Here is a 72,089-nt window from a genome sequence, read left to right as displayed (position 1 = left end):
GGAAAGCAGTTTTATCAACTCAATATACTTGCGATTTTGTCTTTTGTTCGGGTGATGCTGAAACTGGCAGGACAGCGCGGATGGTGTCCTGTTTCTGTTGCGTCTTCAGGTGCCGCGAAGTTTAAAGGCTCACTGGATGTAACTTTACCGAGAAAGTTCGTCTTCCGTGCGGAAGAGGCCAGAAATCTTGGTTTCTAAGGCAGCAGGCTTTTACATGGCACGGGGGTTTGTGTCCCAGAGGCCACGGCGAGGCCTGTTCAGCTGGTTGCCATGGAGCTGCGCTACACGTGGATGAGGTCCGGGATGAGGGCGACCGGAGAAGAGAGGAAGTGGAATCAGCGGGGTCGAAGAAGGAAGAGCAGGAATCAGAGAAGAGAGCGAGAAGTGGGGGTCTCTTCCTTTTAACAGACAATCTGTTTACGCCTCGTTTTGTGACAGAGCGAATCAAAACTTCTGATCTGTAGCGGGAAGATGTCTTCTTTGTGTGAAGAAAAACACGCCCCCTTGTATCATATGTCTTCTGAGCGAAATAATTAATATTTCCTCTTAAGATTATACATACAGAATAATACATCTTACGATAATACTATGTGCGGGACTGGTTGAATTAAAACAGGACGGTCAGACAGATACCAAGAATTACAGGTAGATATTGGACACACATAACATTATGTTCATATGCCTCATTACACACAAATAAAGCTTGATTAAACACACAATAAAATTGTCAGTGTTTCCGTTATGGCAAACGACGACACTTTGAGAAACATAGGAATACATATCAAACATCTTAGGGAGTTTTCTCTGAAGAGTTTCATGTATGTTAAGGTGTTGGAATGTTGGCTTTACAAGAGGAACTGGATGAGATGCCGTCTTGAGGTCATAAAAGTTTATGACCAGGTTCGAGTTACAAGACACTATGGAGTGATTTTCTTTCAATGAATCTTCGGAATTAAAGATTTTACTCTAGCAAACCACACCTCTATTATAAATTTGTAATGAATGGTAAAATGAAATTTTACTATGTGGAAGTCCATATATGGCAATGTGCCTCAGTTGCATCTCGTGGTGGGTTTCTGGTTGAAAGCCCACGTGTGTGTGTGTGTGTGTAATGTGTGTGTGTGTTTGTGTGGAATGTCACGAGGTTGTAAAGTTGGGGAGAAGGTCGGTGCTGGCAAATTGGTCCTCGTGGGGCAATTATTAACCAGCAAGGACAAAGACGATGTGTTTCTTTTTATCACATGTCTTGACCGCATTACATGTCCATATCACTTCGGCAAATGATTTCAGTTATTTCAAAGGTCCTTACAGCAACAACAGCAAAAGAACCAAAAGCCCCTGTGAAAAAGACATTCAGTGATATGGCTTCTCTGTCATGTGTCTGTGTAACAGCAAACCCAGGAGTGTGTCCAAGCAGAAAACATGAACCAGGAAAGTGTGCCCGGATACGTTTCGTGTCGTGTGCCGATGACAGTGACTGTGCCAACAATGAGAAATGCTGCAGCAATGGATGTGGACTTCAGTGTATGGCTGCAGTTACAGGTATTTTTATATTACATTATATTATATTACAGTATATTACAAAATTTATTTCTATAACACATTTAAAAGCAACTTGCACCAAAGCGCTGTCCAATAAAACATTGAGCATATAAAAATAAACCATGCAGCATACAAAATATAAACACTGTAACGAATACGACTCTGGGTAAATATGAATTAGCTCAAGAATATGGGGAATCTTGGGAATATTAATATTTATGACTCATGGTCATAATTCATAAGTCGCATGTACATTTATTTTATCAATTATCGAGAATACCTTGTCCTGTAACTGGTTTGACCAACCTTTAACTCGGCCAGCGAGTAGATGTAAGGTCAGTACAGTTAAGAAGGGGTATTCACAAACTCCACTAAAGTTTAGGTTCTGGCCACGAACATTAAACTTTATTGAGTTTATTAATTAAAACTACTGAATGTAGTCTAATATCGAGCTTGTAGCTTAAGATCTTTGGTTTCATTGACTTTAGAATGGTGGGCTTTCAAATACAGAGACAGTGAAAAGTATTTATGAATTTTAATAAATGCAAAACTAGAGATTATATGAGCTACGAATATAAACGTACGTAAAAATGCAAACAATAAACAAACAAACATATAACCAAACAATAACATAAGTGATCAGAATGAAATTAAATGAAAGAAAGAAATAAAAGAGAATAAAGAGAAGAGAAAAGTTAGTAATTATTACATACAGAAACCTAAGTTCGCGAGACAACCTGGAAAGCAGTTTTATCAACTCAATATACTTGCGATTTTGTCTTTTGTTCGGGTGATGCTGAAACTGGCAGGACAGCGCGGATGGTGTCCTGTTTCTGTTGCGTCTTCAGGTGCCGCGAAGTTTAAAGGCTCACTGGATGTAACTTTACCGAGAAAGTTCGTCTTCCGTGCGGAAGAGGCCAGAAATCTTGGTTTCTAAGGCAGCAGGCTTTTACATGGCACGGGGGTTTGTGTCCCAGAGGCCACGGCGAGGCCTGTTCAGCTGGTTGCCATGGAGCTGCGCTACACGTGGATGAGGTCCGGGATGAGGGCGACCGGAGAAGAGAGGAAGTGGAATCAGCGGGGTCGAAGAAGGAAGAGCAGGAATCAGAGAAGAGAGCGAGAAGTGGGGGTCTCTTCCTTTTAACAGACAATCTGTTTACGCCTCGTTTTGTGACAGAGCGAATCAAAACTTCTGATCTGTAGCGGGAAGATGTCTTCTTTGTGTGAAGAAAAACACGCCCCCTTGTATCATATGTCTTCTGAGCGAAATAATTAATATTTCCTCTTAAGATTATACATACAGAATAATACATCTTACGATAATACTATGTGCGGGACTGGTTGAATTAAAACAGGACGGTCAGACAGATACCAAGAATTACAGGTAGATATTGGACACACATAACATTATGTTCATATGCCTCATTACACACAAATAAAGCTTGATTAAACACACAATAAAATTGTCAGTGTTTCCGTTATGGCAAACGACGACACTTTGAGAAACATAGGAATACATATCAAACATCTTAGGGAGTTTTCTCTGAAGAGTTTCATGTATGTTAAGGTGTTGGAATGTTGGCTTTACAAGAGGAACTGGATGAGATGCCGTCTTGAGGTCATAAAAGTTTATGACCAGGTTCGAGTTACAAGACACTATGGAGTGATTTTCTTTCAATGAATCTTCGGAATTAAAGATTTTACTCTAGCAAACCACACCTCTATTATAAATTTGTAATGAATGGTAAAATGAAATTTTACTATGTGGAAGTCCATATATGGCAATGTGCCTCAGTTGCATCTCGTGGTGGGTTTCTGGTTGAAAGCCCACGTGTGTGTGTGTGTGTGTAATGTGTGTGTGTGTTTGTGTGGAATGTCACGAGGTTGTAAAGTTGGGGAGAAGGTCGGTGCTGGCAAATTGGTCCTCGTGGGGCAATTATTAACCAGCAAGGACAAAGACGATGTGTTTCTTTTTATCACATGATCCGCTAATTTGAAAAGCAGATGCCATTGTCGCTACACACATTAAACAAAATACAATAAAAATAAAACCTTTAACTAATCTAATCTAATCAAAAGTCAGAGAGAATAAATAAGATTTAAGAGCCAATTTAAAACTGGCTAATGAAGGAGCAGACCTCACATTTAAGGGCAGACTGTTCCAAAGTTCATCACTGTGGGGTATAGTTAAATTCTATTAATAAATGAGAATTTTGTACTTATTTCAGCTGTCCGTGTTAACTCTCCGCGTTCCTACTCATTACATTCATTTATTTATTTATTTAATTATTTATTTATTTATTTTGGGGAGGGGGTTATGCCGCATCCTTCTCACCTTTTTTACCCCTGACCTGTTTTCATGCCTGGTTACCACTGTACTGATTTCTTTCTCAAAATTTAGTGACGAATCAAATGTAACCCCAATATTCCTTACATGAGGTTGAACACTGGCGGCAACAGAATCTAAATTAAAAAGAGATGAAGACCTGGAGGGGCCTAAAATCTAAATTTCACGTTTGCTTTCATTTAATTGTAAAAGATTATTAGCCATCCAACATTTGATCTCCTCAAAACAGTTGCAGAGCACGTCCAAAGGATAAAAACTGTCAGTTTTTCTGGTAGATTAAACTGTGTATCGTCAGCATAGCAGTGGTAGGAGATCTTTTTATTTCTTAAAAATGGCACCCAATTGTAGTATATAAAGTGAAAAGAGAAGAGGGCCTAGAATGGACCCTTGGGGCACACCACATAATAGGGGAACCAATGAAGAAAACTTCCCAATGCTCACTAAGAAAGTTCTGTCTTTGAAGTAAGAGGCCAACCAATGCAAGGTGACACCCTGAAAACCCACCACCTTTTCCAACCGATGTAACAAGATACTAGATCGATTGTATCGAAAGCAGCTCTTAAATCCAACAAGACAAGCACCGTGTGCGAACCAGTATCGAGAACTTGCAAATGGTCATTGCTGACCTTCAACAGTGCAGTTTCTGTACTGTGCATTGATTTAAAACCAGACTGAAAAGTATATTGGACATACTGATATAGGAATTCAACGTACAATGTACAACTCTCTCTAAGAGATTTGAAATAAACTGCAGTTTGGAGATTTGCTGAGGATAGATGTGTCAAGATGAGGTTTCTTTAGCAGAGGGTGAACCACAGCATGTTTAAAACTAGCAGGTACAGGTCCTTACAGCAAATTATTTCCTTGTTTTTTGGAAATAATGATTAGCAGAATAATTGACTCCGGTTCGTTGCATTTTGAGAAAATAATGCACACCCGAGGTGTTCGTTGCTGTAAAACGTATTCCAAAAATATATACAACTTACAAATATATTTTTTTACATTGAAAAAAAGAAACATTCAGCATTCAGTGATTTGGCTTCTCTGCCATGTGTCTGTTTAACAGTAAAGCCAGGAGTGTGTCCAAGCACAGATCATGAAGCAGCAAAGTGTGCCACGATGGGTTCAGCGCTGTGTGACGATGACGGTGATTGTCCCAACAATGAGAAATGCTGCAGCAGTGCATGCGGTGGACGTCAGTGTGTGGCTCCAGTTATAGGTATAATATAATATAATATAATATTTTATATTAGGGATGCACCGATCCAGATTTTTTCACTTCCGATCCTATGAAGGTAAAATGATGCCATAATGAATTGCATGCGCAGGGTAAGATTTGTGAAAGTGTACATAAGATTGCAAGCAAAGATGTACATAAGATGACGAAGTAGTATATCCCAAAGCTTGCCTACTTTTTTGCTACACATTCAAAAGTAAATACCTTTTCTTCACAAAAAGAGTACATACTTTTATGGCGTAGTGTAACTTAGGTGAATTGGGACGCAGCATATGGCTTTACACGATGACGGTTGATCGCTCTGATTGGTTTTAGGTCTATCCGATTGCACCCAGAGGCATTTGAGCGACGTCCGTTGGTGACGCCCCTTTGGAAATGATTTGTCTATGGAGCTTTGCCAGACCATAACTCAGTTACTACTGAGAATGGTCTGGTTTTAACCAGGCTAGAGTTCTTTAGTTCTTTCTTGTAAAATGTATTCCAATAATATTTACAACTTCCAGAAATATTTTTTACAGTGAAAAATTAATTCAGTGATGTGGCTTCTCTGTCATGTGTCTTCATAACAGCAAAGCCAGGAGTGTGTCCAAGAACAAGCTTTGAACATGTATGGTGTATCATGAAGGGGTTAGAGTTGTGTGCCGATGACAGTCAGTGTCCCAACAATGAGAAATGCTGCAGCAGTGCATGCGGTGGACGTCAGTGTACAACTCCAGGTACAGGTATTATTATATTACATTACACTTCAGGGCTATTTAATGCTTGAATCTGATTGGTTGATGAAGATTCTAAGGTGTGCAGTTATTTTCAGGGAAACGCACGGCTAAAGTAGTTCCAGGCAGGTCTTGACCGCATTACATGTCCATATCACTTCGCCAAATGATTTCAGTTATCTCAAAGGTCCTTACAGCAACAACAGCAAAAGAACCAAAAGCCCTTGTGAAAAAGATATTCAGTGATATGGCTTCTCTGTCATGTGTCTGTGTAACAGCAAACCCAGGAGTGTGTCCAAGCAGAAAATATGAACCAGGAAAGTGTGCCCGGATACGTTTCGTGTCGTGTGCCGATGACAGTGACTGTGCCAACAATGAGAAATGCTGCAGCAATGGATGTGGACTTCAGTGTATGGCTGCAGTTACAGGTATTTTTATATTACATTATATTATATTATATTGCCAGCAGCCATATCACCCTGTAGCCCAAGACTGGTCGCCCGCTGAAAAGCAGGGTTGAGCCTGGTTAGTACCTGGATGGGAGACCTCCTGGGAAAACCAGGTTGCTGCTGGAAGAGGTGTTAGTGAGGCCAGCAGGGGGTGCTCACCCTGTGCTCTGTGTGGGTCCTAACACCCCAGTGTAGTGACGGGGACACTATACTGCCAAAAGAGCACCGTCCTTCGGATGAGACATTAAACCGAGGTCCTGACTCTCTGTGGTCATTAAAAAATCCCAGGATGTCCTTTGTAAAAAAAGAGTAGGGGTGTAACCCCGGCATCCTGGCCAAATTTGCCCCTTGGTCTCTGTCCATCATGGCCTCCTAATCATCCCCATATACTGATTGGCTTCATCACTGTCTCCTCTCCACCAATAAGCTGGTGTGTGGTGGGCGTTCTGGCGCAATATGGCTGCCGTTGCATCATCCAGGTGGATGCTGCACATTGGTGGTGGTTGAGGAGATCCCCCCTTGAATGTAAAGCGCTTTGAGGTCTCAGAAAAAGCGCTATATAAATGTAACAAATTATTATTATTATTATTATTATTATATTATATTATATTAATTATATTATATCACTGATACCAATACTGATACTGATGTCTTCAATTATTTATTTATTTTCAATTTTAAACATTAATTATAGCCATTCAACACTACAGTATAATTAAAAGCTATCAATTGTAACATTTATTTGGCTCCAAAAAATATAACAACTTTTAATTTAAGTGAACTTAAAACAATCCTCACATAAGTCCAAAATAAATGTCTTATTTAACTGTGCCCTTCCTACCTAAAAGGTAGGAAATACACAGAAATGTAATAGTTATCAAATACTTCACAGTCTTCACTGCATAAATTATAAATGAAATATAGGTTAATCCTTATTAAAGCTACAAGCGTTCTTTAGTCAAGAGCAGTGAGTGATTTTCTCTGTTACCTGCATGTGTTCTTTGATTCTGCTGTCACGGCTGCACATGTGGAGCACGCGTCCCATTTCCTCACAACTCTTTACGTTCCTTTAGGACTTTATTTAACTCGTCTAAGACTGCTCTTATGAGGATACTCAACAAAACTGACATTTTGGCATAATTGCTTTGCTGGCCGTTAATGCAGTGAATCCATGATAAATCCCAATCACTAACTCACAGTTATAATTAAATACACATGGTGGCGCTGTGGAGCGTGTTTAACAAGTGGATGGTATTTGATCATATAATGTCGGTGTCTGCCTCGCGAAGTTTGGAATTACTTAGATGAAAATTATATTACAAAATGGAAGTACTTTTAATCAAATTAATGAATGAAACTGAGTTATCATAATATCACCATCACAATGAGAAATCACATGAAATCCAAACAGCAGTCGACTGAGGAAAGACAGCTGTCCATCACCCCATTAACAACTGCAGGTAAACTCAGCTGTAGCGCGAGTGATCAGATATGATATCTTCTGAGAAAGCATAGAAAGAATATATTTTGAGAAAGCACAGGACATAACCGGACATGGAAACGTTGACAGCACGGACATAACCGGACATGGAAAACGTATGATTTACACTTTTATTATAAGTCTGTGTGTGGAATTTGTTGTGATTAGAGACATCCGAGATTGATACATCTTCTTTTTTTCTTTTCTTTTTTTTTACATGTTTAGAAATGTAAAAATGTTTGATGGTGTTTTTACATGAAACCCCTGCTCTCCGGTTGGGAAACGCTGGTTTAGAACAGGGGTGTTCAATCCTGGTCCTCTTAGGGACCCACCAATCTGCACTTTTTATGTGTCTCTATCTGACCGTCTTAGAACAGTTCTCATCTAATGAGCTGATGAATGCTGGACTTTGATTGGTTGACGAAGATTCTAAGGTGTGCAATTATTTTTATTTGTGAGAATTCACAGATCCAGTTTCTCTTTTTTAATCTTTACCTTAACATTTAAAGGAATCTACATGTATGTAATGATTTGCCACGAATGAATGCCGTCGAATCTGTCGAGTCGTCTTGTAGTGGTGCATCAACTGTAGCGTATATTCCCATCCAATTGACCGTTCGCAAAGACCCGTCCCCTTTATTTACTGTTGCTATGTCCGACAAGCGACGCCGTTCTCACGAAGTGAAATATACATCGCGGAGCAGAGATGACACTATTAGCATATCAGAATTATTTCTGAAGGATCATGTGACACTGAAGACTGGAGTAATGATGCTGAAAATTCAGCTTTGATCGAAGGAATAAATGACAGTTTAAAATATTCACATAGAAAAAAGATATTTTACATTGTAATAATATTTCACAATATTTTTACTGTAAAGATGAATTTATCTGATCAAAAATAGGCTTCAGACTGTAGTTGTTTTTTTTAATCAAATAAATTCAACCTTTTTTAAAAACATTAAAAATTCTTAATAATTTCAAACTTTTGACCACCAGTGTAGATAGCTATATATAAAACAATGTGAACCAATTACCAAATAATATTTTAAATAGGCTGACACTTTCCTAATCATGGACTTAAAAGGGAAAGTCGTCAGATTTAGCCTGCTCCAGTGTAAGTTTGAGGATAATATTTTGAGTTTTAATATTTTCTTAGACAAGTGAAATTAATGAAGAAAGCCTGGAAACAGATACAGACATTCACTCTTATCTTTTGTCCGATATGCTGGAAACTGTAATGTTTCTTTGTGCATTAGTGACAAATAACATAAGCATGATATGGCCAGTGGTAGTTTACATCCCTGGAAATTAATGTCGGTCATTTAAAAAACATCGGTCGTAACCATTCGGCAAATGTTGATGTATTGTCTCGGCGTGTTCAGCTGCTTATCTTAATACCTCAGCTCAGATTCTTCAAGCATTAAAAAGCGTTGCGCTGCTCGGATTCTGTGGACAGTAAATCCAGCCTTCTTCGATTTGATTGGCTATCAAACATTTCAACATTGACGAGCCGCTACACTGAGACTGAGCGCGCAAAATTTTTGACACAAGTGGGCCGCGCTGGCCATTCATCTGGGCTGACAGAAAGATAGGCTATGTACATTTTCTATAATTCGTTCTTTTAATACATTTATGTAGCAATGGAAGAAACCAAGTTGTACGGCCTACCGGGAAAAGGCCAGGTGAACCAGATGCCCAGTCTGCCCCTGCCAGGAGTGTGTCCAAGCAGAAAATATAAACCAGGAAAGTGTTCCCGGATACGTTTCGTGTCGTGTGCCGATGACAGTGACTGTGCCAACAATGAGAAATGCTGCAACAATGGATGTGGACTTCAGTGTATGGCTCCAGTTACAGGTATTTTTATATTATATTATATTATATTATATTATATTAGATTAGATTAGATTAGATAATATGTCAATGTTATGATTGTACTGTAGCCTACAATTAAGTAAAGTCGTTGCTAAGTCTGCAGTCTTCACTTTACCTCTGAGTGTCCGTTAAAGGCAGGGTAGGGAGGATTTTTCTAAAAAACTTTTTCCCAAATTTGTTTAAACTGTCTTTATAATCCAATACATAATTAGAATGTAAGTACTCTGAAAAGGAGAGTATAAAAATCGAGTGTCTGTAGTCCTCTCAGGGCTGCAATAAACACAGCTACTTATTTCCATTCGGAACGAATGAAATGATTGGCTGGGCGACTGTCACTCTCCCTCGCTACCATGGCTACCACCCCTGCTGCGACAGGAGCTGCACACATGTGCGCACCGAGGAGGGGAAGAGGCACGGAAGCTAGGAAGAATCACAATTATGGCAGAGAAAGAGCAGTCAAAATTCCCAGTACCTGCATATACAGTCAGCAAAGGCAAACATGGCAAAAAAAGGAAGACAGTATTCGAAAAGGCTATGACCAAAAAGTCTTTGGATAATTCACCTTCATCACAGTGTAACTGATGGTAATGGGAAAACTTGTATCAATGCAGCCAGTTTTTTGCTTGGCCTTATGTTACTAGCTTGTTACCGAATCAAACTCAATATATTTGAAACTTTACCAGTATCGATATGCTAGCTTGATAGTGAGTACTAACAGCCATGTTAGTTGTTTATATTCATAATGATAAAGATAGGTATTTTATTACATGTGATTCTGACATGATGTCACTACATGCACTGCGCTCCTCTCCGCTCGGCGCTGACAAACGCGTCCTCCAGCTGAGTGGTCGGCATCGCACGTTCATGTGTTTTGGGGGCGTGGCTTTGGAAGGAGCCCAGAAGGGGGGGGGGGGGGGGGTGAATGGAGTAAGTAGCTGTGTTTATTGCAGTCCTGAGAGGACTACAGACACTTGATTTTTATACTCTCTTTTTCAGAGTACTTACATTCTAATTATGTATTGGTATTTAAAGACAGTTTAAACAAATTTGGGAAAAAGTTTTTTAGAAAAATCCTGCCTACCCTGCCTTTAACTGAATGAATTGAGAATCTCACCTGAAAACCGATAACATCAACAATTTTCATTCAAGACGCTAATTTCGGTAAATGAATGTAAAATTAAATGTATATGCAGCACAGGGTGAAGTCAGTATATACCATAGACAGTATAAGAAAGGGTATATGCACTGACGATAATTTAAACTATGTAAATGGCGCGACAGGATTTTGAACAAGGTCCTGAGCCGTTGGTGGGTGCCGAATGCTTGGCGCTGCTGGTGTGTGTACACTCATAGAGAATGTGTTTGAATTTTAAAGACGCGTTGTGCAGCGCTTCTCGAGAAGTGTTGAGAGCTTCTCAACACTTCTCGATTGTTTTGTGCTGTACATCTGACACTTAATGTTACTAAAAGGCCGGACTAAATCTGAATCTCTATCCATACAGGCGATGTACCCTACTGAAGGGAATCCAGTGTGTGCCGAAAACTGTTCCCATGATGGTCAGTCCCTGCCGGATAGAAATGCTGCTCAACACCTGTGATCATGTATGCAGTGAAACTGCTGATTTAACCACCGGAAAGAGTTGTGAGATTGATTTAGCATAGTACATACTATCTTTTACTTGAATCAATTCAATGCTTAATTTTTTCACTCTTCTCTTGCATGCTTAATATTTTTATGCTTTTGAGAAAAAAAAATTACCAAAAATTTAGCCAAAATTAGTGTTGAAATAACGGAAGCATATAGACATGGCTAGACGGCTAATTCAAATAATAACCCCATGACCTGAGTAACAAGCTTAAGTAATAATAATTGCCAGGTGTGTTTCTGAATTGCACATATGTAGAACTAATCATATTAGAGAAAGATGATGTAATTAGTCATGTTTCCTTTGCCATGTACCTATCCTATATAAACTGTTGTATTCGTTTTGCCGATGGGATTCTCTGTGATTAATATGAGGTCCTCTCGGCCATTAATAAAGCATATTCAAAGGCATCTTTTGGAGCCTTTCTAATCACTGCTGTGTCTCATGCTAGACATTAGATATCTTACTTCTCTTCTCAAGTAAAAAGATGGTATTCATCCCTCCTGGGATGGTGCTGCTCTTCTCTCTAGTAATATGGCTCATGGGTGTCGGAAGAAAAAAAAAAGTGGGTGGGTCCTCCCCCAGAAAAATGTTACTGGAGTAAATACCATTTCATGTATTCTGGTGCCTTTTTAACCCCTTGCTCATCACCCCCAATTTTGGCAAGTGCTGCATACATGACATACCCAAAATAAAAAGGTTGCTGCTCATAAGTCTTTCTGAATAGACACATAACCAACATATATTTAGAAAGCCAACCCTTGAGAGTTTATAGTTCAAGACTCAAAATTAACCAGACTGTTATTAATATTGAGATATATAAGCTCAAACATAAAAACAAAAACAACAAATATTAATAATATATTTATTAAATGTATAAAAATATTATGTGAATTTAGGATAGCAACTTATAACCACAACTAAAGTGTAGCCACAACTGTGGTCATGCTTCGTTTCAAATCTGAGAATGATATCTCTAAAATTATGCATTTTATGAAGCCTATTGTGAGACCATGTCAGGGGAGGATTTGGAGAAGGCTAGAGAAGATTTGGAGAAGATTCTCATCAAATAGTTTATTGCCCTCTAAACACCCATTTACTGTCTCTGACTAATGTCTGGCGAGGAGAATTGGCCCCATTCATGTTCTTTTCATTTAAATTGACCAACCATGATACTTGGTCTTCATTATTCTTTTAGCCTTATTCTTTTGTTTGAATGCAGCCATTATAGCCTTTCTTCTGGCATAATGCTTGGCCATTTACATCTTGTAACCCCCTATAGACGAATAATCCACGCATTAACCCTCTGAGGTCGGCAAACGCGCGGGCGCGTTTTGCCGGATTTTCTCCACATTGTAGCACTATAAACTTAAATTACTCCATCATTTATGGTCATACAGAAAAAAGAAATATAAAAAAAGAATCTGTGATATTTCTCCTTTTGTATGTGTCCACTTACAATCAAATCAAAACATTGTGCTTTTGTAAAATAAAGAAAATAAACAGGGTGTGCGTTCTGCCTCTCTGTCACGGTGAACTTTTTTTTCTTGAGCACGTCTATAAACTGAAACAAAACTCAGCGAATACTTGTCACACATTTATGAGCCATATACCTTTATAAACATTTAAGTGTGTACTTTTAAATAATCGGATTCAAAACGAAAACAAATATTCTCTGTTTACGTAATTTGTATAAAACCAACAAGATGTCCAGCTTCTCAAACGCTTGCTCATTACAGTTAATTTGGCCACGCCTACTCGCGCAAAAGATATTCACATGCAAATCTCCACATGGAACGCGAACGCGCTCGTTACCTCAACAACAAAACACTTCACTTCACTTTTCGTCGAGTTTGAAAGACGTGCCTGAGCTTACATTGGATTTAGGCTACCTCAGAAGAAGAAGAACGCGATCTGAAGACAAGAAAGATAAGGTAAGAAATTCTTACATAGCCTAGTTTGTTATTGTTGCATAAATGTCACGTTGCAGTTGAACTGTTGCTAGATATATGGGGAATATTATAATATTTAGACCCGTGTTTACTGTGTTTGTGGATATCTGCTCAAACATAGATATGTTTATGGTAACCATAATGTTTTATATTTGAGCGTGATCGCGTTTGAATGTATCATATTTTGCAAGCGATCGCGTTTGAATGTATCATATTTTGGATGAAAGCAAAACGCACCAAACAGCTTCATGTTTTTATTATTATCTCATTTCATATCATCATAACGGATGGAAACATTTGAAGTAACATGATAATCAATATATTTTTCTCTAGCTTAGTTGTTACTGAAATCTTTTGGAAGATTTATAGGCTGCTATAGGTTATTTATTGTTATTATTATTTTATCCGCACTGCGCATATACCTTATGCCTACAAGGCACAACAAACCTGGTGTTCATTTTATTATATATCGTTGGAAACGTGTGTGTGTGTGTGTGTGTGTGTGTGTATTCTGTGAATTTTAAAAAGGAATTTTAAAAAGCAATTTTAACCAGAAAAATCTAATATTTATTTCCAAAATCGTGCAGGCCTTTCTCTTGATATCAGTATGTTCACTTTTTTTTTTCAGGTCCCAGATGCCACTGAGGACTTCAACATTCACATGAGTCTCAGTACGTGAACATGGTAAAGTGAAAATCTTGGAAATGAAAGGTATGTACAGTGTTTTTAGGAATGGCACAAAGGTCTCTGTCTTTGAAGTGCTTTTTTGGCATTTGTTGTGTATCTTTGGATTATGTTGTGTTGTAAATAAATCCAAACAATTTAAAAGCCATTCTTTTTTAAATCTCCTCATTTACAGTATTGTGCAAGGTTGCTCAGAATGATAGGGGCCTGATAGCTCCTAATAGGGCCGTTAGGGGAGGTTCTTTGTCTTTCTCAGGTGTGAAAAGCTTACATATTAATGACCTCCGCATAAAGCTTTTTCACACAAAACACGTCGTAAAAATTTTAAATCAATATATTGTCTTATCTGAATGAGCAGTCAGGGTGATTTTCACATAGTTTTGCAGCAAATATTCTAGGCTACGTCATACAATTTTCAAAAGTCTTGTGAAGAAATAATCAGTATGGGTTTCATGGCCTTATTTCAGTGAGAATTTTTTTTTGTATTTTCAAAAACCACGCATAAATGTCATTATCTCAAAACTACAAACTTTTACATACATGCTGTTGATATATTATTGTAGCAGAGTTTGTGCTGAATACAGTGTAATTAGACTTTAGCCATGAAAATGTCACAAGTAACAGATATAACCAGAAATGTCAGAGCATGTCAGAACACCTCCAGGGCCCAGAAAACAGCTCAGACCTCAGAGGGTTAACTTAAGTCTTGTTAGAAAACAAACAACAAAAAACTATTATTGGAACTTTCAATGCGAATTCTTTTAAAAATATATATATTATGGAATAGAAAGCTCCTGCAGCAGGTGCATTAGCACAACAGGTAGCCTCAAGCTACATGACACAATTTAATTTATTAATATTACACTTTTATTTAAAGGTCGCTTTTAAATACCATCGAGTATTTGTATCATATTCCGGTTGCGGTTTAAAATGGATTCAAGTCCCAAAAAGATTTTGAAATATGTTATTTTTAGCATTTTATATGAAGCTATGGGCTATGCTTACTCTTACCTTTATTTTTTATTCATATAAAAATACCCCAAATCGCACGAAAATAACACACAAAACACACATACTTAAATCGTGCATTTATTACAACTTGTTTCGGCGAAGAAATGTCACGTTCGCTTTGTTTATCATGGATGTGCAGAATCCGGAAGTGAACACAGGACGCATCATGCAGAAGAGGTCACGTTGAAGCACGTCAGATGATTGACAGCTGTACAGCCGCAGATCAGATCTGACGCAAATCAGGAAGGGGAGACACACAACAAGCTCCGTGCGCTGTTTGAGCTCTTCAGATCGCATAATTCAGTGGAAAATGAATAGGAATTGTATTCTGTATTGGCGAAATATTTTACTAACATATGATAATTAATCAATATTTCTCCAAATATGCGCACCATTGTAATAATTGCCCTGGCGGATTCTGTGTATTATATGTATCTGAGCACAAATAAACCGGAAAAGACGAGAATGAATGGTGTGTGAGTAATCATTTCTATTAAAAATAACGAACGTTACAGATTCATTATTTTGCACTCCTAGCATAAATTAAGAAATTAATGTCACTGCAAACCAGTTTAATCATAAACAGTGGTCAAATATCGAAGCTGTAGCCTTAAACCTTTCTTGTAATGCTGTTTTTGTCCAGATCAAGTAAGAGTGTGATGTTTAGACGAGCAATGCATTTTGAACAACAATAATCCGGGATCACCAGTGATCCCATGCCACTCAAGGCATGCCACTCACTTAAAACAAGTAAACTAAACTCCACTTCACGTCGGGCGGTTCTTTGCCTCCACGTCGTGCATTAAATGCACAGTTATCCGTGGATTATCCCGCTAATACCATGGTAATTTGCCAGCAATTGCAATTTAAAGCTGTTATTGATGTTTGCAACGTATTTGACTGAAGGGTACAACGTGCGGTTACTTTCGTCAGTTGCGGCTCGTTGAGAAATATAATGTAGCGATTCAGTGGAAATGGGAGTTTAATTTATTAGGGAATTCCCTAATAATTGGATGTGACTGACGGGCGACGCCGCTCTGAAAAGCGAACAGACAAATGCGCTGAATCAGAGACGGTAAAAGTAAGTGGGTCCAATATCATTGATCTTAAAAAGTGGGTGGGTCTTGTCCCACCCATATACAATGGTTCCAACGCCCATAGTCTTAGAGCTCAAACATGACAATCTGGGGCTCAGGTCAGGAAGCAGACAGACTGGCTAAACTGACTGTCTGCTAGCGGCCTCGCGTCACCAAGGTCAGATACATCCCATCACCCTCTTTCACCTAGCTATCATCATATAGAGACTGTGTCTGTTCCCCGAACTTGGAAATCCAAAAAAATGTTTAAACCCATCTAAGGTTAAAAATTTAATTGATGTTCAACAAATAAAAAACAGCTATAATACAGATGAGCAAATGCTAAAGCTTGGGTTGCTGAATATTCGATCGCTTACTTCAAAAGCACTCGTTGTTAATGATATGATTTCAGATTATAACCTAGATGTGCTGTGTTTGACAGAAACCTGGCTAAAACCAAACGATTACATTACTTTAAACTAGAAAAAAAAGTTTGTTGAGACAAACTTTAAGTTGGCTTGAGAAAGCCGGATCAGAGAGTTTGAAGAAGTTTAAAGTACTTTGATGTTTAAAGTAGGTTAAAGTTTGATAGATAGATTAGTTCGGAAGAATAGTTAAAAAAAAGAAACAGATTAGTTAGAAAGAATAGTTAAAAAAGAAACAGATTAGTTTGAAAGAATAGTTAAAAAAAGAAACAGATTAGTTTGAAAGAATAGTAGAAAGAAAGAAAGAAAGATTGATTAGTTAGAAAGATTGATTAGTTAGAAAGAAAAAGAAAGAAAGAAAGATTGATTAGTTAGAAAGAAAGAAAGAAAGAAAGAAAGAAATGAAGATTCGTTAGAAAGGAAGAAAATTTAGTTAGAAAGAAAGAAAGAAATGAAGATTCGTTAGAAAGGAAGAAAATTTAGTTAGAAAGAAAGAAAGATTAGTTAGAAAGAAAGAAAGAGTTTGATTAGTTAGAAAGAAATATAAGTTAGAAAGAAAGAGGGATAGATTAGTTAGAAATAAAGGAAGATAGATTAGTTAGTTAGAAAGATAGATAGATTAGTTAGAAAGAAAGAAAGAAAGAGATAAGTTAGTTAGAAAGATAGATTAGTTAGAAAGAAAGAAATATAGATAAATTAGTTAGAGAGATAGATAGATTAGTAAAAAATAAAGAAAGATAGATAAGTTAGTTAGAAAGATAGATTAGTAAGAAAGAAAGATAGATAAGTTAGTTAGAAAGATAGATTAGTAAGAAAGAAAGAAAGATAAGTTAGTTAGATAGATTAGTTAGAAAGAAAGAAAGATAGATAGATAAGTTGGTTAGAAAGATAGATAGATTAGTAAGAAATAAAGATAGATAGATAAGTTAGTTAGAAAGATAGATAGATTAGTTAGAAAGAAAGAAAGAGATAAGTTAGTTAGAAAGATAGATTAGTTAGAAAGAAAGAAATATAGATAAGTTAGTTAGAAAGATAGATAGATTAGTTAGAAAGAAAGATTGTTAAGTTAGTTAGAAAGATAGATAGATTAGTAAAAAATAAAGATAGATAAGTTAGAAAGATAGATAGATTAGTAAGAAAGATAGATAAGTTAGTTAGAAAGATAGATAGATTAGTAAGAAAGAAAGATAGATAAGTTAGAAAGATCGATAAGATAGATAAGTTAGTTAGAAAGATAGATAAGTTAGAAAGAAAGAAAGAAAGAAAGAAAGAAAGATGAGTTAGATAGATAGATAGATAGATAGATAGATAGATAGATAGATAGATAGATAGATAGATAGATAGATAGATACGCATACCGAGTCAGAACAGTCTGAAGGTCTGACCCGAGTTTGGAGTTTGTAGAGTTAAAGCTCTAGGAGGAGTTAGAATTGTAAATTTAGTCTCAGAATAATAATAAAATGTTTAAATAGGATTTCAGTAAGTTGGCTTTCTCAAGCCAACTTAATGAGTCCACCCCGCAAGATTACTGTTATAAACATGAGCCTCGTCTGAAACGCAAAGGGGGAGGTGTTGCTGTAATTTATAGAAATATTTTCAAAACCACTAAGTATTTAATCAAGTTTTAAATATACTTCTTTTGAAGTGTTGGTGTTTAATGTAAAAATATATAGTATAAGTGATAAATCATGCTTGAGATTTGTGCTGGCTACTGTATACAGGCCACCAGGGCACCATACAGACTTTATCAAAGAATTTGCGGACTTTCTATCAGAATTAATATTGACTGCAGATAAAATACTAATTGTTGGCGATTTTAATATACACATCGATAATGAAAAAGATGCATTGGGATTGGCATTTAAAGACATTGTAAACTCAATTGGAGTTAGACAACACGTGTCAGGACCTACTCATTCTCGTAATCATACTCTAGATCTAATATTATCACACGGAATAGATGTTGATGCCGTTGAAATTCTGCAGCAGAGCGATGACATCTCAGATCATTACCTAGTCTCGTGTAAATTACAATTAGCCAAGGCTGCAAAGCCGACTCCGTGTTTCAAATATGTTAGACCTATCACTTCTGCCACTAAAGATTGCTTTATTAATAATCTTCCTGATCAGTTTCATCATCTCAGCATCCCAGATAGCTTAGAAGAACTAGATATTGCAACAGAAACTTTTAACTCTCTCTTTTCCAGCACTTTAGACACAGTTGCTCTGTTGCGCTTAAAGAAGATTAAAGAAAATAGTCCAACGCCGTGGTACAACGAGCACACTCGGGCCCTTTAAGCCAAGTTCACACTACAGGATTTTAAGCCCGATTTAAGCCGGATTTGCAAATCGTTGAGCTTGCCGACAGGTCGGGGTGTTGTCGCGTGCAAATCGCGGGCGATGAACGCTCGCCAATCTGTATGAAAGTGCCAACAACGCATCAAAGACGCTCGCAGACGCCTCGCGTCGCCGAGCCCAGAAAAATATCTAGCATGCTAGATATCCGGAGCTGTCGGCCGACTCGATAGCCTGTGGTGTCACGTGTCGCGATGAGCAACAGCCAATGATCAGCTTGTTATGCCATTACAAAGCCTTTTGTATTTGTAACCATCGTTGCCAAACCACAACAGGCAGCTGCTTTTTCATTATAATGTTTTACTCACTTCCAACTCTCTCTGACAGATAATCCCTGCTGCCCACGCGTGCTTATCCATCCTTTCACCCATATTCTTTTTCTTTTTTGGGGGGGGGGGGTTCTAAACAGATACATGTATATATGTGTGTATATATATATTAGGGCTGTCAAACGATTAATCGCGATTAATCGCATCCAAAATAAAAGTTTGTGTTTACATAATATATATGTGTGTACGGTATATAATTATTTTCTATATATAAATACACACACATCCATATATATATTTAAGAAAAATGTGTTATTATATATAAAATATTTATATATAATATAAATTATATAAATATATATACACAGTATATACATGCAAATATTTCTTAAATATATACATGTATGTGTGTGTATTTATATATAGAAAATAATTATATACCGTACACACACATATATTATGTAAAAACAAACTTTTATTTTGGATGCGATTAATCACGATTAATCGTTTGACAGCCCTAATATATATATATATATATATATATATATATATATATATATATATATATATATGTATATATATTAGGGGTGTGCCGGTTTCAGAATTGGTGTGACGGTTATGACGTGAGTCAAATGACAAAACTCATCATCCGCACCAACGTTTTTTGACCAAATTTCAAAGCCGCACCCGCCGTCATCTGCTGATTGTTTTGCGGTCTATGGACTGATGCGAGCCGCAAGAAAGCCCTTGTCTATTCAAGAAAGAATACAGCAAAAATATTTAATGCTAATGTATGAGGCATAGGCCTACGCTGAGTTTCATTCATTTACGATGAGATGCGCTCTAGTTCACACAAGTGTTAAAATTAAGATACAATTTGTACAAAACGAAATTCGCTTTAAAGAAATGCTTTCTACAAAGCAAAACTTAATGAAGTGGTAAAAATCATGTCTGACGATTTACAAAACAAAACTTCATTAAGTGGTAAAAACCCAATATATTGTGCATCTTATGATCCTATCTTTTATTACAATAGTTTTTTTTTTTAGCTAAAATGTAATACACATCATATATACACACTGTAGCCTATATGTTTCTTTTATCAAACATGTTTGGGGCCAGTCAAGGGGTAATTATAGGCTACGTTGTTTATTATTGCTAATGTTTATTATTGCAAATGTTTTTCATTTATTTAATGAATCTCATAATTTAATAACACGGTTTTGGCAGTTATTGGGCCCTATTTTAACGATCTGAAACGCCAAGTCAAAAATGTCAGAAATGTCAAGTGCAAGTAACTTTGTGGGCGGGTCTTGGGCGCTGTTGCTATTTTCTAGGGCTGGTCCGAATACCATTTTTTGAGCTTCGAAGCTTCGGTAGTAATGAACATCGAATATTCGAAGCTTCGGAGAGAGGGGGCTGAACATATTCTTCTCTCTAATAAAGGCAGGAATCTCTATGTGTCTGTATGTCCGTTTGCATAATTATTATTTCGAGAACCGTTCATCCAATCGACTTCACACGGGAGTGCAGTGTGCATTTGGTGCAATATATGGACACGCGAGACGACACATTCAGAATTTAAACTTTTAGTAAACTACAGAACAGCGCGAGCGGGAAGCGGCGCGCCTCACGCGGGCAGGGCTTATATTCTCCGAAAACGGACACTGCACTAGTGATATAAAACCATAGACTGTAAAAAATATAAAACGCACACACACAGGTCTGTTAAATTAAGCAATACTTTTAAGGTAGTCTAATATTTTTCTGACTAACAAATTGCTGACACAGTAAAGGGTAGATTTAAAAAAAAAAATTTTTTTTAAGAAAAACGAAATTTAAATAAAGAAAAAATTAAATTTAAATAATGAAAAACGAAATTTAAATAAAGAAAAACTAAATTAAGTTAAATTAAAAACGAGATTAATTTAGATTGATAATAACGGGTAAAAAGGCTAATACATTTTGTTTCTATTATTCTATTTTCCACAATGTCAAAGCAACGCAGCTTAACCCAAAACACAAGCACTTCGGTCCATACAAACTCCGCTGTTCTACTCTAGTCAGAGAACACTCCCGTCGGTTCTATTTCTAGCATGCACGTTTTCCGCGTGGTTCGAGCCGCGCCTGAGACGCGTGTCTCATGCAGGCAGTGTGCAAACTCCAACCTGTTAACATGGGAGCCGAAATAAAAACGGACACGCCACGCAGCCAGTAAGTCGCCGGCCTTATTCAAGCGCGAATGAGAACTGTTTCGCGGGGGATCCAGGTGTGCAAAAAAAGAAAAGAAAAAAAAGAATATTTGAATGTCAAATTTTCAAATCGAATACCAACCCACCGAACGATTATTCGAATATTCGGGTCCAGCCCTACTATTTTCCCGGCGGGATAATAACTCTTGCGCCCGGCGCAAATCTAAAAGGGGTTGGTCTGAAGTAGCTTCATTATTCATAGGTGTGGTTTGGGCGTAACGTGAAATAAACCAATCAGAGCGTCATCTCACATTCCCTTTAAGAGCAGGCGCGCTTGTTCTATAGCGGATTCCTATTATAACGGCGGATTTGCCAGGAGGAGAGGAGGAGACTGACGTTCTCGTCAGGGACGTTGGGGATGGAGAAACGCACCCAAATTAACTTCGGTTAAACAGGCGTACGATAATTTGGGTAAATGTGTAAGCTAGATGTATGCTTTTATAATAAACTATCTATCTATCGTAATAATGTATGATTTGCAAAAATGATAACTGCTGCGTCTGTGTGTAGATGAGAGAATTAAAGTGTATGCGCATTGAGCACACGCTACATTGATTATGGCCAAGCATGCGCCCTTAAAATAGCATATAACATGCCACTGACTTTAAACTGTTTTTTTTTTTTTTTCGGCCAGTGGTGGAATTGTTTTCTAAACCTTTAAAATAGCATGAGGGAACGTTTGCGCCGGAACACGCCTCCTTTTTTGCGCTGAACCGCCCCCGGGAGCGCAAGTTTATTCCCTAGTTTAGCGACGTGCTTCTGTGGAGGGAAGAGCGAGCTTTGCGCGGGTGCAAAATAGTGTAACGTGTTCAAAATGCTGTTCTGTTACAAATAAGGATGCATTTAATGTTAATTTTGTACTTTATTCATTTTATGTGAGTCAATGTGATTCGATGTTCAAGTTCAATATGGAACAAGGCTCCACCCCTTGGGTAGTTTGGGGGGAAAACCTGGGATATAGGGGGAGAGAGCGCCTCGCTGGTTCAAGTGCGGTTCTCTGATAAGTCGGGTGTGTACGGCGTGGGCTGTGGCCGACAACAGCCTCTAATAAACACCCTTTGTTATCTGAAAACGTTTCGTCCTTGCCCGAGAACGCTACAATAGGAATGATACATGCGTCGGTGTACAAAGTCAGTTGCGCTGGGTGCAAGATAGAGCCCTTAGAGTTCTAATGACGGTGTTCAACTATAATCCCTAATATATATATATATATATATATATATATATATATTAGTGGTGGGCCGTTATCGGCGTTAACGTGCTGCGTTAACGTGAGACTCCTTTCGGGCGATAAAAAAAAATCGCCGTTAATCTATTCTCAAAGTTGGGTTGGGAGCTGGGTCTATACTACACAAGCTATGATGACTTTCACCTTGATATTTTAGCGCGGATTCGGTTCGGTACGCATTTTCAAACCAAACGGTTCATTGGACCATTTGTCCTGCCGACCAAAATTTTGTTATTTCAAATTCAACATTGTCCGACATTAAATGGCAAACGTAATGTAAGCGGAACGAAACTGAGCTACTCGTTAATGTGTGGTTGACGGACCGTTTATCAGTTTGGACCAAAGCAGCGCGAGCCGATCTTGATCAAGCGACACTGTTACTACACAGCGCTAAGAGGTCCAGTAAATAAATCATTTGAATTCGCTACTTAAGTAATAACATTGCTGCGAGATCTAGTGAGAAACATTCACATTTCTCCGCTATTAACGGATCAAACAGTGCGTGGAAGCCAGGAAGAAGCATTGTGCCATGAATGAACTATCCAGTGTCCACAGATCTGCAACATTTACCATGGATTTACTGTAGTAACACTAACTGCATCCATGGAAGTTTGGCAGGAATAGTAGGCTATAATGCTTTCAAGTAACATTATGTTGGTTTTATTGACATTATGAATAAAATTGCTGTCTTCAAATGTTAATCTGAACTAAAAATAGACCTTTGTTTATAACTACTACAATATTAGGCTACATTTCATTTTTTCCAAGGAACTGTTTTGTTTTAGCCTATATGCTCATAAGAAGAGTCTATTATAGCTCCATCATTGCTCAAAGTAAAAAAAAAAAATCATACTTTACTATGTTAGTTTTAATTAAAAAAAAAACTCTGGCATTTCTTCACAAGTTCTTTTAAATGTCACTTTGTATTTAAGAAACACGTGCCCTTTAGTCATTATTTGAGTAGCACACATATATTCTGAATGCCTATATATATATATATATATATATTTTTTTTTTTTTTTTTTTAACCGCCAATTTTGTCCCGCCATCCATTTTCAAATAGACAATCCGCCATTGGAATGCACCATTTCCCATTCCACTTCTTGCACATGTTTTCGTGGCAAAATGTGGTTTTGGGACCGGATAGAGTCGTTGGGTGACAGCTTGTGTAGTGTGCAATCCCCCTGTTGCAGAAGATTTACGTAGTGTCACGTAGTGTGAACACCACAACGACTTCAAGACTCCAGAGCAAGTCATGTAGTCTGAACAGCACAGCGATCTGCCGACGTTTAAAGTTGTGTAGTGTGAACTAGGCTTTAGAGAGCAGCCAGAAAAATGGAGCGCAAATGGAAGAAAACAAAACTAGGGGTATTTCGCATTTCATGGAAAGAGAGCTCGATTACGTACAGAGAGGCTTTAAAAGCTGCTAGATCTGCTTATTTTACAACCCTATTAGAAAAAAAATAAAACATAATACTAGGTATTTATTTGTAACAGTGACTAAACTAACGAAAAAGAAAGCTTCAAACACAGAAGTTTCCAAGCAACACAGCAGTAATGACTTTATGAACTTCTTCACTTATAAGATTGATAATATCAGGGACAAAATTATAACTATGCAACCGTCTACTACAGTATCGCATCAGGCAGTGCATTGTAGTCTCCCTGAGGAAAAATTTGATTCATACGTTGCTATAGGAGAGGAAGAATTTTCTAAACTCATTAAATCATCTAAATCTACAACATGTATGTTAGACCCTATACCGACTAAGCTACTGAAAGAGATGCTCCCAGAGGTCATAGATCCTCTTCTTAATATCATTAATTTGTCTTTGTCTCTAGGATACGTACCAAAAAACTTTAAGCTGGCTATGATTAAACCGCTTGATTAAACCGCTTAATTCTGAAAAAACAGAGATTCTAATTATTGGACAAAAAACTTCCTCACGTAATAACCTAGAATACTGTCTAACACTTGATGGCTGCTCTGTTAAGTCTTCGTCGTCGGTTAGGAACCTGGGTGTGCTTTTTGATACCAATCTTTCATTTGAAAGTCACGTGTCTAGTATCTGTAAAAACGCATTTTTCCACCTTAAAAATATATCTAAATTACGCCATATGCTCTCATTGACAAATGCGGAACAATTAGTTCATGCGTTCATGACCTCAAAGCTAGATTATTGTAATGCTCTACTGGGTGGTTGCCCTGCACGCTTAATAAACAAACTACAGCTGGTCCAAAACGCAGCAGCTCGAGTTCTTACCAGAACCAGGAAGTATGACCATATTAGCCCAGTTCTGTCAACACTGCATTGGCTCCCTATTAAACATTGTATACATTTTTAAATATTGCTGATTACTTACAAAGCACTAAATGGTTTAGCTCTGCAGTACTTCAGCGAGCTCTTAAAGGGTTAGTTCACCCAAAAATTCTGTCAGTAATTATTCACCCTCATGTTGTTCCAACCCCGTAAGACCTTCGTACATCTTCGGAACACAAATTAAGATATTTTTGATGAAATCTGAGAGCTGATCACTTCTCCATAGGCTTCTAACTGACTGAAACTTGCTAGCCCAGAGAAGTTATTAAAGAGATCGTTAATATAGTCCAAGTGACTACAGACTCAATCTTAAGTTTATCAAGCGACGAGAATACTTTTTGTGCGCAAAAACAAACAAAAATAACGACTTTATTCCACTTTTCATTTCCTTCTCTCTGGGCCTCGAGTTGGTTCACATAGTGTAACAGCGTAGCGCGTCTGTGTTGCACGTCACCACGTAGGCTCACTATTGGTCGACGCTTCTCATGTGTGTGAATGCTAGGTCAAAGAGATGTGTCTTTAGTCTGGCTTTGAACTGACAGAGTGTGTCTGCTTCCCGGACAATGGTAGGAAGACTGTTCCAGAGTTTTGGTGCTAAATAGGAGAAGGATCTACCGCCAGCAGTTGATTTTGATATTCTAGGTATTATCAACTGGCCGGAATTTTGAGATCGCAATAAAGGACTATAATGCGTTAAGAGCTTACTGAAGTACTGCGGAGCTAAACCATTTAGTGCTTTGTAAGTAATCAGCCCAGTAGAGCATTACTATAATCTAGCCTTGAGCTCATGAACGCATGAACTAATTGTTCCGCATTTGTCAATGAGAGCATATATCGTAATTTAGATATATTTTTAAGATGGAAAAATGCAGTTTTACAGATACTAGACACGTGACTTTCAAACGAAAGATTGGTATCAAAAAGCACACCCAGGTTCCTAACCGACGACAAAGACTTAAACGAGATTTTCAGGTACAGATATTTATAATCTAATGTATAACTTATAGGTCAACCTTTATTAAAGTTAAGAGCAGTTCCTTTATTAAAGTTAAGAGCAGTTAAAGATGCATAAATAATTCTGAAATGTTGAAAATATAAAACATTAATACTATTATTTGAAATTATTAAAGAAATGAAAAGATACATTAAATGTGAAATTAAACCTGCCAGGAGGTGGCAGCAAGTCACTGTTAAAGTCCAACTGAAATCAAAATTGACCCTATTTACTTTGTTAGTGCATATTACTAGTCTTGTGGTGAAAAATTAATCCGTGCAAGTTAATACATAGAAAAAAAATGTTTGCCGTCGTAATCTTTAATCAAAGTCTGAAAAGTGACGGCTTGGGTTTGGAAACGCTTAACCACTCCCCTCAAACCGTTAGTCTGCTATGAGCAGAGATGGAGAGGAGGAGCGCTAGAGTAAAACCCTGCCCTCTGTTCAATATTCCGTTTCACTGGGAAATACCAGAGAATGTCTAATAAGGCGAGAAGTTTCACTCTCAGTACACTTCCGGCTTCTGAACTGGTTGCAGTTCCACTCTGGCTCCATATGAGGGCGCTCACAGGACGAGTGCAGAATGAATGGAGGTCTATAGCGCTATACACATAAAAATCCACTTTTCTCAGGATATAATTTTTTGTTTAGTAATTTGAATGTTGTTTTCGAAAGCAGATGCAAAGAAATTACACATTGCGGGGTGTTAGATTTTTTTAGAGTCACTTATTTGCTTTAAAAAGTCTTTTAAAGTGTCAATGACGTCATACACATCGTACGACCAGATATACTGCTTAACGGCAATCCTTCAGTCACTCTGGTGCTTTCGCGCTCTGCACTTTCTTTTCACTCGAGGCATCGACAACACAGCTGACACGGGTAAACACACGTGCTAGAAGAGTTTTTGTTTTGTTTGTTTCTGGTCCCGCTTCGGATGCCACGATGCCATCAAGCGGCATCTCTGGTCGTAATTAGTCCTTCACTGACCAATCAGCGTTCATTAGCAGAATGCTAGCGTGTTATGGGCAACAACAACTCAACTTGTAAGAAATCGAAAGGACATAAGTACTCGTTTATTCAACTTTCGACCTATAACCCATGTTGAACTTGCAAAACCTAGAATCAAACCTGAGATTTCTCAACGGCAATCGGATGAAAGAGACAAATTTAGCCGTCTAGCCCCATAGAGTCCCATTCATTCTGCACTCATGGACGATCGCCCCTCAGTGGAACTCTGGTGGAACTACAACCAAAACTCAGTACAATAGGACTTAATAGGGAGTGGGCAGGCTCCATAGACAGTAAAAGAAATGGACACAGCGACCCCATTGGATTCAACGGAGACAAAGTGAAGTCAATTAGAAGCACTCACTTCCTGGGGGTCGAGCGTACTGCGCAGACTCAAACTGAGCTTGACGACGTAGATGTGACGTGAGCAACCCGTCTTGTCTTCTAGTAGCTGTGCCAAGAGAAATCTGAATCATTCCCTTCCGAATCTTGCAGAGACGGAGAGTGTGAGTAGGAGCTGTCCATGAGCTATGAGCAAGAGAAACGTTTGCTATGTATTCTGATTAATTATTTTGTCACTTTGCCTCCACGTCCCCCGATTGCGTGCGAGCTTCTCCTCCTGTCCATACGGTAATTCTCTACTGTGCGACAGAGAGTCGCGTGGTTATGACGCAATCGTTAGCCTATTTTTACAAAAATTGCTTCTACGGGGCCATAACGTAAGATACAAGGTAATGGAGCCTTTTATACATTTTCATGTTTCTTTAGAAATAAATAATGGACAAATGGAGTCTTTAAACGCCTCAGATGTAAAGTTATTCGCTGTCAAAGTGACGCCAAAATGAATGGGAGTCAATGGGATGCTAACAGCAGGTGATGGTCCGCTAGCCAATGGCGGCGCCCGGGGGTACCTTCAAAATAATAGAAATCCCTGCCCCCCTGGCAGGCTCTCCGTAGACGGGCTCTGGAAATACGCACAACACTGGAGAAAAGTCGTTTGCAACTTCCGGTTCAACCGATTCATTCAAACGGCTGAGATCCATTCAGGAAGGAATCGATTCAGCTGATTTGTTCAAAAAGCTGATTCATTCAGTAAAGATACACCGTCATGTGTTGTTCAGAGACGTAAACAGTGCTGTGGACTTTGTTTGGAACTATTTTCATTGGCTGAATAGAGCGAAACAGGCGATTTGATGTCTAAAATGTAAGTCACCTAATATTAACTTGTGTTTTAAACTGTACTTTGTATAAAATCAATGTCACATTTGTAATCGTGCTGATATTTGGAGAAAACCAGTGCTCATCGTGTAATTGGTTAACCATGTTAAATAATTTAATCTAAAATACATTATGGGCATTTTGGGATGTATTGGGATGCCATTGAATCTGGGGGGCATTTTAATAGACTAAATCACACAGTAAAAGCGTAGCCTAAATTATACTCTGTGCACGCGTGCTAGCCTAATCTACTGACTTCATCACGCCTGTACACAATGTGTGTGTTTTTGTTAGTTTTTTGTAAAGTGAGGGAAATACTTGATATTGTCAGATCGTTAAATCAACCATTACGATATCATAGACGATATGTATTGCACACAGTCACCCCTACTGGGCAAGTTCCCCCGTCAACTGACTCGGGCTTCGTTCACACTGGCCCCGGGCCATCCGGCAGTCCTTATAGTCGAGCCCTGCACTGGGATTAGTATATTATGTAGTTTAAAGTATTATTCTCATCATCAAAAGTACATTTGTCATTTCCTCTACCAGTGATACTGTAAATGTCTTTCTTCCTCAGAAGTGACACAAAGAAAGGAAAACATGTCAGCATCATCAGTCCTGTGTTTAGTTCACTGGAGAACATCAAGGGAAAGACCCTCAGACGTGTCATAACAGGATAAATGCGGCTACAGGTAAAAGGTTTGATTTTGGTGTACCAATATTGGCTTTTTTTTTAAAGCTACCATTGTATGATGTGACGTGTAGCCAATTATGGTGTCCCCATACTGGGAATTTGTGCCCTTCATTTCACCCATTCAAGTGCACACACACACACTCACACGGTATACACACACCCGGAGCAGTGGGCAGCCATTTTTGCTATTTGCTATTGCAGCAAAAGCTGCAATAGAGTCCAGATCTTCTGCTGTCAGTCTGAATGTCTGGCTATGCGAGACTATGGCGCGACCACAACATTGCCCAGCATCAAATGGCAAATGAAATGAAAGTGAAATGAAACTGCGGTACTCATTTGTGCTTCACGGACCGTTTATTAGTTCGGACCAAAAACAGACAGCGTAGCGCTGCGAGCTAGGCTGCGTTCCACTCCACTTTTAGACACGTACTTGCGAACTTCCCTTTAAGCACTTCCGCTCGGGGGAAATCCCTGCCGCCATTTTGAAGTGCGTTCCACTTCATGAAGTTTAAATGGACAGACCCTCGCCCCCTCGATTTTGACAGAGGTAGCGAGCCTACTTAATATACACTTCAGGCAGATCCATATACCACAATGCAAAACGATTGTAGCGTCAACGCATATTGTGTTTAAACCAAGCGGCAACATTCTAATCTGAAAAATGAAGCCTACCCGAAAGTGCGAAAAACTGCAATACATCGAATATCCGCTAGGGGCAGGTCCCAAAAGGGAGCAAATGTCTATAGACCCCATGTTAAAATGTCCGTTTTCACAGCATAAATTCATGTTTTTACAGGTTGGTCCCATGGACTTTTATTGTATTTTTCGATAGCTTCCGAGTGCCTGACAACTGTGAGGGGGGTGAATTTTTTTCTAACTCGTTAGTTTAGATCGTATTTAGATATAAAATGTATGACAAATAAGGGCATGGTTAACTTTGATTGACAGCTTGATTGACAGCTGATAACGAGCATAGGCTGCGCCAAGGAGAATGACAACATAAGAAGCGCCATTTTTTAATATACAGTTGAAATATAATACTACTGTTTTTGTATCATGAAATGTAGTTTTAAGAGTTTTTCAGGCGAGAATGTAGTTGTTTAAAGCTGAAATCTGTGGTTTATTTATAAAGATTTATGAAAATTTTATCCAGGTTGTGAGATCCAGCGATGACCGGGCGCTCGGCGCTCAAGTACCCCGCCTGGAACAGCCTTTCCTCAGCTAGTCGTTCTGACGTTTGCCGCGGACTCTGGCGTCTCTGTAGTGGTTAAACATGAGATATAATTCGTCTTGTGTATATCTAACGGCCGATTTTTGGTCTTGTGACCGTTTACTTGTACTTTTATAATGGCTAATATTGATAAAACTGAAATTTAACAAAAAGAGACTGGGTTGAGTTTTGTCATTTTAAATTTTAATACAACGAAGATGATCTGTAATGTTGTTTACTGCAAATCTGTTGTTTAGTACAAATGCACATATTGCCTGGACCATATTAAAATGTTTAATATTTTTATAGTATATTTAAAATGAAAAGAGGCAGGTTTGTGTTTTATATTTCGTTTTGTTATAAATAGGCAAACGTTATATGCAGTGAATATAATCAATACGCGTTGCCTGAACCACATTTGTGTGGCTATAATGTTTAAGATTTCTTTAAATGAAAACGAAAAGAGGCAGTGTGGTGTTTTATAACATATTTCGTTTTATTGTTGCCTAAAATATACATACAGAGATAACCGGAGTAGCTGAGCTGGGCTGTTCCATTTGCAGAATAACCGGACTCGCGCCCTCGGGAGTCATTCTCCTGAGTCAGACTTGGCAATTAAGTCCGAGCTTTGCGTACTTGCTATAGAGAAACGCCTAATGTCGGCGCTTGGCTTCTCGTGACAAACACGCCGAGAAGCAAAAACAAGATCTGCTGTATGTCATCCATTGTTGTTTATGTTGCTTTCTTCACGCGAAAATGACGTCATTCAAGTCTCACACAAAGCCCGTCCTTTTACCCATATATGGATTGGCCAGAAGGTGGGCGGGGTTAGGATTTCCCAAGATTTTCCAAGATGGCGCCGCCCATACCCCCCATAAACGGCTTCAAAACCGTTCTTCAGAAAGTCTATGGGTGACGTCACAGACGCTTTGTCCATATTTTTTACAGTCTATGGTTTAAACCAGCCAGCAGTAGTCCATTATTGACCCATTTAACATATTTCTGGCCAAAGAGTCCCTGAAGAATAACTTTATAAACATACTAATTGACTCCTCCTAATATTACATCAGCCAGAGAGTAGACCTTATTTGACCTACTGAACATATTTCTGGCCAAAGGTTCCCTGAACAATAACTTATTATACATACTACTGGACTCCGTCTGATGTCACTTCAGCCATACACACTCTAAAAAGAGATGTGTTAAAAAACAACACAAAGTCATGTGTTGATCGTATTTTGACATTTTTTGTAGATTTTTAACACACAATGGGTCTCATTCATGAAACATTCGTAAATATACGAGTAAATATGTGAGTGATTTGCGCGTAAAGAGACATTCCCGAAAATTCTTCTCCTGATTCACAAATACTTCGTAAACGTCAGATTTGATAGTGAAATGTGTGTGTGGGTTAATGAATTCCAATCACTCGTAAATGGGACGCGCGTGCACGCTCATTCTCAATTACCATAAATCCCGCCAATTAAAACCGACTGACAGCTATATATGGGCATCATATTATGACACGAAACGAAGGATTTCAACATGTCTTCTCAAAAGCGAATGCTATTGTATTATTACATGTATAATTTTGGAAGAAAAAAAAAAAAAAAAGCGAATGAAGAAGAGAAATTTCTCAGATGCAGAAATTGAAGTTTTATTATCAGAAGTTCATTCAAAACGCCACATTTTATTTTCAAGCGTACATAGTGGCGTATCAGGTCCTAAAAAAAAAGGATTTTTTTAGGTAATAGGCTACATGCTTTAGGTAAAAATGCTTGGCAGCATATTACAGATGCAGTTAATGGAGTTTCATCTTTTAATCGAACAGTCCCAGAAGTGAAAAGAAAATGGTTCGACATGAAGCTTGACTGCAACACTTGTAACTTGCGGACTTGTAAAAAACAAAACAAAAAAAAAACAGCTTGAATATAAAAAAATAAAAAAAACTTGTGGACTTGTGTTCCTTTTGCAGATGCTATTACTGGCTCTCGTAATACAAGTAAAAAGAAAAACCGTATGTAATTACTATATATAATACTTTTTCAAAATGCTGTGTAAATATGTACCCGATTACGTTGAATTAAAATGCAGTTTATTAATGAGCAAAACGTTCGGATGTTAAACGTACTATTTACGCGTGGCTGGGAGCAGGTGTAGATTTCTTTCGTACCAACTAACATTTGGGAAATACGAACATTTTAATGAATCCGAAAATTTACGCCAGAACCACTTTACACACGATTTACACAAAAATTCGTTCTGCTCGTGTTTCATGAATGAGACCCATTGTGTGTTACTGGATGGAGGGCAGTTTGTGTTCATGAAGGTATATGTTTATAGGTATATTTTATATGGTATCCCATAAAAAGCTCTAAAATAAATAAAACAATACATTAAAATAAATAAATAAAATCTTAATTCATAAAAATTCAAAGATTAACAGGTGTTTTTTGGCAGCCAATCACATCATGCCTCTCTTTCAATGTCCTTTTCAAATGCTGCTTTCACTTATTACTAACTAGATTGACTTTATTTATGTCAGATGTCTACAGAAGCTCTTAACAGGTTAACAGGTTTTGGTGTTTCATTTAAAATCACCGGAATCGTGATTAGTGGTACCTTTATTTGGGCTCTTGACCCTTGACTCTTTAACATTAGTTTTTCTCTGTTTGTTGTACCTGTGCATTTATTTTGCACAAATAAAAACAGCAGGATTAATAATGCGAAAAGCATGACCAGGTGATAATATTATCATCATATAGTTTTGTTAAGCTCAGCAAGCGTTATATATCTGAAAGATATCTTTTAAACAGGTTTAGCAAGATTAGTATGTTGCAATTAGCTTAAACTTTGTTTTTAAATACACAGTGTGCACAGGATCTTAGAGTCTACGGTATCAAACAGACATCAAGAATAAGCACACGAATCTCAACAATGGTGACAAATGAAAAGCTTCATGCTGCAATGCATGCTGGGTATCTGTATTTGACTAGTTTCTGCTGCAGCTCAAAACTTTCTGAAAACGTTTTTTTTTTAATCAATCAAAATCATTCTGCACTGCTGCATAGCATGATATAGTTTCACAAGACCGTTATAACTACAAGCACATAAATAAAAGCTCACCATCCACATACTCAAAACCTTGATCAGATCAGCACTTGCTGATTTTGACATCATCAAGAAACATCTGATCATATTTTCTCTCACCATAACAAATGTATTTTTTTAAAATACAGTTACAGCAGCCAGAGAGAAACTAAAAGAAGAGTTAAGGGTCAAGTGCCCAAATAAACGAGCCATTAATCACGATTCTGGTGACTTCAAATAAAACATTCAATGAAACATAAAACCTCTGTTCATTCTCAATAAGAGCTTGTCTATGTAGATTCATGATGTCTAAACCATCCAGGTAATAAAATGTTCAAACAAACTCTTTATTAAACATCACTGGACTACATAAAAGCAAGTTAACAATATGTTTCAGTGTTTATCCAAATACTCAGTCGTAAAAACACAGGAAGTAACTCTGGCAAATATGAATGAATGAATGAATTTTATTTCAGACATATCAAAAAATAAACCAAACAAAACCAAACAGAACATCAAAAAATGTACTAAGTTGAATAAGCAAAACTTTCAATAAACAATAAGTAACATTAGCCAACATAGACATGTTTGAAAAAGAGTAGGAAGAAGTATACACTTATTTAATCCTACCCCTTTTCCATAACTTAGTAAATTATTATTAATATTATTTCATTTCCCACGTATTTCTATCTTATTTATATTTATCACATTTATCTTATACCCTCTCTCTCTCTCTCTCTCTCTCTCTCTCTATATATATATATATATATATATATATATACACACACACACATAATCATACCCATACGTCAATTAACACATATTGCAACCGTTTATAGGCCACCTTCTTTCCTATATTATTTGAAAACCATTGCCTTTTACTTTTTTTAAACTGGATTATGTTTGGACATTGCTTTAGTTCTATGCACAGACCATTCAACAATTTCACACCACTGATTGTAATGCACTGACTTTTTATAGTTATAAACTGACTAGTTTATATTTTTATTTATTTAATTTATACTTTTTATAGAATTTATACTTATCCCTTAAATTATAACCTCCCTCTCTATCACAGAAAAAAGAATGAATATTATCTGTTAGTAGATATTTGTTGATTTATACATGATTAGTGCAACTTCAAATTCAACTAGATCAGTAAACTTTAAAGCTCTTGAATGTAAAAACAGTAAGTTGGTGTGATCATAGTTTCCTGCTTTATGTTCTTATCGCTCTTTTTTGTAGTGTGATCAGTGGTTGCAGTGTGCTTTTATAGGTGTTCCCCCAGACCTCCACACAGTAATTTAAATAAGGTAAAACCAGTGAACAATATGCAGTGATTTGTGATCCAATACATGCTTTGCCTTACACAGGACTGAAATGCTTTGTGACACTTTAGATTGAACTTGTTTTATGAGGTTTCCAGCAGACCTTGTGAACTATAATCACACAGAGAAATTTATTTACATAGGCTTATACTCTTTCAATAGTCACACTATCTATCTTAACATGCACTTGAGTATTTGACTTATAATTTCCAAAGTCAAGTCCAGTCACCTTTATTTATATAGCGCTTTTTACAATGCAGATTGCATCAAAGCAGCTTCACAGTGATAACATGAAAATAATACAAAAAAGTTTGTTTCTAGAAGAAAATTGCGTCATCGTCCACCATAAGTAAGGCAGATTAATACTATTGTTGAATATTAATGTCCCCAACTAAGAAGGCCGAAAGCCAAGGCAACAGTGGCAAGGAACCCAAACTCCATCAGTGACAGAATGGAGGGAAAACTGTAAAAGCAACATTGATACAGTGCTGCAGTGAGATAATTAAGAGAATATGTAAGTGATTGTTGAGCATTACTGATGAACACCTGCTGTTAACAAGCAGAATCACTGAAGGAAAGAGGAACAACAAGAACAGAAAATAGAGAAACACAAACTACAACTGACTTCCAACCATTACACATTATTGCACGTATTACTAACCAGTTTTACTTTATTTCTGTCATACGCCTACAGAAGTTCTTATTGAGAATTAACAGATGTTTAAAGGGATACTTCACCTCTGGAAAGATGAATGTTTATTTAAAATGGGTCATTTATGTAGAAGAAATGTGAAGACATTTTTAAATTTGGAGCTTTCTAGACTAAGAAAAGCCAGAAAATGTATTTTTGGCTTATGTGGATGAAAGACAACAACTCCCAGAATGCACTTGCTTCGCTGCCCTAGGAGGCCACTCCCAAGCCACGCCTACCGGTTAGAGCGCAGTTGAAAACAACAAGGCTAGGCTACTAGTGAGTCTCCGTGATGAGTTTGCCAGGGATTTCGAGATCGCCCAAAATGTCCGGGATTCGGCTTTTGCGTTCTACAGTCGCCATTCATCATGTTTACTGTGGCGAGCAGGACGAGGCTGAGGGCCGCAGGAGAACGATGTGAGGCCGGTGGCGTCATTATTGAGACGCGCTGGTCTCGTATCTCTCACGGAGGAGCGGGAATTTTCTTAGCAATGCTAAAACGCACATCAACCGATCACTTGTTTAGCGTTCATGTAAACACTACATTCAGATTCACCAATCGGAATGAATCCAGTTAGATTGAAACAAAAGGTGTGCATGTAAACAATGAATGGCGACCGCAGAAAGCAAAAGCCGAACATTTTGAACGATCTCGCCCGCCGGACAAGTCCGGGAAAAAGGATGGTAACCCCTACTATTCAGCTTTCTCCACAGAACAAGAGCCTGCTAGCTTAGCTTCCAAAGAAAGACGGCTGACACTGTGTGTACATTCTGTGAGTGAGATCCCACCTCTATGGGCGGGTTGAACACATGCGGGACAGCTCCTCCTACTGGCTGTAGTCTTTAGCCTCTGGCCAGAAAATCCTCCGATGATGCAAAATTACGATTTTTGCGTCATCTGAGGATTTTTTCCAGATAAAAAATACATAAATCTCTTGTCTCAGGGGGATATGAGGGTGGAAAGCTTGGTAATTCGAAAATACTATAGGTTTTCTACTAATACAAAGCTTAATGCTAAATCCTGAAGTATCCCTTTAAATATTGAAGTTTAATTAAAAATGTTTTTTTTGAGATGATCGATTGATTGATTGAACAACTTTATTAATCCCGGTAGGGAAACTGGTTTGCCACAAACCACACAGCCATCAAACAAAATACACAACTAACAAACAATAAATAATTCTGCATTAGAAGACTAATAAAACCTGATTAGGAGACACAATTTAAAAAAGATTCAATATCAGTTCAAAAGTATAAAAATACAAACACTATAAAAAAACAAGGATAATAATATTCAGTAATTAACAATGTTCGTTGAAATATCTGATCGCTGCAGGAACAAAAGACCTTCTCATGCGCTCACTAGAGCACCAAGGCATAACCAATCGCTTACTGAAAGAGCTTCTGCATCCCTTAAACAAATTGTGTAGTGGATGGCCTTCAAAAAGCAGGACAATTTTTAATTTTGAACTTATCCTCTTCTCCACAATAACCTCCAGTACATCTGGGTTAAGACCAATAACTGAACCAGCTCTCTTTATCAGCTTATTTATTCTATTTTTGTTCTTGACAGATATACTGCCCCCCCAGCAAAGTACAGCATAAAAAAGAACACTAGCTAAAATCCCTTGATAAAAACATTCAAGAGCTTTGTGCTGATGTTGAATGATCTTAGTTTTCTCAAAAAGAACAGTCTCGACTGAGCTTTCTTCATTACAACATTAGTGTTCTCTTTCCAATTTAATTTTTCATCCAAATGGACACCTAAAAATTTATATGACTGCACAATATCGATCAACTGACCATTAATTGTAACTGGAAGGACCTTCTCTTTTTTCTTTCTGAAATCAATCACAAGTTCTTTAGTCTTCCCTACATTCAGTTTCAAGAAATTTGATTCACACCAGCTGTAAAAAGACTGAACCTCCCTTCTATAAACAAAATCATCACCCTGATTAAGTAGACCCACTAAAGCAGTGTCGTCAGAGAATTTTTGTACCCAGCAAGATGACTGACTAGTCAGCAGTATAAAGTGAAAATAAAAAGGGGGATAAAACTGTACCCTGAGGTGCTCCAGTATTAGTTAAAATGGTATCAGAATATGTGTTACCAATCCTAACAAATTGTGGTCGTGCTAGAACGTAGTCTAAAATCCAGGCAATGGTTGTATTATGCAATTTAAACTCAATTAATTTATTAGCTAAAATATGTGGCTGTATAGTATTAAAAGCACTAGAAAAATTGAAAAACATGATCCTAACAGAACTGGCAGTAGTTTCAAGATGACTGTAAATATTGTGAAGCATAAATAGTAGTGCATCATCTACCCCCACACCCTTCCTGTAAGCAAATTGCAAAGGATCCTGAAAGGCAGACACATGCCTAATCAGATGATCCAGTACAACCCTCTCGAAACACTTCATAATCTGCGACGTCAGAGCTATAGGCCTCAGGTTAGCAAGATTGTTAGACACCTTAGCTTTTTTGGGAATAGGGACAAGACGGGATGTTTTCCACATAACTGGGATTTTGGCAGAAGAAAAAGATAAAGAAAACAATGAATGAAGGACAGAGCACAGCTGGTCAGCACACACTTTTAGGGTACGTGGATGAACACCATCAGAGCCTGCTGCCTTATTTGGTTTAATACGCCTTAACTGCTGACGAACTTCTTCAATGTTAAGAATAATAGCTGGACTACAGTCCTCAGAGCTGTGCTGCTTAAGATTAGAAAGGACATTCTCATGAAGTGAAGAAAAGTCTAATTCATCAAACCTTGCAAAAAAAGTATTGGCATCGTTCGCCTGTAAACCCAAATTACATAAACTGGGTTTACTGGTCCCATATCCAGTAATAGACTTCATACCTTTCCATAGTCCTCTTGTGTTGCTACAGGACATATTTCCTTCAACCTTTTCCTTATACTTTAATTTACCCTGTCTGATAATGACTTGGAGGTCCGATCATTATGGAGATCAGTGTTTGCTTTAGTTGGGCTCTTGACCCTTGACATTTTAGTTTTTCTTTCTGACTTATTTGTATTTTTGCAAGCCACATTTGTTATAGCAAAAAAAAAAAAAAAGATGATGATCATTGAATGTTTTCTGAATCCATCATCTCTGGATTTTTGTTCTTGTTTCTCTGTCCTTCAGTGATTCTGCTTATCAGGTGTTCATCAGTGTCTCAATTAACACACTTATTTTCATTCACTCTGTCAAGTGGAATATATTAGTGAACTAATGTAGGGAATAGTGAATGTTGTGAAATTGTGAAAACAGCCTCTGAGTGTCGACTTTGAGCGCTGTTAATTCACAGTATATTCCTGCACGGGTCCGATTTTGTAAATCCGCACCCGCCTGTACCCGCAGTGCTTCAAACCGCATCCGACCCGTTATCCATCAACAGCACTAATTAAAATCCGCACCCAACACAACCCGCTTAAAGGTGCTGTAAGCGATCTCACACGTTTTTTAGGCCAAAACATTTATCTCCTCACTATCCGCTAGCTGCCTGTCCCCTGAACACACTGTAAAAAAACACGGTCTCTGCAGACAGCCCACGCTCCACAAACTGAGCAACAAACAGATCGACCCGCAGCACGAAACATAACAAACTGTTCCAGCCAATAACCGACAAGAATGATGTGGGGGTGGGGTGCACGGATGAGGAGGAGGGAGGGTCTAGCTAGCCTCCGTTTGTTTGATAATAATTCAAACATCAACAAGAGGTTACGCCAACCGAGATCGCTTAGAGGACCTTTAAAATAGAACCGACACCCGACCCGCACCCGAAATAAAATCAGTTTAGCCAATCACATTATAGACACAATTACAAAAATGTTTATTGCCAGGTCATACAGAAGTTATTACACGACAATTAACACAAGGACAACTTCAGCCGAAGCTGTAAAAAGTGAAATTTTTAAAAGTGAAAGTAGCCTAGGTAACGTTATAGATCCTGGGAGGGTGTGGGCACAAATAAACTGATGTGGATTTTAAATTATTTTATCAACTTGAAATACAGGAATATTTTTGTAGATGTGTTCCTAAAAATATGCATATATTTTTACGTTTGCATGTGATTGTTTTAAACCGGCCCGTGTTTCCACCGTGTCCGACCCGCATCCGTATCCGACACAGTTGGATATTTTTCACCCGTTTGAGCAAAATTTGCGGGTCAACCTGTGCAGGACTCTACTGAAGGCTATTTTCTCAAAAATGAAAAATATTACCCATAATGCATTGTTTTCTATGGTTTTAATGGAAATTTGTATGTTACTGTCAGGATTTGGCCATTTTTTTACAGCAAGGTTGTAAAACAATGTTGCTTTTTGAAGCCTAAAAAGTGCATCCATCCATCATAAAAGTAATCCATATGACTCCAGGGTTTAAATAAAGGCCTTCTGAAGTGAAGCGGTGCATTTTTGTAAGAAAAATATCTATAGTTATAACTTCATAAACTATAATCATTGGCTTCCGGTAGTGGCCGTAAACAAGTCTAGTCTAGTTAGTTAGAGTGACCTTTGACCCGACGCATGACATAGGATATAGGAGTAGCGTAAGCTTAGGTGAGAGTGGTCGCCCCTCACGGTTCAACAAACTCAAGCTCCTCTGACATTTCTCTTTAAAAAATCTCATTTTAGACTTCAATACGTCATGAAAAGCGTTGAAGAGCTTGGATATTTTTTAATACAACTGTGTTTGGTTGAAAGAAGAAAGTCATATATGATTAGGGTGCATTAGTGAGTAAATTATGGGATGATTTTAATTTTCAGGTGAACTAACCATTTAACTAATGTTTTCATCAAACTATTTATCACATGGGTTATTTCATATCATACCTGAATTAAGATCTGTGTGACATTGTTTTTTTTACACTTTTTACCCCACAATTACTACAAAATTACATCCAAGGTAAAAAAGTAAGGAAAATATATGTCATCATTAAGAGGAGAACTTGTGATCTTGTCTAGTTGTGTTCTGGTACAGTCAGTAAAGCATCCTCTGGATCTCTGTCCACATCCACATTCTGAAACAGCACAAGAAGATGATCAGTATCACACAAATTCACATCTCAAACAAAGAAAAGGAGGATGCTGAAAAGTAGAAGATAAAATATGGTTATTGTTTGTGAAATCATGCACTTTTTAATCACAAAGAATGTACACAAATACTGCGGTTATATGTTCGTGCAAGCTTACAAATCAGATTAATGTATGTATACTATATTTACTGAAACATCCTTCTAAATGTCTCGGTGAGGCATTGGTGTTTTTTGCAAATAAAGCAACCCAGGAACAAAGCATCTTGATATTTATACTCTCACAATGGGGGCAATCAGATCTTAGCTGTGGGCAAGACCCAAGCATTTGGTGCAGCACAGTATTATGGCATGACAAGTGCTGACAAAACATACAAAGGAAACCAATAGGGTCTGGTTGCAGACTTACACTTGCACTCTAAGACCAGGACAGCATTTAACACTTTTAGACATACACTCACGAACGTCCCTCAGCACTCGGGGGAATCCCCACTGCCATTCTGAAGTGCGTTCAAGTTCGTCAAGTGGACGAGGGAAGTGTATTTGGACAGACCCTCGACCCCTCGATTTTGACAGAGGGAGCGAGTCTACCCAATATGTACAGCAGGTCGCACTTAATTTACTCCCACCCCACACAACTCTAGTGTATGATATTGGAGTTATTTTGACATTTAACTGCATTTAATACTTGTAGCTACCTTAACCCTTTAAGTGTCACCCCTTTTTTGTGGAATAGACATGAAAATGCACATTCTGAACTTAAATGGTTGTAATTCAAGAAAATGCTTTGGAATATAGACATAAGATTGGTCTTGTGTTAAAGAAGACTTTTGAAGATTTTTGTAGAAGTGAAATAAATTTAGAAAGTGAAACAGAAAAAAAGTTACAGAAGTTTGAGTTTATGAAAATGTAAAAATTGAATTATTCATATTTTATATAAAATATATTTTTTCAAAACTTGTTGGATTCTAAAACTGCAAGAAAATGAAAGCCGAAAATCTGAACAAGTTGTGTTTAAAATTTTAGGTTGATATCTCAAAAAATTAGCTTTCAGTAAGATTTTGTTTGGGCGCAGTACCAAACTTTTTCACTAGGTGACATCCAGACTCCATTACTGCCCATATGAGGGCGCCTTCATTTCCATATATGTTTTGAGTGATCTAAACCATGTATTTCCACAATTTTCATATAATTATGAACTAGACATTCTATTTAGAAGTAGTATGGGAAGTTTGACAGATTTTGATATTAATTCAACCTCTAATAAAGTTAAGGGTTGTCCATAAGTTAAACAAAAATGTCCATGTACAAAAACTGTCATAAAAATGTTATGCTTGGGAGCACAGACTTAAGTTTGGTCTCATTTTAAAGACCCTTGGCAGATAATCGCTGAAGAAAAACAAGTTATAGAGGTTTAAGTTTATGAAAAGGATTTATGAACATTATTTTATTTAAAATATATATTTTATGAAGCATGTTGAACTCCAAAACTGCTAAAAAACCAAAGCCATAAATCCAATAATAACTTGTGTTGCAAATTTGAGGTTGATATCTCAAAAAAAAATATATATCTTTCAGTAAGATTCTGTTTGGGCGCAGTAGCCTACCAAATTTTCCCCATTAGATGCCAGCAAAGCTCCACTGGTACACAGTGGTTGGATTTGTGATTTGCAGTACAGTAAAGTTTTTCTCTCTCAAATATTACACATATACACACACTTTTTTTTTTTATTACACACACAATTTTTTTTGTTTTTTTTGGTTAATTAAGAGAATAATATAAATATTTTCATTGAATTTTTTTGTGTGTGATATTTTGTGGAGGAGTTATTGAATTTACATTTTTGTGTGTGTGTAACTGGTGGCTTATGAGCTATACTGGTCTAAATTCTTATGTTGTGGTAGAATTAACTTCACCTGGCGCCCAAAATAATTTAATTTCAAATTGAAATCCTTTTGTAAGGGCGTGCCACCGTTACAATCCTCAGACTTGGAAAATTGGTCTCGTCTCCCTACTTCTTTTCATGCTCGTATATCGGTAATTAAAATCAATGTTCTCCCACGTATTCATTTCTTTTCATCTCTGATTCCTCTTTCTCCACCTGCTGGCAACTGGAATAAACTTGAAGCATGTGTTTCTCGTTATATATGGGATGGGAAACGTCCTCGAATCAAGCTAGCTTGACTGCCTTACAGCGTGGCAGATTACATGGAGGTCTGTCTTTCCCTAATTTTAGACTTTATGCTCAAGCCTTTACCCTCTGCCCTTTATCAGTCTGATTTGATCCTGATTCTTCTGTGTCATGAAGAATCTTTAGTTTATCCCTTTGAACTGAAGCATCTTGTTTTTTCCGGCGTTCCACACTAAGGCAGTGTAAATCTCAGTTTGGTCCTATTGTAACTCATCTTCTCTCCACTTGGAGGGAAGTCAAAAAGCAAACACACCAAGTTACAATCTGACATTGGCATTTGCCTATTTTCCATAATAATAATCCTTTTTTTCTGGCAAGGCCCCATTTCATTGTCCACAATTGACTCAGAAAGTAAAAACTTTGGGAGAGATCTATGATGATATGGGTCTAAAATAATTTCAGAAAATCAAAGCCCAATATAATTTACAAGGTAAATCTTTTGTAATCTTTTGTCTTTTGTTCCCTTCGGGCATATGGGGTGCCTTGATGGGATTTTTATCACATCTTTTGAGTTTATTACTTTCTTCTTAAATAATGTTAAAATTCCAAAAGAGAGAAAAAAATACAGTAAAAGCAGTTCAATTGCTTAACCACTCTAATTGACCTATGGCTAAGCCACGCCCCCTCCACTCACTCGGACAAATAGTCAACATTCGGTAACAGGCGCTATGGCAGCTGTCACAGTAGGAGACATTTCACAGGAGGCAATTGATGATTTTTGGAGACAGAAAGATTATATATAATCTCAAAGTCACCAAAAGGGCCTTAACTATGCATTGGAGGGTTATATTAATCATTTTATTTTGAGAAGGTCGATGAAAAGCTTCAGCTCCAGACAAAGATTTAACGTTATAGTTTGGTGCTATTTCGCTTCAGACACTCGCTTTATACGCGCGTCCTATTCGCTTTGGATTCAAAGTGTTCAAGCGTCGAAGTAGACGCAATATGCGTGAATCTGACACTCTATTCGCGTTTGGTGTGAACGCAGCATAATGAACAGGCTGCGATGTCAAGATTGCAATGCTGGAGTGTGTGTGTGTCAGAGAGAGAGGCGCGGGCGCGATCGAACAGTGGAAACATAAAAACATACTCCATTTTGTTCATACAGGACATCATTAAAACTGCAAAGTGTTTAGCCTACTTATATTTGTGTAAAACACAACATTGTGCTTTTGTCAAACTGTACTCTTGTCAAACTGCAACGCAGCTAGAAGCTAGGCTAACGTTAAGTTAGAGATGTTAAAGATAACGTTCAAATACGTTGTTGACTTACCTTAGAACAGATGTAGACATCCTTGTTTAATTTATCCACGTTTAGTTGGTGTTGTGGTCTAAGTTACCGCATAAATTATCCAGTCACTTAACGTTATCTCGGTTGAGATGTGGCTTGGGAAAGGGTAAAAAAATACACACCGTTGCCCAGCCTCTCAGGATACCTAGTGTTGGAGTTGAATGTACCCCATGCACACCGTCTGACCATTTTAAACTTAAAATGACAAGAAAAAACTGATAAAAACGAATGAAAACTGACTAACTGCAATGCATTTTAATGGACGTGGAAGCAGAGAATGTCCGAGTGTATTGGGTTAGCTATGCGCACTGTGATTGGTTCATCGCGTTTGGGGGCGTGGCTTAGCCATAGGTCAATTGCAATCCTGTTATTAAAACAAACTTCTTGATCTGCTTTATCAATGCAGAAATCCATAAACACCTGCAATTACTGATAAAGCACAAACTTAATGAAAGTCAAGGGTCAAGAGCCCAATTAAAGCAAACACTGATCTCTATGATGGTGACCTCGAACGAAACATTTTCAATCATTCATCAAAATCTAAACCTCTGTTAATTCTCAATAAGAGCTTCTGTAGACGTGACAGAAATAAAGTCAGTCTGGTTAGTAATAAGTGAAGCTGGTAATGCTGTTTCTTATTACTCTTTCAAAAGATGGTTGAAAGAATGTTTCAGGAACATCATACTAACCTTTAAATAACATTCTAGCAACATTAAGGAACCTGGACATTTTTATGTTCTTGGAATGTTACAAATCAACGTTCCTAGAATACAGAATTTTAAATCAAAATTAAGTTGAAAGAACATTTGAGGAACATGATACCTTTTAAAACACGTTCCTCTAACGTCAAGAAAACTGGACATTTTTTATGTTCCCAGAACCAACACTTAATATTTGGAGAACGTTCTTATAACTGAAGTCTGTTAGCTGGGCTTTTGCTTTGTATTTTTGTATTTCTTGACCTTAAAAAAGAAAACTCAATAAACAGTTGTTAAAAATGTATGGAAAATTCAAAATCGAGGAATCTTTTACCAGAAGAATGCTCAGTAGGTCAAATATGTACTGCTGTCTGTCTGATATATAATCAGAAGATGTGAATCTGTATGTATATAAAGTTCTTGATCGACGACTCTTTGACCAGTAATATGTTCATTAGGTCAAATGTGTACAAAAAGGGGAACCAAAAGATAAAAAGGTGCTCTAAGTGATGTCATGCGTTTGGGAGTGTAATCTCACTGTGTTGCGTTATTGGGAGTGTAATCTCACTTTTTGGATGAACTTTAAGAGCCAATGCTTGAAACGGGCGGTGGAGGAGGATTAGATGTTCCACGCTTATAATAATAGCAATGCAAATGAGCAAACAAGCGGAGATGACAAATAAGTATATTCAAGCAAGATAGCATCTCATAGTTCCATGAAACACAGCAAAACCAATACTCATGTATCGAGAAGAAATAAAGCAACCTCGGCAGCTCTGCAGAAAACACCCTTACGGAACGAAATTATATTTTCATAGTTATAATCAATATATTATGTGGTGTAAACATACAGAAAAATTTATGAAATAATATATTGCATTAATATAATGTTATATATTACAATATATTGAATAATACATGAGGAATTACCGCTTTTCGTATATTGATCTCTCAAGATCTCTGCAGAGGAGCGGTAAACAACAAAAACAGCATTACCAGCTCCACTTATTACTAACAGTCTGACTTTATTTCTGTCAGACGTCTACAGAAGTTCTTATTGAGAATTAACAGAGGTTTAGATGCTGATGATTTATTGAAAATATTATACATTTATGTATGTATAAACACCATGATGGAGTTCAGAGTTTGCTTTAGTTGGGCTCTTGACTCTTGAACTTTGACCTTTCATTTTTCTCTGGTTGCTGTAACTGTGTTATGCCATAAACGCTAAGATAAATTCTTGTGATAATCATCAACAATTAAACTGAGTCACGGATCACTTCCCAACATACCAAATCAAAAATGTATTAGTTCATAAAATACATTTTAAATATTTTAATTAATAAATAAACAATATATTACTATAACAAAATATCAACCATTGTTGTGGTAATCAGATTTATAAATAAAAAAATACAGCAGAAATGTGTACACATTAGACACATTATGCAAAAAAAACATTTTGAATTTCTTCTCTAGTCACTTTTGCACGCATTGCAGCATTTCACCGTTGTTGAGATTCATACACTGATTCTTGATGTCTGTGTGTGACTAAATACCGCAGTAGCTCAAAATGTTTTGAACACAACGTGTTAAAAAAAGAGGGTTACACTTTATTTTAAGGTGTCATTGTTACAGTGTAATTATATATTTAAGCACTGAGTAATACTAAGCAACTACATGTACTTACTGTAGGGTTAGGGTAGGATTAGGATTTGGTTGAGGGTTAGTTGCATGTAATTATGCATAATTTACTGTTATTACTATGGTAAGTATGTAACATATGTAACAAGGACACTGTAAAATAAAGTGTTACCAAAAGAGATCTGGGATCCAGAGCTTCTGTAGACGTCTGACAGATATAAAGTCAGACAGTTAGTAATAAGTGGAGCTGGTAATGCTGTTTGTGTTGTTTACCGCTCCTCTGCTGACATCTTGAGAGATCTGTTAGTGTTTAATGTTCTGTTGGGATGTAAAGTGTTTCTGTTGTGTGAGTTTTGTGGGTCACTATTGTGCTGGAGAGTAGAGTCTGTGCTTCAGTTCAGAAGAAGACACAACATTGAGACTATACTGGATGTTGCTTTATCTAAAAGACATTATTGACAATATTGTAATATATATAGCCTAACATAATATATTAAGGCGAGACACGGCAGGCAAAAACATTGTTTTTTTATGTTTTTTACTGGTCAATTTTGAGATTTTTGGATATTTGTCTTCAATAACATGTCTCTTTCAGACTTGTGGTCTTTAGGTCTTTATTTTACTACACTTTGTCTGTTTGCGTCTGTAGATTTCTCATAAATTCAACAAATGTTGCCGTTCTTAATCAACATGCTGCACCGCGATCGCTGCCGGCAGCCTGTCATCACACACACCGTTAGGAAGCGCTCTCTCTCCTGTACAATGCTGTCGGATCCAAATATGGTAATTTCCTTTTTATCAGCTGATTATGGCTAATGATAAATCTTTAAAGCCCGTTTTCTCAAAATGACTTTTCTCACATTCTCCAAGTCCGAAATCTCCACTTCAGTAGCACCGATATACACCAAACTCTCCAGTCTTGTACCTAGTTATATTATGAAGACATTTACTGAGGGATTTGTAAATATATTATTCCTAGCCTGATTTATATAACATTTTATTCCAAAAAACGGCTATTTTTAAGGCTATTGACAGTATATTCTGATTTACAGGATAACAAAAGTAGATATCCATAAATCCCTCTGTAATTTTTTCCCCATCTAATATGTGAACACAATGAAACAATTTTTTTTAACCTGGCTTTATCCAATACTCAGATTTTTTTAGTGCAAATTAGTGCATATTTAATTAGATATTGCCTAATTTGCATATTTAAACATTAAATTACAGAAAACTTGTAATACATTTTTTTCTCATCTTAAAGCTGCTCTAAGTGATGTTGGGTGACCTCACTTCTTGTTGACGTTCGAAGTATTGTCAAACAAAACGGAGGCTAGCTAGACCCTCCCTCCCTCCTCCTCATCCGCGCACTAACCCCCCAAACCCCACCCCAAATCATTCTTGCCGGTTATTGGCTGGAACAGTTTGTTATGTTTAGTGGTGCGGGTTAGCCCAGATTGTTTTTCTTGCTGTTTGTGGAGCCTGGGCTGTCTACAGAGACCGCGTTTTTTCACAGTGTGTTCAGGGGACAGAGAGCTAGCAGATGGTTAGGAGATGTTTGCTGTATGTGACAAAAAATGTTTCGGCCTAAAAAACGCATGACATCACTTAGAGCACCTTTAATGTAGGTAATCAACTGGGAAAGTTTCATGGTGATATCTGCTAGTTAAAAAGTTTACCCTATTCACCTGTAGTGTCTCGCCTTAATGCAATCTAATATTTTTCAGTATTTACACCATATAATATATTGATCATAAATATATGGCAATATATTTTTGTTCCATAAGGGCAGTGTTGTCATCATCCAGATCAGTTCAGTTCTCATAGCGTCAATGCAGTCAGATCAATAATATTGTTGAATATTAAGTGTCCCCCAACTAAGCAAGCCGCAGGCAACAGTGGCAAGGAACCCAAACTCCTTTAGGTGACAGAAATTGAGAAAAAAAACCTTGGGGGAACCCAGGCTCAGTCGGGGGAACAGTTCTCCTCTGGCCAAACCAACCAACATGGTGTGATTATGATTTCTGGCTGCAATCACAAGTCTGATTGCCAATGGATCATTCAGAATATATAATCCAGTTCCTTTAGCATGAGGATTGGGATACATCATACGCTGGGGGTTGAAGCTGGCCATAGGGTCAGAGGACTTCGACAAGGTCTTCACAGGGGATTTGTCTCTAAGGCTTGTCTAGTCGTTGTGGTCTCTGCTAACATTAGGTTTGCCACCATACCGTAAAATACGGGATCGTCCCATATTTAAAGGTAAAATGATGAGTTCCATATGAAATCACTACGGGACGTGATTTGTCCCCTATTTTTCATACACACAGTTGAATAAACACAAAGATTTTGCAGTGTGGACAATACTAATAGCAAATATAAAGAAACCAATTTCACAAGTAGTAGAAAAATGGTTTGAGAATGGGTTTCCCTTATTTGCCACATTGAACGTGGCAACTCTAACTGATAGTCAAATGTGTTAAAATGAAAGATAAAATTAAATTTTCATAAATTTATGAAAGGCAATTACTGTAAAATAAAAGGTGAAATTTCAGTAACTGATGAAACCAGATTTAAAGTCAACTAAATATATGCTGAGTGAGAGTAGTAATAAGAATTTTGAAAATGTACCAATTATTTGTAAAAATATTAGAACCCCAATTCCATGCAATAAAATGAAGAATTTGTGATTTGTTAATTCTCTTGAACCTTTATTTAACTGACAAAAGTACAAAGAAAAAATGTCCAATGTATTCACTGGCCAAATTTTGTAAACAGATTTTGATTTTGATGGCTCCAAAAAAGTTGTGACAGATGCTAAATAAAAGTATAAAGATTACAGAATATTTAAGTTAAGCTGTTTTGAAACAGTCCATAATAAGCAGGTGAACTGGTAAGAGGTGAGGGTACCGTGAACGAGTGTAAAAGGAGCATCCACCAAAAGCTCAGTCTTTGCAAGCAGAGATGGGTCATGGCTCACCACTTTGTGCCAAAGTTCATACATCAACTCTATGCAGAGATGCCCAGAGTTCTCTGGACCCGAGCTCATCTCAGATGCTTTAAAGGGGTCATATAATGTAATTTTTGTACAAGCTAATATGATTCTTTAGGATCTAAATTAAAAGTTTGTAATATACTTTAATTAAAAATTCTCATTAGTATTGTAAGAAAACACTAATTTTACCTGGTCAAAAACAGCTCTGTTTTCAGCACGCCGTTTCAGTGCATGTGTCTTTAAATGATAATGAGCTTTGCTGACCCCGCCCCTCTGTTCTGTGCGTACACCGTTTAAAATAATAATACAAAAACCATAACGCGTTGTTCATTATAAACGTGGGATTATGAATTATATTGAGAACGTCGTACATAGAAAACATGCCATAATGTACCCTGCCCAGCAAACATACCAGTGTGGGCCCACTGTGGGTAAGTGTGGGTTTTCTGTGGGACAGTGTGGGCAAGGGCAAACCCTTTCGGGCCCCATGTGGGCTTGCCCAAAGAAAACCCACACGGGCCCCTACTGGGTTAGCCCATGTGGGGCCCATAGCAGTTTTGCCCATTTGGGCCCCCATTAGGATTTACTGTGGGCAACCCACTGTGGGACTGCCCACAGAAAACCCACACGGGCCCCCAGTGGGTTAGCCCATGCGGGGCCCATAGCAGTTTTACCCATTTGGGCCCCCATTAGGATTTACTGTGGGCAACCCACTGTGGGACTGCCCACAGAAAAACCCATACGGGCCCCTAGTGGGTTAGCCCATGCGGGGCCCATAGCAGTTTTACCCATTTGGGCCCCAAAGTACAACCAAACTAATCTTGTTATTTGTTAAGGCCACAGGTACTGTATATTACAATACATCTTTGCATTGTCCGCAGTATGCCCACACTTTTCCCAGTGCACCCACAGTATGCCCACACTTTTTACAGTGTACCCACAGTATGCCCACAACTGGCCCCAATGGGGGCCCACTCTACTTAGTGTGGGCCAGCCCACAGTCAGCCCACACTTTGGGCTGTCCCGATGGGGCCCCACCTGGGCCCCATAGTGTGGGGCCCACATGTGCCCCGCATTTCACGCCGGTATCTGGGCCCACAGTGGGCTGCCCGCAAGGGCCCCATTCGGGCCCCAAAGGAGCATGTTTGCTGGGTGAGTGTAAAAATAGCCACATTCATCGTGAAGCGTGCAAGCTATTTGCAAAGATTAATATAAAGATTAATATAAAGGTCAATAAAACGTTACACTCACTTGTTCTTCTGGAGGTTCAGCAGGAACACGAATAGTTGGTACTGATCCTTTTTTCTGGAGCAGCTTCTTAGCAAAAACAGCTTTATACTGACCCTCGTTTGTAACGTTAAAGCAGTCTCGAGTCTGGTGAAATGATTCGCGCAAACATGAAAGCATTGACGTTGATCGTGGGGAATATTCCCTTCGAAAACAAACTCAGCCACTGCGTCTTCAGCTGTACGGATTTAGAAACATCATCAATATGACTGCTGTGTTCGTTATTACACCCAAGAACAGAACACCACAATCGTTAGACGCCATTCTGCTCAGCACTCCAGCTATCAACAATGAACGCGCCGGTCGGCGATTGCTATGATTGACAGCTCGCTCACGAGGGCGCGAGGGCGGGTCTGTGTTTGAAACGCTACTGTCAATCAGCCATCGTGGGAGGGGCGTCGATATTGTGAAGTCACAATATCGAACAGCTTGATTTGAGACAGGAGGAAACAAATAAGAAGATTTAAAAAAAACCACTGGATGGATTTTTATCATTTTATGATGGTTGTATACAGGCACTGCCAACACACATTTCAGTACAATCAACTTGTAAAAGTGCATGTACCATTATATGACCCCTTTAAAAGACAGTGTAAATCTGTGCTGTGGTCAGATGAATCCACGTTTCAGCATGTTTTTGGGAAAAACGGACATCGAGTTATCAGGGCCAAAGATGAAAGGGACTATACAGAATTTAATTAGTGACAGGTGCAAGAGCAAACATCTGTCATTGTATGGGGGTTCAGCAATGCAAATATGTGAAGGTACCATTGATGTGGAGGAGTAAATAGAGACATATACTGCCATCAAAATGACATCTTTCCTGGGAAGAAAGACAAGACACACTCTGATGTAGCATTGAGTGACACTACACTGTAGAATGGATGTGCTGGACTGGCCTTTACCTGCAGTCCAGATCTGTCTCTTATTGAAAATGTATAGCCCATCACGAAAAGGAGAATCAAAAAAAGTGGACCACGAACTGCTGAGCTGCTGTCTGGTATCAGGAGAGATTTGGCAAAAAATCTACTTGGAAACCTACAACAATTAGTATCCTCAATTCCCAACTGATTAAAAAGTGTAATCAAAAGGAAAGGTGATGTGACACAGTTGTAAACATGCCTCTGTCCTAACTTGAAGTGTGTTGTAGCCATCAAGTTGGTCAGTGAAAACATTGAGAATCGTTTCTTTGTACTTTTGTCAGTTAAATAAAGGTTCAAGAGAATTAACAAATCACAGACTCTTGATTTTATTGCAATTTACAAAATGTCCCAATGTTTCTAGAAAATGGGGTTGTACTGTACCAAACTGATTAAAACCCCCTGTAACTGGAGAATTGCACTGCTCTTTATTTCAGAAGTGCTACAGTATGAGAGTATTACTGTGCTCACCACAGGTCTGTCTCTGTGTGTGTTCACTGCTTCAACTTTCAGGAAAATAGACTCAACATCACAGCCTGGAAACACAATAGAAAAATGTATAATTTTACGATCTAATTGATCTTTATGTGAAGTTATATTGCAGAAGAGAGTAAGAGAGTCTGACCATAGGCAACAGGAGTGAGTTTCATCACCGTGTGCAGAGGACACTTCAGATAAGGCAGCTCATCTAGAGGGACGTCAGGGCAGAGCAGTAGTTAAAGCCTGTTCAGACAAATTTACATGTACAAGGAGGAAAACTGTAAATATCAGTGATCAACTAAATGTTTGTGAACTAATTGTATTTCTGCATTGATTACTGATGGTCTGTTCAGTCATAATTACACACAAGCACAATCTGACTTACAACACTCAAGCAGTTTTTTATTGAAGACTATAAATGATCATTATAATCATTTACAGTGCAGGCTGGAAAAAGTAAACTAACCCCTGAATTCAACAATTTGTAGTTCTTTTAAAAATTTGTAGCAGCACAACTTCAACCAAATGTTTTCTGTTGCTGCTTATAAAATCTACACCACATTGAAGATGAATTTCGTAACATCCCCCTATAAAACAAAACAAATGCTTTCACTTCATCAGTATTTATTTGTTTTCTTTTCTGTCTGTCATTTTCGATGTTTTGTCGAAATACTGACACTGGGGTTCGCCCTTGAGAGCCCCAAACACCTCCAACGTATTCAGAAAAGGCCAGTGGCGTGTGGAAATTGCAGAGCGTGCCCCAGACATATGGCAGCCTGCACACACACACTTCAGCTTTGTTCTTCAAGGTCTCTTGATTCTAAAGAGAAACAATTTCCATCCGCCTCTGCAAAGAGACAGTAGGTGCTGGATCGTCGGCACAGAACAGTGGTCTCTCTCCAGTGTGCACAGATAAGTGCAGAGAGCTCCCCTGGGTGGATCAGCAGTGCTCCGATTTCCTTAAAGGGATACTTCACCACTGGAAAGATGAATGTTTATTTAAAATGGGTCATTTATGTAGAAGAAATGTGAAATTATTTTTTAGACTGAGAAAAGCCAGAAAATGTATTTTTGGCTTATGTGGATGAAAGACAACAACTCCCAGAATGCACTTGCTTCGCTGCCCTAGGAGGCCACTCCCAAGCCACGCCTACCGGTTAGAGCGCAGTTGAAAACAACAAGGCTAGGCTACTAGCGAGTCTCCGTTACGAGTTTGCCCTGGATTTCGAAATCGCCCAAAATGTCCGGGATTCGGCTTTTGCGTTCTACAGTCGCATGCAATCATGTTTACTGTGGCGAGCAGGACGAGGCTGACGGCCGCGGGAGAACGGCGCGAGGCCGGTGGCTTCATTACTGAGAGACGCCGGTGACGTGATTACTGAGACGCGACGGTTTCGTATCTCTCACGGAGGAGCGGGTATTTTCTTAGCAATGCTAAAACGCACATCAACCGATCACTTGTTTAGCGTTCATGTAAACACTACATTCAGATTCACCAATCGGAATGAATCCAGTTAGATTGAAACAAAAGGTGTGCATGTAAACAATGAATGGCGACTGCAGAAAGCAAAAGCCGAATCCCGGACATTTTGGACGATCTCGACGGCCGGACATGTCCGGGAAAAAGGATGGTAACCCATTCAGCTTTCTCCACAGAACAAGAGCCTGCTAGCTTAGCTTCCAAAGAAAGACGACTGACACTTTGTGTACATTCTGTGAGTGAGATCCCACCCTCTATGGGCGGGTTGAAAACTTGCGGGACAGCTCCTCCTACTGGCTGTAGTCTTTAGCCTCTGGGCAAAAAATCCTCCGATGAACCATCCCTTTAATAAAAGAGCAAATTCCCCTAAAAGAGCTGCACGGCGGATCGCGTCTTTTTAAAGATGCCTGAGGGTGACACAGAGGCTGATGCAGAGTTGCTTTCCCGCGCAGCCGTGAGCATCAGGCTTAAGTGGTCTCCGCCGCCCTGTCCTGAATGCTAGATCAGATGCTATGGCTCAACCTCGCAGAGATGCGGGATGCAGAGAAAGTGCGCTTTCACAATCTCCAAAGGTGGCCTTTCGGGTCACACACACACACACACGATGTTCATGGCCCGTCTTCACGATGGTCAGACATCGATAGAGCCTGTCCCTCCAGCTGAGACGAACAGCTTTACAGCCTCTACTTCATTGTGCCAAATAAAGGAGGTGGGTTCTAAATCATCCTCTAAATTGCAGAAATCATGTTCTGAGTGAAAAATAAATACTTTAAAAATAAATACAATTTTGGGTTGGGGGTCTTTTGCCGTTACTCTTAAGTTCTTCATCTCCTCTTTCAGGATTGCCTATTGGACTCAAATGCCCACTCTTAGGGAGAGTAGCAACAGGCCTGAATTTTCTCCATTTGTAGACAACTTGTCAAACCATGGAATAACAAACACTTGTAATGCAATGTCTTTAGCAATGCCGTTTTCTTAGACACGAATGAGAATCACAACACTAATCAATGCAGAAATCCAGGGCTGCATTTCCCAAAGCATTGTGAGCCAAGTTGATTGTAGAGACCATTAGTTGCTGTGGTTCTACGATCTACTTAAAGGGATAGTTCACTTTGAAATAAAATTTTGGTATGTTTTAGCTTACCTCAAGGGCATCCAAGATGTAGGTGTCTTTATTTCCGCAGTAGTTTCAATTTTGATATTTTTAGGTCAAACTGTTCTTGTCTGTCAGTCATTTAATGCAGGTTTATGGTCACTATCTCAAAGAGCATGCACAGAGAAGTCCAAATTAAACAATTCCCCATCGTAAGTACACATTGATGGCCTAAGACACGAAACGACCAGTTTGTGTTTGAAAACGAACAGTATTTATATCGTTTTTACCTCTTGTACACAACCACGTCCAAGTGATCTGAGTGATCTGAGAGATCTTCCGGCGCTTTCTTCTTCTTCTTGTTTTTTTTATTTTATGGCGGATCGCAAACAAATATGTGCATTACTGCCACCTATATCAGAAATGGACCATTTACACTTTCCTATACTTTAACCTATCAACCGACATAAATTCCCCTTATTTACCCGCATAGAGGCTTCATAGAATTTCATCCGGCGCTGCGTGTTCAGCTCCTCCGTCCACTCCATAGACTGTAAAAAATATGGACAAAGCGTCTGTGACGTCACCCATAGACTTTCTGAAGAACGGTTCTGAAGCCGTTTATGGGGGGTATGGGCGGCGCCATCTTGGGAAATCCTAACCCCGCCCACCTTCTGACGCAGCGCGCGTCACTCAGCTCGCTCTGCTACTCCGGTTATCTCTGTGTATATTTTAGGCAACGAAATATGTTATAAAACACCATACTACCATACCATACTTTTCGTTTTCATTTAAAGAAATCTTAAACATTATAGCCACACAAATGTTGTTCAGGCAACGCGTATTGATTATATTCACTGCATATAACGTTTGCCTATTTATAAAAACACAAAATATGAAACACAAACCTGCCTCTTTTCGTTTTAAATATAATATACAAATATTAAACATTTTAATATGGTCCAGGCAATATGTGCATTTGTACTAAACAACAGATGTTGCAGTAATCAACATTACAGATCATCTTCGTTGTATTAGAAATTAAAATGACAAAACTCAACCCAGTCTCTTTTTGTTCAATTTCAGTTTTTATCAATATTAGCTATTATAAAAGTATAAGTAAAAGGTATATAAAGCTATACAAATAAAGCAAACAATTCAGTCAAACATACAAAGTCAGCGCTCTAGTCTAACCATACAATGGTAAAGTTAAATAGCTTATAAAGTTATGAAACTTCCCCTCAGCCAAAACGATTGCCCAGGGAACAAATTATAGATTCATGAGACCAAAAATCGCCCGTTAGATATACACAAGACGTATTATATCTCATATTAAACCACTACAGAGACGCCAGAGTCAGCGGCAAACGTCAGAACGACTAGCCGAGGAAAGGCTGTTCCAGGCGGGGTACATGAACGCCGAGCGCCCGGTCATCGCTGGATCTCACAACCTGGATAAAATTTTCATAAATCTTTATAAATAAACCACAGATTTGAGCTTTAAACAACTACATTCTCGCCTGAAAAACTCTTAAAACTACATTTCATGATACAGAAACAGTAGTATTATATTTCAACTGTGTTAATAAATGGCGCTTCTTATGTTGTCATTCTCCTTGGCGTAGCCTATGCTCGTTATCAGCTGTCAATCAAAGTTAACCACGCCCTTATTCGTCATACATTTTATATCTAAATACGATCTAAACTAACGAGTTAGAAAAAAATTCACCCCCCTCACAGTTGTCAGGCACTCGGAAGCTATCGAAAAATACAATAAAAGTCCATGGGACCAACCTGTAAAAAACGAAACGAAAACGGACATTTTAACATGGGGTCTATAGACATTTGCTCCCTTTTGGGACCTGCCCCTAGCGGATTTTCGATGTATTGCAGTTTTTCGCACTTCCGGGTAGGCTTCATTTTTCAGATTAGAATGTTGCCGCTTGGTCCACTCTCAGCCCCCATGACAGGAAAAAAAACCCCGCGTCCAAGTGATCTACCCTTATATCTGGATCCAACTCCGCCCCCTGGATCTCGTCTACTGCATTGAGGTGCTACTGGAATTAAATGAGGGTTTTTTTTTCCTGTCATGGGGGGGAAATGGTAATTTTTCCGCAGCGCCAGATTAAATTCTATGAAGCCTCTATGCGGGTAAATAAGGGGAATTTATGTCGGTTGATAGTGTCAATGGTCCATTTCTGATATAGGTGGCGGTAATGCACATATTTGTTTGCGATCCGCCATAAAAACCAAAAAAACAAAAAGAAGAAAGCGCCGGAAGCGCGCGCGCTCTCAGATCACTTGGATGTGGTTGTGTAGAAGAGTTAAAAACGATATAAATACTGTTCATTTTCTCACACAAACTGCTCGTTTCGTGTCTTAGGCCATCAATGTGTACTTACGATGGGGAATTGTTTAATTTGGACTCTTTGCATGCTCTTTGAGATAGTGACCATAAACCTGCATTATATGACTGACAGACAAGAACGGTTTGACCTAAAAATATCAAAATTGAAACTACTGCGGAAAAAAAGACACCTACATCTTGGATGCCCTTGAGGTAAGCTAAAGCATACCAAAATTTAATTTCAAAGTGAACTATTCCTTTAACATTACGATGCTTTCGGGAATAGCAGGGTTTGCAAACTTTTTCTGTAAAGCTCATGTATTGGAGTAAATTAATGTTCCAGAAGTTTGCTCCAAGGTTTCACTCTACCTGCACTTTTGTCCAGGAAGTATGCCAGCAGACAGCGCATGACAGCCTGATGACATATGACCAAAACATTCTCCTGGCGCTCAAGCTCCATGATTACAGGCTCTAAACGCTGAACCAGATCCTCGTAGGACTGAACACACAAACACACACACACACAAGCACTGCAGTACTAAAAGAAGGATACAAATATATAACCTTTGTATTTAATGTAAATTGAATTGATTGTGGCATTTCTTTGTTGTTTAGAATCCAGTATTCCCGTAATTCTTTTGTCTTTTCGAATTGCCTGAAAAAACACCTCAAAAGTAAAAACTTGTTTGCCATATATGGGAGTTTTTGCGAAATTGACGTGTTTCCATTGGGCGTATATTCAATTCGCAATTTAAATTTGCGCAATTTGAAGGGGAATTGGAAACGCGGCTAATATAGTCTTCAGGAAGGCTCACTGCAAAACCTTTATCAGTAATGCACTGACTGACAGCCTGTGCAACACACAAACACATAAAGCATCCCAAAAAATAATTTTAAAATCTCTTATGCTGGAATGCTGTTTAGGCAATCAAGGTCCAAAAGTGTCTTTTCATACATGGTAGCCCAGCTGAGTTTTAACAAAGTCCCTTTCAAGGCAAGTCACTGCCTTATTCTTCTTGTCGCTTGCCACAATATACTCACCTCCCCCTTTGGATAGCGGTACCGGTATTTGTCTTGGTCTCTGAGTGCAAACTCCTCAGGGAAGTGATCTTGAATCTCTTCGTACATCATCTCCTCACACACACCCTGCACATGAACACATGCACTTCATGACATATATATATCATTCAAAATCAAACACACTCTGCAAAAGAACCAAAACAATTGGCAACTGTGGCTTTTGCCCAGTGGGCACTTCGGCCAATCTCATATGTGCAACTAGAAACAGGACTTGACTCACAGCATCAATCTCATTCAGTGCTTTCCATTGCTCATATGGCACTCCAATCGCCTCCGCAGTCTGAATTGTTCTCCTCATGTGACTGGTCCAGATCTTCAGGTCCAGGATGCACTGACCCCTGATGTATGTCCCTAGAGCTGCAGCAAACTGACACAAATAAAAAAAAGTGTGTCCCAAATCATAGTATGTTGAAATGAGTATTTCAAAGATAACCTGATTGTCTAAGATTCCCAGGGGGAATTCTGAGTGCAGATTAACTCTACCTCAGCTCCTCTCTTTTTGTCAATATAGTCTTTACATTTCTGCTGTTTACGTGTCACAGTGTGTTTGATCTCGGAATATGTCTTCACTTCCGTGCTGACGGGCAGGACATCCAATTTTGTACGCATCTTTCCTTCATTCATTTCATTTTCATTTTATTGTCCACAATGTGGAAATTTGCCTTCGGTCTCATAAAAACAACAATCAAACCAACAACAACAAAAACAACAAGAACAACAAGACTAACACACAGACATCTTCAGGGCAAAATGCAGCACAGCAATAGCAATTACATTACAATACATCAACGGGACGTGTTGTTCAGCGTCCGAATTGCATTAGGAATAAAATAATTTTTAAAAATATTACGATTTGCCCTAGGTACTTTGTAACGTCTGCCAGAGGGAAGAAGTTCAAACTCCCTATTGAGTGGATGAGAGGGATCGTTTGCTATTTTAAAAGCTTTTTTCCTGAGAACTTCCTCGTACGTGGAACTTAATTGTTTCTGACTTCTCCCTATGATTTTTGAGGCGATGTTTACTATTCTCTGCAGCTTGCTTCTCCCTTTTACGTTTAAATTACCATACCACATCGCCATGTTAAAAGTTAGAATACTCTCTATCAGATTCTTATAGACTGTTTCCATAATGTGCTTGCTCACTCTAAAGGAGTTGAGCTTGCGCAGTAGATGGAGACGTTGGTTACAGGTTTTAAAAATGTAGTCTGTGTTTTCACCGAAATTTAGATTAAAATCAATATATGTACCGAGGTATTTGAACTTTTCTACTACCTCTACAATTTGTCCCCTAATTATAAGGGGCTGCACAGGGTCCTTTTCATGAAAGACAAGTTCCTGTGTTTTTGTTACATTTATCTCTAAGGAACTTTCATCGCACCATTTCTGGAGAGATGACACATGTGCTCTATATACTTCCTCTTCTATCTTGCGGCCACGCGTGAGTTTGAAAGGTGTAGCCCCTGTGGTAGCATATACCCACATAGCAAAATTGTGACGTCCCAGATCTGGCCCACATCTGGCACATGTGGAAAGATGATCTGGCCCACATGTACGTGGAATGACGGCCCTTAGGCGGACCGCTCCTGTTTGCCAGATCTGGGCCACAAGCAGGCCGTAGCAATGCCACATGTCAGCCAAGAGCAAAGAAATAAACCAGAACTGGACCTGATCTGAGCCACAAAACCCACAAAACATTCTTCTAAATATCTTCCTTTCTGTTCAGCAGAAGAAAGAAATTCATACAGGTTTGAAACAACATGAGGGTGAGTATATGATGACAGAATTTTCATTTTAAAGTTAACTATTCCTTTAATAAGCCTGTTAACAAGCAGAATCACTGAAGGAACAGAAAAAGAGACGAGCAGAAACACAAGAACTACAACTGACTTCAGACAGTCTTAGATGAAATCAACTGAAGATAAAAGAAGACATTAAATCTCTCTCAGGCTGAGATGACTCCATATTTAATATACACAATAACTCTGCAGACACAACAGTAATGATCTAGTAAATGACAGAATCACAGAATTGTGGTTTGATTATAATAAACAGTAATAATAATTACTTAAAACATCATCAATCCAGGATTCATTCAAAGCCTGAAAGTCCTGTTCAACACTCTTTCTATTATTTTAGATTTTAGATAAGATTTACGCTAACCTTCTTTCCTTGTGTAGACAGACCGGAATCACCTCCGATACGCCCCACAATGTTGAGTTCACTCTCTCCATGACGACAGAGGTAGATAGTGCGAGGTGTGACATGGATGTTCATCAGGTAGTAGACGATCCTGCTCTGAATATGATCCTGAACCTGATTCACCAGGTACCTGCTGCCCACGTTAAAGATCTTAATGTATGACAGGTTCCTGTGGACACACAGAGACAGGGCAGTAATGATGAGGACTTCCACTGCAATCATGTCAAACAACAGATGTTGGTCAAATTCGTTCTGCACTGTTAACCCTTGCTGTAAAAAAGGCCAAATTCTGACAGTATCTGACAGTTTCGCCTTTTCCTTTACAACAGTAATATACTGTAGAAAATTCAACCATTCTGGGTAATATTTGTCGTTTTCGAGAAAATAGTCTACAGGAAGTATACTGTGAATCAACAGCGCTCAAAGTCGACACTCAGAGGCTGTGTGTCCAAATCACACCCTATACCCTCATTCACTATTCCCTATAGTTCACTAATATAGTCCACTTGTGAGAGTGAATGAAAAGAAGAGAGTGAATTCAGACAATGATGAACACCTGATAAGCAGAATCACTGAAGAACAGAGAAACAAGAACAGAAAAAAGAGAAACACAAGAGCTACAACACTAATGCTCAACAATCAGCTACACATTCACTGAGTTATCTCACCACAACACTGTCTCAATGTTACTTTTCACACTTTGTAGTATGGATTTTCCTGTGGGTTTGAAAGAGTTAACAGTTTAAGATAAAAAGACACTCCCACGAAATGTATTTTAACAGTAATAACTTAACAGTACGTTATAAAAGACTGTTGCAGTTTAGGTTTTTTTTGGTCCACCATTGTGCTGAAGAGTAGAGCCAGTGCTTTAGTCCAGGGGAAGATCTATTAACATTATGCTGTATGTTGCATTTTTTTTAGTGGTCTAAAATGAAATAAATTCCCAGTAATACTTTGCTCACATTATAAGTGCATTATAAATATTAGTTAATACATTTAAATGACAGTTGGTCAATTTAAGACAGTTGGTTTCTGCAAATGAAATTAGTTAACGCGAGTTTTAATTTAGTGCATTTTACAGTTTTACTGTTACAGTGTGTTGCCAGTATTTTGAGATGGTCCTCACTGCAGAACATGAGATCCACGGGGAGGAGTCGGATCCAGATCCAACTCCTCCCACCTTCCATATACCTAAACCTACCCATCTCCACCCCCTGATCCCTAAACCCACCAATCTCCACCCCCAAATCTACCCATCTCCACCCCCTGATCCCTAAACCTACCCATCTCCACCCCTTAATCCCTAAACCCACCCCTAAACCTACCCATCTCCACCCCCTGATCCCTAAACCCACCAATCTCCACCCCCAAATCTACCCATCTCCACCCCCTGATCCCTAAACCCACCCCTAAACCTACCCATCTCCACCCCCTGATCCCTAAACCTACCAATCTCCACCCCCTGATCCCTAAACCCACCAATCTCCACCCCCAAATCTACCCATCTCCACCCCCTGATCCCTAAACCCACCCCTAAACCTACCCATCTCCACCCCTTAATCCCTAAACCCACCCCTAAACCTACCAATCTCCACCCCCTGATCCCTAAACCCACCAATCTCCACCCCCAAATCTACCCATCTCCACCCCCTGATCCCTAAACCCACCACTAAACCTACCAATCTCCACCCCCTGATCCCTAAACCCACCAATCTCCACCCCCAAATCTACCCATCTCCACCCCTTAATCCATAAACCCACCCCTAAACCTACCCATCTCCACCCCTTAATCCCTAAACCCACCCCTAAACCTACCCATCTCCACCCCCTGATCCCTAAACCCACCAATCTCCACCCCCAAATCTACCCATCTCCACCCCTTAATCCCTAAACCCACCCCTAAACCTACCAATCTCCACCCCCTGATCCCTAAACCCACCAATCTCCACCCCCAAATCTACCCATCTCCACCCCCTGATCCCTAAACCCACCACTAAACCTACCAATCTCCACCCCCTGATCCCTAAACCCACCAATCTCCACCCCCAAATCTACCCATCTCCACCCCTTAATCCCTAAACCCACCCCTAAACCTACCCATCTCCACCCCTTAATCCCTAAACCCACCCCTAAACCTACCCATCTCCACCCCCTGATCCCTAAACCCACCAATCTCCACCCCCAAATCTACCCATCTCCACCCCTTAATCCCTAAACCCACCCCTAAACCTACCAATCTCCACCCCTTATATCTGGATCCAACTCCGCCCCCCAGATCTCGTCTACTGCATTGAGGTGCTACTGAGTATTTTACTGTAAAAAAGCCTGGTACGGTCTAACTGTGTGGGTGACAGTGTTTCACCTGTCTTTGTCATCATCTAACGGAACATATGCGAGTTTGTAGCAGTCTATTCTCTTGAGGAAGTCAGCCACTGCCTCCTCTTTATCACAGTCTACGTAATCAGGACTGCTCAGCTTCACTTGCTGCAGATACAGACAGAAAACAAAGCTCTTTTACAGGATGTAGAGTGTGAACAAACATTCCAATACAGACAAACTCCTACAGACTGTCAAGAAATTACCAGATAATAGTTTAATAATTATGCCGCTCAGTAAAAAGCAACTCAGTCAATACATTAATACACAGATCAATAATCAATTAGATCCTTAAACAAGAAATAAATATATATTTTAAACACATCATGAAATAAATCTTATTACCTTGATGTTTTCTGCGATGATTTCTGGGTCATCACAAAGAGATTCAATAAAAAAGACCTACAAGAAGGATAATTTTATTTAAATTTAAAAATGATAGATTGAAGAGATATTAATTTCTAAAGATGAATTATTCATTTTGATGAATATTAACTCATCAATTCACCTGTTTCACTCACTTTATAGCCGTTCTCTTTAGCAAAGGTGAGAATCATCTCTCTACGTTCTCTTGTTGTGTTGGTCGCATCAAACACCTGTAAGAAAATTAATTTCCAAAACTGGCTTGATTATCATATAGAATTCATTGCACCATATGAGTGAAGCACAGACCACATCGGTTACAACAGGAGCAAATTCATTTACAGGTTACAAATTAGTCACACCAGATACTGACTGGTTTTCTTTTGGTTTCTTGCCACTGTCACCTTTTTCGCCTTTTGCTTTCAGCTTTCTTAGTTGGGGACATTTAGTTTAATAATCTTCAACAATATTATTGATCTGCCTGCATTGACACTATTACATGAGAACTGAACTGAGCCGGACGATGACATCACGGTTTTCTCCAGAGCGGCTTTTTACAACAAAAATTAACCATCACTGATCTTACTTAAGCTGGACTTAGATGTTATTTTCTTCAAGACACAAACGTTGTTGCATTCTTTTCTTGTTATCTCTGTAAAGCTGCTTTGAAACAATCTGTATTGTAAAAAGCCCTATATAATTATTTATGTCCTTTAATTAATTAATGTTTATAATTACCTTTATAGGTGACTTGACTTAAATATAATGTGTTATATATTACAATGTATTGAATAATACATCAGGAATTGCCGCTTTACATATATTGAAAAATGTATTTACAATATATTTACACTGTAAAATGTAATTAGTTGAGTGTACTTAGAAAACATGAAAAACAAATGCCTTAAGGATCAAGGATGTTTTACTGAAAGTCGTAAGTTTCTAAAATAGATATAGATGATTTATTGAAAATAATATAATTTTACATTCACCATTATGGTGATCAATGTTTGCTTTAGTTGGAAAGCAAATAAAGCTATTCTTGCAAGATTAAAGCTTATAAAGACACTATGATTATTTGCTTTTTCAATTTCAGCCTCACCATAATTAAAGTTTATTTTTTCTGCCACAATATATATGTTAGTTATTTTAAATTTAAATAATATTCACAATATTACTATTTTGACTATGTTTATAATGAAATAAACAGCCTCGGTGAGCATAAAACACTCAAAAACATTTAAAAAATGTTGATTATTTCAAAGTTTTTGGCTGGTTGTGTATAAAACATTACGCATTAATCAGAAACTACTGTGATAATACCTATGGCCTTACCAGCTGCTTAGTTTTCCGAAACAGAAAAAGTTAAGTTTCTAATCACAGCTCTTCTAAATTCATCAAGATCTAAACGTCAGTAACTATTGTCCATGTTCAGATGAGCATGTGTGTGTGCTTGTCACTTACTGCAACTTGTCCATGATCCTGAGTGAAGTAACAACAGACGTCTTTCAACGCCGCCAGAGCACACGCTCTAAAGCACACAATTTACAAGAAAAAGAAAATACAATAACACACACACACACACAAAAAAATATTTGTACAATATAATTGTATAAATGTAAGTACGAAGTACGAGTGTACTTAGAAAACGTGGAAAACGATTGCCTTAAATTTCTCAAGGAAGTTTTACCCAAAGCTGGTTCTAATATAAAAACATACAAAAGAGAATCAGGACATTGATAAACTACGCATTTTTTTTTATTATAAAAAAAAAAAAGACATCAAGTTAAAGAAGTTAACAGATTGTCTTGCCACTTTTTTCACTCTTTTGTGTGTTTTTATATTAGAATCTTACAACTTTGAGTAAAACATCCATGAGAAATTTAAGGTAATTGTTTCATGTTTTCTAAGTACACTTGTCTAATGACATTCTACAGTCTGAATATATTGTAAGTATATTTTTCAATATATGATATAAAAGCATATTATATAAAAGCATCAATTCCTTATGTATAATTCAATATATTGTAACATATAACACAAAACGTTACACTTTATTTTAAGGTGTCCTTGTTACAGTGTTGCAATAATAATTATATATTTAAGTACTGAATAATATTAAGCAACTACATGTACTTACTATAGGGTTAGGGTAGGATTTGGTTGAGGGTTAGTTGCATGTAATTATGCATAATTTAATAATTATGTAATAATTATGAGCACCTGTTATTACTATGGTAAGTACATGTAAAATATGTAACAAGGACACTGTAAAATAAAGTGTTACCTTTATTTCATATATTTTTCAATATATTTACACCATAAAATATATTTGTCAATATATTTTCGTTCTGTAAGGGTGAATATTCAGAACAATAGCATAATTGTGAGTGTGATATTGTGATATAGTGTGATATATTTTATACAACAGTTCCATAAACAAGAACTTAATATTAATTTTGGAGAAACAGCACTCATGTGATATTACTTAAATGAAGCACTGTTGTGTAAAGTGTTTCTCACTTGCGAATCTTCATGGCCTCTTCGTTGTCTGGGAGGAAGAATTCGTAACTCTTATAAGTGTGAACGGCATCCCTTCGGTACTGTCCAACGTTAAACACTGTTAAAATAGGTTCACATCAGTGACTGTTTAGTGCAAGAAATAATGTTCTATGATTTTATTCGGTCTACAGAGGCACATATTACAAATACATATTTTAAGACTTAAAGGTGGGGTATGTGATTTGCAAAACGGCCGGCAGATTTTGAAAATACACAACTCAAATGGTCCTACCTTCTTTCCTTTGACTCCACCCATTCAAAGAACATGGACATGGATGGGGGGGATGGTACGACCGTTTGATTGATGCACTTACTGTCCAATGATTCTAGGTGGTCTTGGAAATGATTGGCTGGAGTTTTTCGAGTCCTGCCCGTTCCACAGATGATTAAATTGCTTAATTTTTATTTCAGTGCTTCTAACTCAGTGGCTGTAAGTGGGTTAGGAATAGGATTTTAAGTGATTTTGAAAAAATGGCCAAAAAAGAGAATTACATACCCCACCATTAAGTTCTTTAAAGACTACTGAATTTGTAAAACAACCAAAGCATTTTGCCAAAGTTGCCCATTTAACATTTAAAATGCCAAAAATGACAGTTCAACAGCCATCTACCAATATATCGGGCTTCAATGACCTGTATTGACCAATAAGTGTACAACAGAAACATAGTGCCTAAATCTACCAAAAGCCTTGACATTTTTTGTTTTTACAGTTTTTCTTGATTGCTTAAACACATTAACCAGGCTTTTGAACTAAAATTTCAAAATCATAACGCCATTTATCAAAAAGCACACCCATTTCCCGAAACTATACACTATTCCCCTGTTTTGACACATAAGTCAGATTTGTTGAACTGTCACTGCAAAACTACACTTAATTTCTCATTGCCTACACTATGTTGTCATTTAGAAAGCACTAGCATTCAATATTGTTCACTCAAGTCAGCACAGCTTCAGCTCAGTTAGCACACAAATACCCAAGTGGAAACACTAAGAGTCAAAATTTAACACACATCAATCAGAACCTTCAATAGATAGATAAAAGGGGCAGAGTCAGTTCATTGGGTTTTGGAACAATGGATCCAGAAAGACATGAAGGAAGAGGTTGAGGACACTGGAGTGGAGGAGGAGGAGGAAGAAGAGTAGATGGGAGTGGAGGAAGAGGTGAAGGAAGAGGAAAAGTAGGAGGTGGAGGAGGAGGAAGAGCAGTAGGGACTGGAGGAAGAGAATGAGGAAGGTGAAAGGGAAGGGCAAGGCCAAAGAGACAAGCAGTGCCACTCTTGCCCATGTCTTTGTCCATGGTATGACTAATGAGGGAGGCTGGGCAACGAATACAGCCAAACTTGAGTCGCTTCACCGTCGCCTCGATCATAAGAAGGAACAGGTACAGTAGATGCACTTCAGCCACTACTGTAACTGTTGCCCGTCCCTTGAACGCAAAACGTAGGAATGGTCTGTGTTGAGGGAGAATCGAGACATGAAATCACGCTTCCTTCAGGTCAATCGCTGCAAACCGATCTTGGGGGCGAACTCACTCGAAAATGTGTCTGCGTTAGCCTCATATCGGCTAGACTTTGCCAGTACTGTGATCTCCACACGCAGGACAGGAGCATCCTTGTCTGCCACTGAGGTAAACCGGACCCCGCTGAACCTGTGGGGATGCCGGGCGAACTGAATCGAGTAGCCGAGTCTGATCGAATGAGCCAGCGAGATGGGCTGGGAAGCACTAGCCAGGCTCGCAGACACCGTGTGAGTGAAACCAGTGGAACTACAGACGTACCCGCAGTGGGGTAGCACAGGGGCCTGACCCAGAAGGCATAGCGTCCCGGAGTGGGGACCGAGTTGTGCGGTGCAACACTTACCTGGTCGTCTTCCTGCAGGGGGGCTCGACGTCGCGGCTGAGCTGAGCTTTTTGGTTGCAGGGGAACGGACGCTCTTGGCAAAAGCAGACTGAGGGGCAAAGCATGTGAGCAGAGGTTGCGTTGGAGCAGGTTCTTGATAGCCTCAGCCTGCTTCTGGACAGCCAAGAACTGCTAGGCATGAGATCCGCGGGGGTTTTCCCAGCAGAAGAGCTCTTACTGTAATCCTAGATCTCCCAAGTGTTGAGCAGACCCACAGCTGTGCTTTTACACACAAGCAGCAGCTGGGCAACAGCAAAGGGGACTCAAGCCTTTACGAGAAAGTCTAGTCGCGGCCAGCGTGCCAGTGTGGCGACCATCATTCTCATGACGACCACCCAAGAACGCCATTATGCCCAGGCATGTGAGACAGCAATCGTGGCCATCAGATGAGGACAGGAAACGACCACATCCAGAAATGTATGGGGAGAGAGGCGTCTTTAAAAAGACGCTCGCTGTCCGCTTGCTCTTTTAGGGAAAAAAAGTGCTGAAGCGCACAGGGGAACAGTTGCTGCAAGACCAACTTCAGGAAGTCTGCAGCGTGCAAAATACTATTTTAGGAGAACTTCAATGTATGCAGAGAAAGCTCTTTTAGAAGCGACCACCGCTGACAGGCCGTCACACACACACTCACTGAAGAGCTTCTTCCTAGTTTGTTGCACACATGCACTCGAACAATGATTGCTGAGCAGAATCATGAGAAATGCTCGGCTTCAAAGTGAAAGCTTGAATTAAAGCTTGGTTAAAGCACGTTAAAGCATACCCGTCTCACGGGGAGTGGTTGACGATGCAAATCACTTCTGACGTAACGTCGAACGTGGCTGACTGAAAGGGAACCACATGCAAAACAACTTTTTTTTGAGTGCTTGTGTGTAATGTCTGAGGGCAAAGTTAGATTTTTCAGCAAAATTTAATGGTTTTGAATGGAGAGCTTCATTTTGATCTGAAAATAGGAAGTTTGGGGAATTAGGTGAGAAGTTAAGGATTTGTGTTTGAGTGTGGGTTAGGAAGTTTTGAGTAAAGGAAGCATAATTTCAAAAAAAGTGTTTAAGCAATCAAGAAAAACTGTAATGTGTGAGAACATTTTGTGCTTCTACCTGTTACTTTTATTAATTTAAATGTTTGTATAATGTTTCCATGAATAATAATTCTCACCCTTGGTTGGAACGCCAATCCAGTTGAGGTAGCGTGTGAGTTTCTTAGAGATGTAGGTCTTTCCACGGGCAGGAAGACCAACCATCACAATCATGGTGGGAGAGTTGGTGAACTGCGGAACTGATGCTGAAACAAGCACATATGGCAAGCCGTTTTAACTTTTATTAATTTCCAGGATATGAATCCTTGATATCAACAATTCAATTTTCACCAGTTAAAATGATAGTTATTGAAATCAGGAATTAGATTTCTACTAGAAATATTTTTGATATCAGAAATTACATTTCCACTATAACAATGCTAATTCTTGATATCCACAATTAAATTTTCACTAGTTAAAATGATAATTCTTGATATCAACAATTGAATTTCAACTAGAAAAAACTATAATTCTTGATATCTGTAATTGTATTTTCACCAGTGAAATGTCACCATAGGCTGCCATTCAAAATCAATTGTTGATATCAAGAATTGATTTCTTACTAGTTGAAATTCACATTAAATACAGAAATACAATTCTTACTAGTTAAAACCTTTATTTTTGATATCAAGAATTCAGCTGTCACTAGTTGAAATGTCTATTCTTGATATCAACAATTGAATTGCTAGTAAAAATGTTCATTTTTGATATCAATAATTCCATTTTCACTAGTGACAGTGTTAATTTCTGATATCATGAATGTGATTGTTACTAGTAAGAAAGCCATTTTAGATATCTGAAATATTGATATCAGAAATACATTTTCAGATATCAAATTTTTTTACTAGTAGCAATTCAATTGTTGATATCAAGAATAGACATTTCAACTAGTGACAGTTGAATTATTGATATCAAAAATTATATTTCTACTAGTAAGAAATCAATTCTTGATATCAACAACTGATTTTGAATGGCAGCCTATGGTGACATTTCACTAGTGAAAATATAATTACAGATATCAAGAATTAAATTGTTGATATCAACAATTCATATCCTGGAAATGAATAAAAGTTAAAACGGCTTGCCATAATCACACACATTATGTCTAATTAAATAAATAAACCCCATGATAGTTTCATACACATTATATTAATCTAACATTTCATTTCAAACTGACGCATCATTTGATATGGTTTTACAATGCATTTCTTTAACTGATCTCTATGGAGACAGAAGCCATGTTTACACTCCCAGTCATTTATTCAAGTTATCAATTTTACTAAAGAAACAGTAGTGTCTCATGTATCAGTCGTTTGTTTGTGTGTGTGTGTGTGTGTGTGTGTGTGTGTGTGTGTTGTGTGTGTGTGTGTGTGTGTGTGTGTGTGTGTGTGTGTGTGTGCGTAAATGGCAATGAACTGGACTCCAGAGAGGTGAATAGCCCAGAGGACACAAACCATCATACACTGTCAAACTAAAACACACGCACAAAAAAAAAAAAAAAAAAAAAAAGTATTAGGAAATATTCTCTGTATGATTTTATTTTAAAGCATTTTCACTATGCAATACGCTTTTTTTAATCTATCTATTACATACTAACTCTCACTTCTTACTTAGGCAGTCTCTTAAAAATATTTTTTCAAGGTTTTATGAAAAAGAGTTTATGGAGGTTTTATGAAAATTGGTCCAGTTTGCTGATATTCTAACAGCATAGTGAATACAAATATGTCCACTAACTTATACTTTTATAACCTGATGGCAAGAACACAGAAATAGAGTGAAGGATGAGAGTGAAGAGTGAAGGACAAGTCAAGTCACCTCTATTATTATAGCGCTTATTACAATACAGATTGTTTCAAAGCAGCTTCACAGTGATAACAGGAAATGAATGTAACAAAGATTGAGAGAGATGTTTCTTTAGATGTCTGACTTACAGCCTCTTCTCTGTCTCAGCCTGCTGCTCATCCACGGCACCCAGATCTTCTCCAGAGGATTTTGTGTAAGTTCCATTTGTGAGCGATAGATATTTATTCTGTGTAAGATATATACAGGTGTGTATAATAAATGCACAAAGTGACCAGTCAAACTGATGTCTTCTCTAATGTATGTGTAACCTTGTCCACTTTGAGGCAGATGTGTTTACACTGGTGAACCCTGGTATAGAGGAGGTGCATCAAGCACCTGATTACACACGTTACACACAACAGCCTATCAATATTCACTACAAAACAAGCATGATCTGAATATATTATGCAACTAATAATCACTAAAACAATTCCTCCTTTCCATCACCGAAAGGCAAAAGCCAATTAATCCAGAATACCCAGAAATGTGAATGACGTTGCTGACAACAAAAAAATCAATTAAATAAATAAATAAATAGTACCTGGAGGATATTAATACATTGTGAAATTCAGAAACTGGTTCTGTCTTATGTGTAACTTAAAAGCGGACAGGTGGTCTCTGTCTAGAAGTCTGTTTGCCCTCAGCCATCTCTGATTTATCCAGAACACATCTGTGAGACGACACCACACCTCTGCCAGTACAGACACAGTGTGTGTGTGTGTGTGTGTGTCCTGGTAAACCCTACATTATGGTGACAAAATGTCCCCACAAAGATGTCAATATCAGAAATCCATTTCCTTGTGGGGACATTTTTGGTCCCCATGAGGAAAACAGCTTATAAATCATACTAAGTGATGTTTTTTTGAAAATGTAAAAATTCAGAAAGTTTTGTGTGATGTGTAGGTTTAGTGGTAGTGTTAGTGTCAATGGAGAGAATATACAGTTTGTACAGAATAAAATGTCTATGGAATGTCCCATAGACATAATAAAACATGAAAACACCAAATGTGTGTGTGTGTGTGTGTGTGTCTGTATGATAAAGAGATTGCTTTTGCATACATTTAATTTATTTAAAATACACTCATGATAATATGCCTGTAATGCTTTCATTATATTCTCATTAAAATACTTCCCTCTTTGATTTATGTGGCCCTTGCTTATAGGTTATTTTTAAAATCACTCAACTTTAATATAATACTTGGCATGGGTCCATAAATATATGTTTTATATTTAATGAACAAAATTCCAATGCATTTCCATCATAATACATACATTAATGTTGTTATCTGATAATGGTAATTTTATGAAATGACATATAGTGCATCCAACTAAAAAGGGCCATTTTGAGTTTTGGAGTTAATTTAGGAAAGTGTTCAAAGACCAGAAATTATAAAGATGCCTTCAAAAAAACAAAAAACTTGAGAAACCACTTAGAAAGTCCATTACAAATCACCACTCTTTTAAACTGCTGCTGTTGACACTGAAAATTGTGTTTTATCAGAAAATGCATAATTTGATAATGAAATATAATTATGATAAATTATATTCTTGATTAATAATAAAATAAAATAAAATCTTACTGATATGACCTTGAATGGTTTAGCTCCTCAGTACTTGAACTTACTGAACATTACTTAACGTATTATAGTACTTCACGCTTATTGCAATCTCAAAATTCTGGCCAGTTGATAATCCCTAAAGGTCAACTGAAACCGGGAACACTTCCCATAACATTCAATGTACTTATTACATCGTAAGATGAATGGCTTTTAAGCTTACATAAGTATCTCTCCCTGCTTCTCAATGTCCATATCCATCCTAAACAGTATGTGAGATTGAAATAAGTGTGTCCCAAAGCATAGTATGTTAAAAATTGTATGCTAGAAGTCCCTTGATGGTGTACTCTTTCCGGTCTACACTCTAAAGGCTAATATTGCCCACAAACCATTGCGCTTTGGAGGAAGAACTACAAACACGAGTAAAAAGTGTTAAAAAACTACAAAACATGGTGAATATGCGTGACTGGCGGTGAGAGGTTTAGATAAAGGTTTGAGTGACTAATCAAAGTTTAATCTGATAAAAAAAATGTTATCCGTGTTATTTTTCATCTGCAATAACAATGTGGACTTATATAAAG

The 72,089-nt window shown here is 38.2% G+C and overlaps 1 protein-coding gene across 2 annotated transcripts; it reads right to left on the bottom strand.

The window, feature by feature from the left end:
- Nucleotides 1-33,407: 33,407 nt before the first annotated feature.
- Nucleotides 33,408-70,253, bottom strand: LOC311072841 (6-phosphofructo-2-kinase/fructose-2,6-bisphosphatase-like). 2 transcript variants are annotated; one of them, XR_014604062.1, is made up of 14 exons: nt 70,042-70,253; nt 68,191-68,316; nt 65,102-65,198; nt 64,043-64,109; nt 62,737-62,811; nt 62,561-62,617; nt 62,202-62,323; nt 59,801-60,008; nt 57,862-58,008; nt 57,603-57,707; nt 56,931-57,060; nt 51,787-51,884; nt 51,633-51,697; nt 33,408-40,122 (listed from the first exon to the last, which is right to left on the bottom strand). XR_014604062.1 is itself a non-coding variant. In XM_084098144.1 (14 exons), the coding sequence occupies exons 1-14, from the start codon at nt 70,115-70,117 to the stop codon at nt 40,063-40,065; spliced, it is 1,398 nt and encodes a 465-aa protein (XP_083954270.1). In that variant the 5' UTR covers nt 70,118-70,253; the 3' UTR covers nt 33,409-40,062. The 2 variants fall into 2 exon arrangements, 1 of the variants encoding a protein (XP_083954270.1); XM_084098144.1 differs by having other exon boundaries at nt 33,409-40,122; nt 51,787-51,849.
- Nucleotides 70,254-72,089: the final 1,836 nt, after the last annotated feature.

Source organism: Abramis brama, assembly GCF_963993115.1.
Source record: "Abramis brama genome assembly, chromosome: 22".
Taxonomy (NCBI): Eukaryota; Metazoa; Chordata; class Actinopteri; order Cypriniformes; family Leuciscidae; genus Abramis; species Abramis brama.
The sequence above is the reverse complement of the archived record's forward strand: the minus strand, read 5'-3'. Positions and strand labels throughout refer to the sequence as shown.

Coding starts and splice junctions, on each gene's coding strand:
- LOC311072841 (XM_084098144.1), bottom strand. CDS start 70,117: ATGGAACTTACACAAAATCCTCTGGAGAAGATCTGGGTGCCGTGGATG. Junction 68,317..70,041: donor GCTGAGACAGAGAAGAGGCT/GTAAGTCAGACA, acceptor TGCTTGTTTCAG/CATCAGTTCCGCAGTTCACC. Junction 57,708..57,861: donor CACTGAATGAGATTGATGCT/GTGAGTCAAGTC, acceptor GTTCATGTGCAG/GGTGTGTGTGAGGAGATGAT.